Source organism: Humulus lupulus, chromosome 6, assembly GCF_963169125.1.
Source record: "Humulus lupulus chromosome 6, drHumLupu1.1, whole genome shotgun sequence".
In the NCBI taxonomy this organism is placed as follows: domain Eukaryota; kingdom Viridiplantae; phylum Streptophyta; class Magnoliopsida; order Rosales; family Cannabaceae; genus Humulus; species Humulus lupulus.
The window spans coordinates 185,092,451-185,163,308 of NC_084798.1; the positions used below are offsets into that span (position 1 = coordinate 185,092,451).

General features: G+C 39.1%; 2 protein-coding genes and 1 non-coding gene across 3 annotated transcripts; 1 reads left to right on the forward strand and 2 right to left on the reverse strand.

Moving 5' to 3' along the window:
* Nucleotides 1–26,335: 26,335 nt before the first annotated feature.
* LOC133785736 (uncharacterized) lies at nt 26,336–26,812 on the reverse strand. The gene is made up of 2 exons (XM_062224950.1): nt 26,661–26,812; nt 26,336–26,510 (listed from the first exon to the last, which is right to left on the reverse strand). The coding sequence occupies exons 1-2, from the start codon at nt 26,810–26,812 to the stop codon at nt 26,336–26,338; spliced, it is 327 nt and encodes a 108-aa protein (XP_062080934.1).
* Nucleotides 26,813–27,047: 235 nt separating this feature from the next.
* On the reverse strand, nt 27,048–31,584 carry LOC133785737 (uncharacterized). The gene is made up of 3 exons (XM_062224951.1): nt 31,327–31,584; nt 28,349–29,707; nt 27,048–28,118 (listed from the first exon to the last, which is right to left on the reverse strand). Exons 1-3 carry the CDS (start codon nt 31,582–31,584, stop codon nt 27,048–27,050), a joined length of 2,688 nt encoding a protein of 895 aa, XP_062080935.1.
* LOC133787587 (small nucleolar RNA R71) lies at nt 31,037–31,142 on the forward strand. Its single transcript, XR_009872599.1, has one exon. It is a non-coding gene; the product is annotated as a small nucleolar RNA R71 (small nucleolar RNA).
* Nucleotides 31,585–70,858: the final 39,274 nt, after the last annotated feature.

Sequence of the window (70,858 nt, forward strand, 5' to 3'; positions counted from 1 at the left end):
ACCATACTGAGTGACTGACAAGCAAGTCACTAATTCAAGTGAAAGGCTGGCTGTTGGGTAAGCCTCTAACCTTCAATAGGTTCTGGTAAACCATACTGAGTGACTGACAAGCACGTCACTAACTCAAATGGGAGAGTGGCTGTTGGGTAAGCCACTAGCCTCCAAGCGCTTATTTCATTCATCGACCCTCGGGGTCGGTCTGGCATTAATGCTCTTTGAGTCATTCAATGCTGATAGTCAAATAGACCTCATCTTTGATGGCTTGCGTGATACACGCTAAGACCATTCTGACTAATGAGTCAGTACAACGTGACTAGTGCCCAGTACCACTGCCGAACCTGACTAATGAGTCACAGCTTCACAGTTGATACTAACACCTTTGCCAATTCTGACTAATTAGTCAGTACCATGCACAAGTAAGCAATGCTATCAATGTGTAATATATGCCAATTATCTAAGGACAGGGCATTCAGCATGCTTACTAAATAGTTGCTAGCATAATTATGATCATGCACAAACTCAGAGACTCAAGCTCTGACCAATCTCATATTCATCATTCATGGCATGCCCTAATCACATGTCTCTCGTGCATCACATGCATCACACTTAATCATCCAGCATGCCTCAACAATAATCATATGCAAATGGGCAAGATTGCCAAGCATTCATTATGCTATCAATGTTTACATTTAAACATTCAGCATGCATCAATCATAACCGTGCATGTCACACATGGGGTGCAGTTTTCTTACCTTAGGTCCAAGCACAGGTTACCAACAAATGAGCCACAAGCATGATCCTAATCCAAGCCTCTAGTGTTAACCTAGTCACATCCACAAATGGTGATCCAATGAGTTCAAGCTCTAAAACCAACCCTTGAACTAAAACTTAGCCTCCAAGACATCAACCCTCACTAATCCGGGTAGTAGGAATGATCTCAAGGCCTAAAACCATGTTCCCGGGGTCAAAGCACCCAAACGGGCTCAAAAGCCTGCCTGAGCCGCGGCCCTGGCACCCTGAGCCGCGGCCCCCAGCACCACCAGAAGCAAGCGCCGCGGCGCCCAACACCAAGGGCCGCGGCGCCCAGCAAGGCAAAACTGGGGCACCTGCTTCATCGAGCAAGGGCCGCGGCGCCCAAGAACAGGGCCGCGGCCCAACTTCGGGGCAGCCATTTTTCCTTCGTTTTAACCTTTTAAAACCTCCCAAAAACATGTCTAAACATTCCCAAATCATTAAATCAAAGTTCCCAAACTCCCCAATGGTCCAAACCACCAAAACCCAAGGTTCAAACAACCTAAAAACCCAACAATTCACAAAGTCCAATTCAACCTTAAAGACTTTTAAAAACTTAAAACTTAAACTTGAATTACCTCCGATTGAGTTGTTTCCAACTAAATCCTCCGGCTAATAAGCTTCTAATTCTCCTTAGGATTGCTATGCCTCGATCCTCGCTTGATTCCGAGTCCTAGAACTCAAGTTATCTTCGAAAATGCGATCGGGAACGAAAAGGGAACTTTAGGGAGAGAGAACGTACAGAACGTTTCTTTTTATTTTCTTAAAAGGTTACTTCAAGCTTAAGTAGCTTCCAATAAAACCTAATGCTCGGGGTCCCGAAAACACCCCCGGGGACATTATAGTCAAAACTTCCAGAATTTCCCCCTGGTCTTACTAACTCCCAATTTATCACCAAATGTTAATTCCCATTACCCAATAACCCGGTAATGCTATAAATACCCCTTGACTTACTCCAAGTCAAGCTTAACTCCCGTTGTGACTTTCCCACTAGCTTACCTCCTAGGATCGTCTTATGCTGGGTAACCCTGGCATAACCAGATAATAACAAAGCACCACGCCCATTTCACATATATGCCAAAAATGCCCGAAATGGCCAAAATATAAAAATCACCCAATTAATCACAAATGGGTTCACATGCATATTTAATACACCTAAACATGCATATTATCATTAAATAACATAATAAAGCAATTATGGCCCTCCCGGCCTCCTAATCAAGGTCCTAGACCTTATTAGGAAATTTGGGGCATTACAGAAAACATCCAAGAAGACTGGATAGGCCGCTGGCGCTGCACCATCCCAACCTCCTCCCCCAAATGTGGCTGAGAATGAACCACATTTGGAGTTTGAGGAGGAGGAGTTAGATTCCTAAACGCTGAGGGCAATGCTAGGGGTGTTGCAATATGAGTTGGCCAAATCGAGGGTCAACATTACCTTATTCAGCTCGCAGTAATCTATACACACCCGCATGCTTCCGTCCATCTTTTTCACAAATATAACTAGTGCTCCCCATGGCGAATGGCTCGGTGTAATGAAACCCAAATCTAAGAGTTCTTGTAGCTACGTCTTTAACTCTTTGAGTTCGGTAGGTGCCATCTGATATGGTGCCTTTGAGGTGCCCGGTACTAGTTCGATTGTGAAGTCAATTTCCCGAGTCGGTGGCAGCCCTGGTAAGTCGTCAGGAAATACCTCTGGGAATTCTTTTATAATGCGAATGTCTCCAACCTTTAGTGATGTTTCCTTTACCACATCCGTGATGCTGGCTAAGAATGCATGACATCCTTTTTCTATCATCCTCTGAGCTTTGAGAGATGAAATAAGCGGTGTGCGTAGTCCTGAAACTTGTCCCATAAAGCATAGTTTTTGACCGTCAGGAGTCTCGAATATCACTTTCTTGCGTCTGCAGTCGATGGTTGTGCCATGCCTTGCTAGCCAATCCATGCCTAGAATAACGTCGAAGTCTTTGATCTCTAGTTCGATCAGGTCTCCTTCTAGTTCTACGTCCTCAATTTTGATCGGTACACCTCGTACTATCCGTGATGATAGGACTACTTCGCCCGAAGGCAACTCTGTTACAAACCTAGTTCTAAATCTTTCCCAAGGTTTGTCTAATTTCTCTATCATTCCTAATGAGATATACAAGTGAGTGGCTCTCGAATCAAATAATACTGAACATACTATATTGAGGATAGAAATCTGATCTGTGACCACTTTATTGCTAGCATTAGCTTCTCCTTGGGTTAAGGCAAAGACTTTGGCATGAACCATCTTATTGTCTCTTTTCTCTTCTGGCTTGAGCTGGGGACATTCTTTCTTTCAGTGACCTTCCTGACCACAGTTGTAGCATCCCTTGGTGTTTGGACGACACTCACCGGGATGTTTCTTTTGGCACTTCGCACATTGCAGGTATTCTACATAACCCGACCTACTACCTCCATTGTTCTTCTGTGCTCTTTTATTGTTGTCAGACTACTTGTTGTCAGGATGTCGTCTCTTCTGACCATTACTATTTTTGCTGGACTGATGGTTGTTGTGGTTGTTGTTCTGACCATTCTGAGGTCGACTCTGCTATTTAGGCTCAGGCTTACTAGCTTCCTCCTTACTAATATTCGCCTGAAGCCTTTCTACTTCTATAGCCGTTTCTAGAACATCGACATAAGTAGTATTTTACGGGTTTGCTAGCTTAACCCCTAGCTTAATCTTTGGTCTAAGTCCTCTAACGAACTTAGTAACTCTCAGAAATTCAGTTGGAACCATCTCTGGTGCAAACTAATCGATCGAACTGCCGAGCATACTCTGCTACCGTCAAGTTGCCTTGCTTCAGACTAGCGAACTCCTCGACCCTTGTAGCAATGACTGGCGAGTTGTAATACTTTTTGTGGAACAGCTCCGCAAATCTGGTCCATGTCATGGTGGCGACATCGTGAGTTTGCTGAACTAACTCCCACCATATTATAGCATCCTTCTTCAGTAGAGACGAAACGCAGGATATGCGGTCCGTGTTGCTGAGTTTCATGTGCGCTAGGATCGGCTCTACATTTATGAGCCATTCTTCCGCCTCGAAGGGGTCCGTTATCCCTTCAAAGTTTGGAGCGTGTTGCTTACGAAACTGCTCGTAGATTGGCTCCATGTACTGATCAGGGTATGGCGCATAGTTTTCCATTGAACATCCCTCATAAGGACCTACTTGATGGGGTGCCATTTGCTGAGGCTGCGGTTGAGGCTGAGTCTGTGGCTGCGGTTGGGCTTGTTGTCACTGTTGCTGCAGCAGCTATTCTACTTGTTGTCGAAGTCTGACAATTTCTTTAGTATTGTCAACCAGCAGCGGCGGTGCAATTTGGTTAGCAGTAGTAGTGGTAGCACGCGCTCCCCTTTTGCAAACTGGAGGGGCTTCATTAGTCTCAGGAGTGATGCTGGAGGCATTAGTGTTGGTGCGTGCAGACCTTCTGAGCGACATCTTCAGCAGAGTTCTATCAGTCGAGAAAAACATATTAGAACTTACCCTATTAGGCTCTAAGGCAAAAACTTAATCTAAGCAAACATAACTCGGACCTATTAATTATGACTTCTTATGAAAAGAATTATATAAGCCTTCTTTATAATTAGGGTGTGTTTCTATACTTAGAAAAATAAGTCATCTTTATTATTTTCTAAGTCTGTTTCTAATCATCCTATATGACTTAATTCTCAGGCTCGAAACTCGTCGTTGTTCCAAAGTTAACCATATTGAGGGAGGGTTGGGATCAGTAAAATCGTTCCCACTACTATGGCCCCTTAACACTCAATATAGAACCTAATATATTGATTTGTATCCACCCTCACCGAACTCGGTCATTATTTATTAAATTTATTATTTATTATGATTGTAAAAAAAAATCAAACTCATACATGTCAACAAAAATAACAATGATATTTATTTGGAAAAAGGTTTTCACTATGTACAATCATAATTGCAAAGATAATAAATAAAATAAACTAATCTAAAAATCAGGATCTTCTATATCTGACCATTCATCTAACATATCATCATCTATCTCCTCATAATCATCATTATCTTGACCCTCAAAATTTCCGCGAGGAAGATTCGTAAAGATTCTATGTTTTTGCTCATTAGTGAATTGGAATTCCATCTTAGAGGTGAACCTAAGTATGAGAAAATAATATCTCACAGCTACTGGTAATTCATCTTCATCATCTATAGTCTCCCATATTTCTTCTAAAGCTACAATTACAGTAGGATAATCTTTAAAAAGTCTAATCACTAAAACATATTGCTCCGCAGCTCTCATCTTGATTTGCTTAGTTGTTTGCAGGTGAACTATCTCTCCGTGGAATAAGAGAAGAGTAATCTCCGAGTGATTCTTTCTTGCACTCCTACTGTGTTTCTTGGCTCTCTAATTCTTTTCAAGGCCTTAATGGCTTGGATATCCTCATAGGTCAAGGCTCCATCAATTCTTAACTGAAGACATAAGGCTAAAAATATTAGCTAAACACATAAACATAATAACTATAACATAAACACTTACATTGGCAGTTAGATTCGGAGCTTGAGCGTGTGTATTAAGGAGAACTTCATGTAAATGAACCGTGCTCTGATACTAATTGTAATGACCCAACTATTTCTAAGACCCTAGACCATTAAAACTAACATAGCTACTACTTTTGGAGAAAAAATGCATAAGAAATAATCATAACTTATATTAAAATTCCAAAATAAATATTGTGCAAATTACAAAATAAGATATAAAATATGGTGTGGGTACCCATTATTTATAAAACATAACTTTAAATACTAATTGTGGAATTACATAATTTTAAAGACATAAAATAAATAACGTCGTCCTCGATCAACACGTAGTCCATTGAATCCATTCATCCTAAACACACAAGCCAAGCTACCAAGAATCCTTCCGCCTCCATAACTATTTTCCTGCATCACACTAAAAAAATAAAGGAGTGAGCCTAATGGCCAACAAGGAAAATCTATTAAAAACATAGATCATAATTCATAAGCATAAGACTATATCATACACTATTATAAAACATATGACTATCAAAACATATATCATATAAGACTACAATGGCCATCACACTTCTTGGGGCTTGTTAGCTAAGCAAGTCATATGCCCATAAATTTGTGGGGTTGCTATCTGAGCAAGTCATGTGCCCATAAATTCTTGGGGCTTGATAGCTAGACAAATCATATGCCCAAGGACTATAAAACATACTATACATATACATATCATAACATAAACATATCATATCATAATATATCATATCATAATATATCATAACATATTATAATATATAAGAACATAAAATCTATCATATTTTCCTTACCAAAAGCTGAGATATTTGGGAACAAGAACAAGATTTAGAAACTCCTATAAACCAACAGTAGAAAAAAGGGTGAGAATCTTCAAGAATAAAGATGAATATGGGAACTAAACCACCAAGAAGATACTTACCAAGAAAGACCTTAAGTTTCAAGAATTTAAATACCTAATCAAGAATCAATAACAAGAGTTAGGATCTGAATAAAAGAAACTAAAGAAAACTAAAGAACCATATAGAATTGAACTTAGGAATAGAAATACCTTGAATGACCTTATGGATTGGTCTAAACCTCAATACCAAAATCACACTATTTCTCACTTCCCAAGTGTTTATAAAAGCTTAGAATGATAAATCTTTAACCCAAAACCCAACTGTATCTCTCTATAGTAACACTAGCACCTTGGAGGCTCTGATTAAATGCTTGAAGAATGATGAAAATGGTTGAGCACAAGGTCCTATTTATAGAGTTCAAGGAGTGAAATTAACCTCTTTTAATTTGAATAAATAAATGATTATAAAATGAAAAAGATTTGAATTTTCGTTCAACTGACGCCCAGAACTCGGTCAAAATCGTTCAAAGGCAGGTCTAAGTAGTTAAGCGTATTTTTAAAATTCAAAAAGTCAAACTTTAAAAAATATACTCATGGAGCCGATATATCGTCCACCCTAGGCGATATATCGCCTCCCCTAGTATTCCCAAGGCTTATTCGATCGTTCGTGCAAAGTCAACATGTTTTCTCTATCTTCCGTTAGGCGATATATCGACCCCTATGTTGCGATATATCGACATACGTAGATATATTAAACACGTATTTGCATTTTTCTTTTTGCATAATTTGAATTGGATAAACAGCTTTGAGTGAGTCATAATACAATCCTAACAGCTGCTGGAAGATTCTAGAGCTTCTAGATCTTTCTTTTATTAAAACTATCCATCAAAAATACTTAATTCCTTAATAATCATAATTATGACAAGTGTCACACTCTTATTAGCTCTATCTAAACCATAGGTTATAATAAATATATATCTATGACCTGCAATATTAATCAAACCTTATGTTATAATTAATATTCTTAAACTATAGGTTAAACTTATAAAATCCATAACTGTTGTTATGAGTTTCCAACTAAGTCCCGACTTGAACCAAAATCCACGGTAACTAACATACTACTAACTAATACTAACTACTACTACTTTCTAGCTAGCTAAGTAAATATCCTGGGACTCTACAGTGGCCAAGGATAGTGGGCCAGTGTGATTCAATTCGGGTCAGTATGGATCAGTGTATGAAGTAAGCTCACTATTATTAGTGAGGATGAGCAATATAGTTAACCAGTGTGCAGATCTCTGTGAGAGAGAAAGATAGTATGCCTTCTTGGGACTTTGGGACCCTATCTTTACTTTCAATTTTTGGGGAAGGTTACAAAAGGCGATGAGTATATAGCTGGAGTTCATTATAGCTTTTTATCCCCAGATTGATGGTAAATCAGATAGAGTTATCTGGTTATTGGAGGGACACCTTATGAAATGTTGTATGGTAGGAAATTATGGGAATTTTGACTATTTTACCCTCGGGGGCGTTTTCGGGACCCCAAGCATTGGGATTTACTTGAGGTTACTTCAGCTCGAAGTAACCTGAAAAAATAGATATACATTCAAAACACTGTTTTACTCTCTCCCATTATCCCTTTTTAGCGTTCGTCGCATTTTCGAAGGATGCTAGAGTTTTAGGACTCGGATTTAAGCAAGGATCGAGTCATAATGATTCTAGGAAAAATTAGAAGCTTTTTAGCTGAAGGATTAAGCGAGAAATGACATAATCAGAGGTAATTTAAGCTTTGAATTTTTGAGTTTTTGTTTCCTGAAATTTCTTAAGTTTTGAATTTGGATTTTTCATTTTGATGAGTTTTTGAATGACTTGAAGCTTGAGTTTTTAGGATTTTGTGCAATTAAGATGATTGGGAACTTGGTTTTTGAGATTTGGGTATGTTTGGATAGGTTTTTGGAAGGATTTATATTAGCCAACATCACTCTTCAGTCTACACTTCTTGAGAGGATCAAGGAGGCACAAGGGGAGGATCCCCAGTTGAGAGAGCACAAAGAGAGCATCTTATCCAGAGCGGCTAAAGACTTTTCTATTTTAGAGATGGGATTACTGAAGAACAAAGGCCAGATTTGCGTTCCAATGGATTTCAGAATCCGGTGGGAGATTTTAGATGAGTCTCATACCACTCCCTATTCTTTACATCCGGGTACGACGAAGATGTACCAAGATTTGAGAACTTTGTATTGGTGGTCGGGAATGAAGAGGTATATGGTGGATTATGTGGCCAAGTGTTTGACTTGTCAGCAGATAAAGGTTGAACATCAGAGGCCAGCAGGGTTGTTGCAGCCTCTAGGGATTCCGGAGTGGAAATGGGAGGATAACACCATGGAATTTGTGGTTGGATTACCGAAGATCGTGGGACAGCATGATTCAGTGTGGGTGATTGTGGATAGGTATACCAATTCTGCCCACTTTTTGCCTGTTAGGACAGCTTATACTGTTGAGCAATATGCTGAATTGTATGTGAAGGACATTGTACGACTACATGGGGCTCCGTGGTCGATAGTATCCGACAGGGACCCCACCTTCACCTCCAAGTTTTGGGAGAGCCTACAGAAGACTATGGGCACACAGTTGCAGTTTAGTACCACTTATCATCCTCAAACAGATGGATAGTCTGAGAGGATGATTCAGATATTGGAGGCATTATTTGTATGGTGAGAAGTGCGAAATATACACCGACCATAAGAGTTTGAAGTACTTCTTTACTCAGAAGGATATGAATATGCCCTAGAGGGGTTGGTTGGAATTGGTAAAGGATTACGACTGTGATATTCTATACCATCTTGGGAAAGCCAATGTGGTGGCCAACGCGTTGAGTTAGAAGGGCCCAGAACAACTATTCAGTTTGAGGAAGATATCAGATAGGTTAGTTGAAGAGATGGCTGGAGCAAGAGTTGAGTTGGTAGTTGGTTAGCTAGCTAACATCACTCTTCAGTCCATGCTTCTTGAGAGGACCAAGGATGAACAGAGGGAGGATCCCCAGTTGAGGGAACATACAGAGGACGTCTTAGCCGGAGTGGTTAAGGGCGTCGAGTTTGCATTCTGATGGATTCCAGTATCCGGCGAGAAATTCTAGATGAGTCTCATACCACTCCCTATTCCTTACATCCAGGTACGACGAAGATGTACCAGGATTTGAGAACCTTGTATTGGTGGCTGGGAATGAAGAGGGATGTGGTGGATTATGTGGCCAAGTGTTTGACTTGTTCATAGGTAAAGGTTGAACATCAGAGGCTAGCAGGGTTGCTGCAGCCTTTAGGGATTCTAGAGTGGAAATGGGAGGACATTGTAACGCCCTACTTCCTTTTAGTGGATACTAAGTGAGTTTAAAACGTGCGAATCACTCGTTAATCAAGGTTTTAGGTTCAAAGTGTAGCTAAAATGCGTTGAAGGTCGTTTGAAGGCATTAAATATAAAAATGTGGTCATTCATTGAAAATACTAAAAAAGAAACATTTGGGATCCCAAAATACTGTTTAGAAAATATTTACAACTAAAAATACATTTAGGGTCGACTAGGCGACAAATTCAGGTTAATACATAACATTTCCCCAAAAATAACCCTAGTCGTGGTGGCCAGGCAGGCTGAACATGTACCCATTGCTCCACGCTCTCCGTACTCATGGTTGGTCGACCTTCCCTTTGCCTTTACCTGCAACATAGAGCACCCGTGAGCCGAAGTCCAGCAAGAAAACTTAACACAAAACAAATAACACATGCATATCTATCAACATCATATACAAAGCAGCCAACAGGCTAAACACATAGCGGCCATGCCGTCCTAGGCGCTTTACCAGGCCCTGGGTTCGCGGTCTTCACCATGAGGATGACTCCGACATCCTAAGAGGGTCTCGCCCTAACGACTCACACTCCGCGTGCTCAACGACATTCCTAGCCCATTGTCATACTCGGCTCGCACTCCGCGTGGTCAACGCCATTTCTGGCCCCTTGCCGTACTTGGCTTCCTGCCGTTCTCGGCCTTCGTCGTTCCCGGCCTCCGCCACTCATTCACAAATATGCAATACATAGCATAATATCAACAAACATTTGAACATATACTAAGCATAAACAATAGGGCTACGCCCTGCAATTCAATCACATAGGGCCATGCCCTACAATACAAACAATAGGGCCACTCCCTACTCTATGGGTACAACAATTTTCTTACCTGTGTCCCAAGCTTCCTGAGCACTGCAATCCCGAGCACAATCCTCTAACTTGAGCCTCGCTGAAAACCTAGTCACAACACAATCACAATAGCGATCCATCAGACTCTAATCCAATAAATAACTTCGGGATATAATTCTAGCCTCCGGGACCTTGGATTCTACCAATCCGGGTGGTCAAATCCTTCCCGAGCCTTAATGTAACGACCCAAATTTACTAATAAGGCTTAAGGGCCTTGATTAGTGTGTCGGGAGGGCATAATTGAAATATATGTGATTTAATGATTTAAAGCATGTTGTATGACTATTTGAATATTTGAGATGCATGACTATGGGTATTAGTATGCATGTAGGCCCTGATTAGGGTAGAAATGGTATAATTGTAATTTTGGCCCATTGAGGGCATAACTGTATATATATGCGATAATTGTTGAGACCACATTATTATGTGGATATATTTATAATCTGTGAGTCAAGACGATCCTAGTGAGCGAGTTAGCGAAAAAGTCACGGTGGGGATTTATACCCGGCACGGGGCGAGCCTGGGGGTATAAATGGGAATTTAGTGAATATATTGGCAATTATTTGGTATTGAGGAATATAATTGGAGATTAATTAGGTATCGGGAATTTAGCGGAAAATATTAGAGACATTCGAGGAATTAGCGGGAATTGGGGTGAAATGACCAAAACGCCCTAGATGCACTTAAAGGTTTAAAATTAAAGGGAGGGCATTATGGTCAATTGGCTTGTAAGAGATAAGTATGCTGAGGCTTTATACTTAGTGGGAATTGTAGAAAAAGGTAGAAGACTGAGGAAAGAAAGAAAAGAAGGAAAAGAAAGAAAAAGGAAAGGCAGGAAAACAGAGCAGTTTTCTTAGGGTCGGTTGGTGATTCTCTCACCCTTTCTCTTTAATTTTCTTGGAGCAAAACTTAGAAGGGAGCTAAGTTAGGCTGAGCAACAAGAGTATTGAGTTAAACTTGAAAGGTTGGCAAGGGATTAGCAAGAACACATCAATATTTGAGGTAAGCCTTTAGAGTTTTCAGTTTCTGGTTTGGTTAGTTTAAACTATGGTGTCTAAGCTGAGTTGATGGGAACTTTAGGGGAATTCAAGCCAAGGAATTGGGGAGAACAAGCTAAGGAGGTCAGGAAGTTAACTTGAAATCGAATTTCCATCAAAGGTATAAATTCAGAACTTTAAACTTTGAAGTTTTGACTGTGCTTTGCTGAATTATGAAGTCTAGGAGTGACCATGGTGAATTTTGGGATTAGAGGTGCATGTGGTTAGATTTTATGTGGTTATGATGCTTGGGATGAGTTAGACATGTTAGTGAGCTTGATTTTGAGTTTGGTGAAGGTTTGGAGAAGTTTTGGTTAAGTTTGGCTCGGGGAAATCACAGGAGGGGAAAATGTGGTGTTGGCAGTCTGTGACTAGCGCTATAGCACTAGCCTTTGGGCGCTGTAGTGCTAGGCCAAGCTTGCTGAGGGCATTTTGGTTCTGTTTGTAGCGCTGTAGCACCCTCCAATGAGCGCTGTAGCGCTACCCTGTCTTCAGAAAGGGATTTTAGGGTTATTTTCAAGGGTTTTTGACCAAGGGTTCGGGGTTCGATTCCACCACCCTATTTGGTGGAATTAGAACTTCCCGGGGGCTCAGGATTGGTCCCAAGGCTAGGTTTTGGACTTGAGGATTGGTGATGACTTCGGCCTATGATTGTGTTTGGGTTCGCGCTAGGGCTCGGGAAGGATCGTGCTTGAGGATCACAGTGAACAAAGCCAACAAATCCAAAGGTAAGAAAACTACACCCGGTTATATGTTTGTGATGGGACTAAGAGCTCCCGATATCTGTATAATGTCAATGATGGTATTATGCCATGGGACATGTGATAGCGGCCTAAGGGTGCCGTACACAATATTTGCGCACAGGGCGTGGCTTGGCCACTGGTAGCCGAGGACAGCTTAATATTCATTGAGCTCGGTTTAAGCGAGCCGGAGTTAGTGGGATAACGGAGGGTGTGGTCTGAGGACGCTAACCCTAGTTATCATTCGTGAATTGATGCATGATATGAGTTGATATGTTTGGTATGCTGAGTACTTGGTTATTCTGAATGTTTAAATGGTTGAGAACATGTTTATGGAATATGTGATATTGAATTATCTGTTGATTGCTTATGCTCTGTTGTTGTGTTTTCTTGATGGGCCTTGGCTCATGGGTGCTACGTGGTGCAGGTAAAGGCAAAAGCAAGTTAGACCAGTCCTAAGGTGGAGGAGTGGATCAGGAATTAAGCCTAGACTAATACTGCTAATACTGTATTTAATTCTTGAATCTTTTGTAAATGGTTTTAATCTTAATATTTTTTTTGGGATCCCGTGTAAACAGAAAATGTTTCTTTATAAGAAATGTGACTTTTGAGACCAAAACATTTTAACCCTAGTTCCATTATAGTTTCAGAAACACGTTCTTAATTAAATGACTTGGTTAGCAAGTCTGGCACTTTTATAAACACACAGTGTAACGGTCTTGGCTATCCAGGGCGTTACACTTAACTTTTGGGTTCCTGAGCCAAAATCCTTTAAATAGTCAATACTTCAAACTTGAGCCGTGGCCCAGCCCCTTAAAGGTCGCAGTGTGCTTAAGTCAAAGGCAAAATGCCTCATAGTTGAGGGACACGGGCCGCAGTGCTCCCATCCTTGGGCCACGGCGCGCCTGGGCAGATAAAGGCTTCCAGCCTCTTTGACACACATGGGCCGTGGCGCCTGAAGAACAGGGCTGCGGCTCAAGCCTCCAAACCCAGAAAATCACCATTTTTCTCTGCGTTTTCCTCGATCCAATTCTTCTGAAATCAATCCAACTCAATATCTAAACCCAGAATTAAGCCTAGACCTTCCTTCCACATAACCTAGGCTTCATAATAAGTCCATAGATAATCTCATTACTCAGCCAATATCCAAAATTAAACTTAAAAATCCAATTCACATGCAAACCTAAAATTCTAACACAACTTGGTAGAAAATCAAATAATTCAGTGCTAGGTTCCTTACCTCGAGGATGATTTTGAGCTTAGACTAGTACTCCGACACCCTAAGCTTAACTTTCCCAAGTTCCAAGCCTTAGTTCCTGAGTTTCTCCTCCAAAATTAAAAAAACCAACTGAGTCTTCTAGAGGATGAGAGAGAACCGAGAGAGAGAAGAAGTCGAGAGTGTTGATGTTATCCTTCACTTAAGTCTAGTGTTTTCTCAAATCATCTGAATGCATATTCAATCTTAGCAAAAGTCTAAAAGGCCCCTTTAGTCATCTAAGTCCTCAAATATCGTCAAGGGAAATTTCGTCAATTGCCAAATCCTGTTAATTCCTTGAATGTTCCTATAAATCCCGTTTAATCCCGGCATAACCAAATAATTACCAAACTACTACCCGTTACTCGATAAATTTTGAAGACATATTATATACCCAAAATACCCCTAGGCTCCTCCCAAGTCGGGTATTTGACCCCATTGTGACTTTTAACTAATCTGCTTACTAGGACTGTCTCAGATCGTGCATCACAAATATATCACCACTTACTCGTGGTATCAATCACGATACACACAAATATTGCATTTATGCCCTCAACGAGCTAAAATTACAAACATGTCCCTAATAGCCAAATGGGGCCCACATGCATATTTAATTCACCTAAACATGCATTTCTAATCACATAATCAACAAATTCATTTATTAACATAATTAAATCAATTATTACCTTCCAGGCATGCTAATCAAGGCCCTAAGCCTTATTAACAAATTTGGGACGCTACAGATATCACCATGGACTTCGTGGTTGGATTACCGAAAATTGTGGGACAACATTATTCAGTGTGGATGATTGTGGATAGGTACACCAAATTAGCCCACGTTTTGCATGTTAGGACAACTTATACAGTGGAGCAGTACACTGAATTTTATGTGAAGGAAATTGTATGAGTACATGGGGCTTTAAGGTCGATAGTATCCGACAGGGACCCCACCTTCACCTCCAAGTTTTGGGAAAGCTTATAGAAGGCTATGGGTACACAGTTGTGGTTTAGTACCACCCATTGGGATGAGACGAGTGAGAGGAGGTTGTTCAAAGGAACAATGAGGCGATTGAGAAGATTAGAGCTCGAATGCTTACCTCCTAGAGTCGGCGGAAAAGTTACTCAGACTTGAGATGCAGGTGCATGGAGTTTCAGGTCGGTGATCATGTGTTTCTCAGAGTTTCTCCCTTGATAGGGGTGAAACGGTTTGGAGTAAGGGTCAAGTTGAGCCCTAGGTTTTTTGGCCCCTTTGAGATTTTAGAATGAGTTGGAGAGGTAACCTAAAGATTGACAATGGCTCTAGCTCTATCAGGGATTCACAATGTGTTTCATGTATCCATGATCCGGAAGTATGTATCAGATTCTACACACGTGCTGAGTTATGAGAACTTGGAATTGGATCAAGGTTTATCATATGAAGAGAAGCCAGTTCAAATTCTAGATCGAAAAGATAAAGTCTTGCGGAGCAAGACCATCGCCTTAGTGAAAGTGATGTGGAGGAACAATAGAGTGGAAGAGGCAACTTGAGAGTTTGAGACTAATATGCAGGATCGGTATCTCGAGTTATTCAAGTAAATTTCGAGGATGAAATTTCTGTAAGGAGGGGATAGTTGTTGCATCCCAAATTTGCTAATGGGGCTTAGGGCCTTGATTAGTGTGCTAGGAGGGCAATAATTGATTTAATTATGTTAATATGTGAATTAAATGATTATATGATTAGAATTGCATGTTTAGGTGAGTTAAATATGCATGTGGGCCCCATTTGGTTATTAGGGGCATATTTGTAATTTTGGCTCGTTGACGACATGATTGTGATATATGTGTGCATTGTGATTGGTACCACGAGGGTGTGGTGATATGTTTGTGATGTGAGATCCGAGACGGTCCTAGGGAGCAGATAGCTAAATAGTCACAATAGGGTCGAATACTCGGCTCGGGAGAAGCCTAGGGTTATTTTGGAAACATTGTTGGTGTTCAGGATTTACCGGGTAGCGAGTAGTAATTTAGCAATTATTTGGACATCTCGAGATTAAATGGGGATTTATAGGAACACTTGAGGATTTAGCGGGATGTGGCAATTGACGGGATTGCCCTTGGTAACACTAGAGGATTTAAGATAGTCTTGAGGGCATTTTGGACTTTTTGGGCAACGGGATAAACTTGACGAAGGCAGCTGAGACTCTAGAGTCACTTAGAATAAACAGAAAACCTTAGCTCTTACTCTCTCTCTCTCTCTCTCTCTCTCTCTCTATCTCTCGGTTCTCTCTCCCTCTTTTGGTGCTTGGAGGCTTGAAGAATTTGTAGGATTCTAGACTAAAGACTTGAAGATTTAGACTAGCTGAGCTTGGAAATTAGCTCAGGGCTGAACATAGCTCAGAGGTAAGGGCGTGCACTTAATCTTTCTTTATAAATTATGTTGGAAGTATAGAGCTTGCATGTAAAAGTGTTCTAAGATTGGTCTTGGGTGTTTGGTGAGTGCATGGAATTGTTTATGGGATTGTTGAGATGTTTAGGCTGTGTGAATAGGGATTCTAGGCTTAATTCTAAGTTTGGCTGGTGTTTGTAGTGTGAATTATGGATTTAGGCTCGGGGAAAACATTAGAAAAATGGCTGGTTTCTGGGACTCACGCCGCAACCCGTGTGTGCGAAAGGGCATGGGAAGCCCCTGAAATTGCCAGGCACAAGGCTTTGCGTGCCACGACCCGTATCCTTCAGCAGAGAGGGCTTTTCTCTCTGACTTGTAGCGGGTCACAACCCTAGAGGGCATGCCGCGGCTCAAAATAGGAAAAAGGGGGAGATGAGGGTTTTAAGCTCGGGAACCTGAATGTTAAGGCACGGGAAGAATTTTACTATTCGATTTAGCAGAATCCAAGGTCCTAGAGGCTAGATTAATGTAACGCCCTACTACCCAGGGACTGTTACACCGTGTATTTTAAATAGTGCTAAACTCGCTAAACGAGTCATTTGGTCATAATCATGTAACTAAATGTGATTAACGATTTAGGGTTAAAATTTTTGGTCAAAGATACAAGTATTTCACTAAAACGTTTACTGTATACATTGGGATCCCAAAATACATTTTAAAGGTTAATTACAATAAAAGATTTACAACCAGCCGACGTAAGCGGCAAAATAGGGTTTAACTCTAGTTCCTCTTTAAAACCTCGGCTGTGGTGGTCGAGCAGCCGCATATGTACACATCGTCACCTAATTTCTCCAACTCAAGGATGGTCGAACTTTCTTTTACCTTTACCAGCACCACATAGCACCCGTGAGCCAAGGCTCAACAAGAAAACTTAAACATGCTCATAAGCAGACAATAACATGTCACCAAACTATAATAAGCATGCCTAGCAGTAATAACCTAACTCATGCATGCAACCAAGTACAAATAAATGATTAGGGATCATTCTGGATCGACACCCTAGAACATGGGACTAATAAGTCACCCTGGGGCTCTGCCTTGTCCTCTATATGACCAGATTTCTAGCTGATCTAGCATACTCGATGCTAGGTTGTCTTTGACCAATAGGTCGGTCAAGCGTATGATGTGTTTCAGGTTAGGCTAGATCATATGGACTAGCGCTTATCGCGCTAATGCCCTGCTTAACTAATAAGTCAATGCCTTACGACCAACATTCACCATGCTATTATTGTCGTACTTGACTAATAAGTCAGTGCCTTTCGACCAACACTCACCATTCTATTGCCGCTCTTGACTAATAAGTCAATACTCTTCGACCAGCACTCAGCTCTATTGCCGACCTTGATTGATAAGTCAATGCTAGGATATGGGATTAATAAGTCACCCTGGGCCCCATTTCTCTATCCTCTGTATAAGCGCACTTGGCGCTGACCAGCATTCAACGTGCTAAGGTCGTTCTTGACTAATAAGTCAATGCTAGGATATGTGACTATTAAGTCACCTTAGGTCTCTTAGCCATATCCTCTGTATAAGCGTAGTTGGTGCTGACCAGCCTCCACGTGCTAAGGTCGTTCTTGACTAATAAGCCAATGCTAGGATATGTGACTATCACCTCAGGTCTCTTATCCATATCCTTTGTATGAGCGTACTTGACGCTTCTGGTTAGCCTAACCAATATGACCAGCGCACATTGCTATTGCCATTCTTGACTCATAAGTCAATGCCATACAACCAGCACTCAGCACTATTGTCGTTCCTGTCTGATAAGTCAGAGCGTCACGACCAGCACTCAACACTATTGCCGCTCTTGACTAATAAGTCAATGCTCTTTGACCAATACTCAACACTATTGCTGCTCTTGACTGATAAGTCAGAGCTTTACGACCGATGCTCAGTATTATTGTCGTTTCTGACTGATAAGTTAGTGCGTTTCTCAAGTAAAAAATGCAACCATGCATTCATGATGCAACAGACATCCATATATAGAGCACTCAACATGCTTCGTCAATAATCACAAGCATAATCATAATCATGCACATTTACAGAGACTCAAGCTCTAGTTCATTCCATATTCAACATTCAAGCTCTGCCATATTCACATGCATCAATGCATCATGTATTGGGTGCAGTTTTCTTACCTTTGGTCCAAGCACAGGTTACCAATAAACGACCCTCGAGCACGATCCTATTTTCAAGCCCCTAGCGATCACCTAGTCACAACCATAATATATAATCCTATAAAAATAAGTAAATAAATACTTCCAGACTAAGTCCTAGCCTTCGGGACGTCGAATCCTACCAAACCGAGTAGTAGGATCGATCCCGAGCCCTTAGAATTAAGTTCCCACGACTAAAAACCCAACATGACCAAAACTACCCTTAAGCGCTGCTACCTCCCAACCCTGAGCCATGGCCCACCTACCAGGCACCGCAACCCTAATGCCCATCAACCACTCTTCTCCTCTTCGCTAAGCTTGGGTCGCGGACCGACCTAGAACCTAGGTAAAAACTTAATTTTCTTCATTTAAAAATATTCCAAAAACCTACCCAAACATATCCAAATCCCAAAAAACAAAGTTCCCAAACATTCCAAAAGGCCAAAACCATCAAAACCCAAGTCTCAATCAAATAAAAAAACTCATCAAAACATAAAAATCCAATCAAAGCTTAAAAACTCGAAAACTCAAAACTTAAAGCCTTGATTACCTCTGATTGAGTCATTTCCCAACTAAATCCTCCAGCTAATAAGATTCTAATCTTCCCTAGAATCGCTATGACTTGATCCTTGCTCGAATCTGAGTCCTTAAACACGAATTTCCTTCGAAAATGCGAATAGTGTCAAAAAGGGAACGGGAGAGAGAGAGAGAGAGAGAACATTCTGAACGTTCTTTTTATGTTTTTGACAGGTTACTTCAAGCTTAAGTAACCTCAAGCCAATCCTAATGCTCGGGGTCCCAAAAATGCCCTTAGGGTAAAATAGTCGAAATTCCCAGAATTCCCTCCTAATCTCACTAACTCTCAATATATCATCAAATAATCATTCCCATTACCCAATATCCTGGTAATGTGCTTGTTATCCCTGTTTTCCCCTGGACAGGTGGCATAACACAATGGGTTCATGGGCTCTCCCAAAGAGATCGAAGGCCCATCCTAAGCCCATGAACGGGGAAGAAAAAAGTCTTAGTGGCCCAGTCGTCTGTAAGCCCAACAGTGTTCGATGGACTCCACCATAACAAGGGAACCGGGACCGAGAGGCGGGCCCAATTCGTCTTCTTGATCCCCGCCTAACGGTATCCTCTGGGATGCGGGTAGAGGTGGCAGGCTCAACAGTCTGGGAATACACCCTTGTCAAGAATGAACCCGATCCCTGGTAAACGAACTAGGGTCCCAGTGAATGGATCGGGACGTTAGTAAAGGAACCTGGATTAAACGTCCGGATAGGGCAGGATTAATCTTCCCTAACGTTGACTCGCCTCCAAGAAACACGGAAGTTGGTCTCCTCAACTAACCTGCAGAAGAGGTTTCATGTGGAATGTACGCTACTACTAGGAAACAGTACTGCCACTACTTTAACAGATCCTGTCCCCATGATCCCCTTAGAAGCCCACACGGACCAGTCTGAGGTTGTGTACTATTGATAGTTGTACGTCTTGGCCATGCCCAAGCCGGCCCAATGGGCCCTAATTAATATGTATTATTTAGCAATATCCTTTGTATTAAGCCTCCATTAGCAAGCAAACCATGATTACATCCCTATTGGGCCCAGATTAGTCCGACCCAAGCCTATCGCACCTAAACTGCCTATAAATAGGACCAGTTGTGCACTGTAGCGGGGATCCTAGTTTTTCTCTTATAAGCAATTACTCTGCTCAAACTTGCAGAAAACTCCATTGTCAAAAGCTCTCTAAGCTCTAATACAACTGACTCGTGGACTAAGACTCATTAATGCCCCAACCACGTAAAAACCTTTCTTGCATATTTTAAATCCTTTCTTTTTAAGCTCTCTTATCTTTCATAATTCTAGTTTCCAAAAAACTCGGTAAACATTTTGGTGCTTTCATTGAGAGCCCAAGGAAGCTTGAGTTGATCTTGAACATCTGCAACAGTGGTGAACACCAGGCATACTGTTTTTGATCCTGCTCACCAAAAACAGTAAGGCAATGAAGAACCATTGCCCAATCAACCATTCCCTTAGGACCACCCTGAGGAAACACCCTATCAAGTGCCTCTGCCTGACGAATCCCAAATTTTGAGGATGGGGCTGACTATGACGAAGGTTACTACGAAGAAGACAAAGAGAATGAAGGGGAATATCCGTATCACGAGGCTGAAGATCCTGTTGACTCTGAAGAAGATATGAATCCCGGACAGGAGGACCCAGAAGTGGTCTGTTTGAGATAGCAAGTCCTGGATCAAAAAGCCAAGATAGCTTAATAGAAGGAGGCCACCCGCTAGATGCAAGAGTCCCTCCTGGCTCTTCAGGCCTTCATTGCTACCCAAGGATTGGCAACCAATCCTCCAACCGTTCCACCTCTAGGAACACAGCCGTCGGTCCCACCAATTAGGATCGGCATACCTAAGAACACGAGCCCGATCCCTCCTTCTAGACCATATCCCAGAGACGGCCCGTCGAATGCCGCTCAAGAAAAAGGAAAAGCCAAGATGGTTGATCTCATGGGAAAAGAAAACCCCCAAAAGAAAGCACATCCTGTTCCAAAAACCGGGCCTAACCCAGAGCAATTCCCTAGGAAAGAATGGATGCATCCTATCCCAGGACGGGAACATCCAATCAATCCGCAGGGTGTCAGGCCCCAGAATGTCCGTAGACAAACCGAACGTGTAACGCCCCACGTCACTATGGCTGCTTCTTAGAATGACGACTGACCCTACAAACCAACACGAGTCTTTCCAGTGTGCTTTGTCCTCACTCGCATGCTTCCTGGGAAAACTTCCCAGGAGGTCACCCATCATGAGACTATTCCTGGTCAAGCACGCTTAACTTTGGAGTTCTCAAGTGATGGGCTACCGAAAAGAAGATGCATCTTGTTGGCATAGGTAGTACACATCAATCCATTTAAGCCTTCTTTAACTGTGTAGTCTCGTTCCTACACATTCTTAGAATCATCACACTCGACCTTCCCCAGGCAATGTGGGATTGCACAGCTTTACCTAGTCTTTCCCCCTACGGATCACGGGATACTAACTGTCACAATCACCCCCCTAGGGGTCCAACGTCCTCTTCGTCCACACTTTCGGCTGGGTCAAGGCTTTGATACCATTAGTAATGTCTGACATCACTATGGTTGCTTCTTGGATTGACGACTGACCTTACAAACCAACACGAGTCTTTCCAGCATGCTTTGTCCTCACTCGCACGCTTCTTGGGAAGTCTTCCCAGGAGGTCACCCATCATGAGACTACTCCTGGTCAAGCACGCTTAACTTTGGAGTTCTCAAGTGATGGGCTACCGAAAAGAAGAAGCATCTTGTTGGCATAGGTAGTACCCATCAATCCATTTAAGCCTTCTTCAACTGTGTAGTCTCATACCTACACAGTCTTAGAATCATCACACTCGACCTTCCCCAGGTGATGTGGGATTGCACAGCTTTACCCGGTCTTTCCCCCTACGGATCATGGGATACTGACTGTCACAAAGGCACCCCTACACTTTAAGGTAGCCTAGGTTAGGCTTCTTTCCTCTCCATAACTCATATGGAGACACATTGTTCTTTTTCATAGGAATTCGATTTAATATATGACACGCAATAAGCAAGGCTTCACCCCACAAATTATAACATAATTTAGCATGTAAAAGCATAGAGTTAATCATCTAAATATAAATTCTATTCTTTCTTTTAGCTATTCCATTTTGTTGCGGAGTGTATGGTGCAGTGCATTCATGTATAATGCCATGTTGTCACAAAACACATTGAAATCATTTGAAAAGTATTCACCACCTCTATCACTTCTAAGAGTCTTTATTTTCCTTTCCAATTGATTTTCTACTTCAGCTTAATAGATTTTAAATGCATTAAATGCATCATCCTTACTCTTAAGTAAATACACATAAGTATAACTAGAGCAATCATTTATAAAAGTTATGAAGTATCTATTTCCTCCTCTAGTCAACATGTCATTCAATTCACATAAATCACTATGTATTAAATCTAGCAAGTTTGCACATCTATCAACACTTGGAAAATGTTTCTTTACCATTTTAGATTTAACACATAATTCACATTTATCATGCTCATTCACATCACAATTAATTAATCCACATTTAACAACTCTTTTAATTGTACTATAACCTATATGAGCAAGTCTATTATGCCACAAAGTAATAGAATTAGAATTAATCACATTGCAAGATTTAGATGTCATTTCATTATTGTCACTATTAAGAGCACAAAGTTTGATCATTACATCACATGTATAACCCTTTTCCCACAAAAGTGCCCAACTTAGTCAAAGTGATTTTATCGAATTCAAACTCCATTTTGATACCGGATTTACTCAATAGACTTCCACTCATAATGTTTCTAGTCATATCGGGAACATAGAAAACATTAATTAGGGTCACTTTCTTTCCATTTGTGAAGAACACATCAATGCAGCCCCTTCCAAGTACCTTGGATCTCTTTTCATTTCCCATTTGGACTTCAAGTCTCACCTTTTCACTTTCAAATATTTTGAAAAGAGTTTTATCATAGGGCATGAATGGTGGCACAAGTATCATACAATCATCCTTGTAACTTTCCTTGGGTTGCATTAACTTCACTCAAGGTTGCAATGATCTCAACATCAATTGCAATGACATGTTCACCTTCTCTTAAGGTTTCATTATTCTCATCACTACATGCATGAACCATGTCAATTCTCTTTAGGGTTATCATACATTCCTCATCGAATGCATTAAATTCAATTAAGGTCACAAAGATCTCATCATCCATTGTATTGACCTCAATCTCATTGTGGTTAATTTTACAATTTCCATATCTCACATGATGATCAATAACTTTACAAACAAAACAAGTACAACAATAACCCGTGAATTGTTTATTAACATTCACCATTGTACTCTTATTATAAACAATAATCTCAAATCACAAAAATATGGTAGCAAACACATTTCATTCATATTCTTAAAATCTACACATTTAGAAATAAGGAACTTGATGATACCAATCTCCTTAAGCATGTAATCCCATTGAGTTGTCTCATCCTTTGTTGATGAAGACTTTGAATCCATATCCACATTCATGTAGAGAATTCCCAAATAGAACTTTATTTGATCTTTCATGGTTATGTGTCCAACACAAACCAAATCTTGAAACTAGGATTTGAAGGTTGTAGAAGATGAACCAATTCTCCTCATTGTTAATTATGCAAAACACAAAATGAAAGTAATTAGGGATAGAGATTTTGATTGTTGGGAATATATGGCTTTACTCTTTGCAAATCAACAATGAATTATGATAATAATGCAATATTCCAAACCCTAGATGTTGATCAAGATTCAAATTCAAGTATGAAGGCAATTCTTGATAATCAAATAAACATGTTCATGATATGAATGTTAATCTTGAATATAATGAACTAAATGATTAAATGATGATAGGATGAATTTAGATACATTTAATCATCAATACTAACAATTAATAACATAATAGAATTACAAAATACAAGATTAGGGTTAGAGAGATACAACCTTTGTATTGAGCAACTTGAATCTTCAAACTTTGAGAACTTCTAAGGCTAATACACAATATGAATATTGTTATCCAAAATCTCTATTGCAAGCCCTCCCCATTGCTTGAAGATTACACTAAGTAGAATGAGATTTGGGATTGAACAAGCCTTGAAACTCATACAAGTCAAGCAAGCTTGATGAGTTTCTTGGAGAAAACTTTGGTCTTAGAGAGCTAGAGAGAGAATGAGTTTTAGAGAGAGAGATAGAAAGTGTGATCAAGACTTTTCAACTCTAATAACCCATATATATAGTGTAGGCATCATCCTTAGTCTAACCAATAGGATTAGAGCATTTCGAACACATTATTTTGAGTATTTTATGTAAATTGTACGACCCTAAAAGACCGCCCAGGCGATGCATCGCGGCGATGTATCGCCTAGGCGATACGTCGCCTACAAGCAGGCAATGCATCGCCTGCTAGGGCTTTTGAAGCCCTTCGCATTTAGGCGATTCTACGCCACTTAGGGGGTGACGTATCGCCACCCTCTCTGACTTTGGACCACTCCAATGGTCCTAAAATTGCTCCAAATGCTACCAAAATTTTTGGGAATGTTTGGATACCTCATTGTATCACTTTAGACCCACAAAAGTTACTTTTAGATGCCTTCTACACAATCTCATGTTTTCACTTCTATTTAAGTGAAAACCGTTAAGTGTTTTGCACCTCAATGTGTAAACATCTTAACTATTATATTTAACCAATCTCAACAGTAGGACACTTTAGTGAAGGTGCTTTATATATAGTGATATATAGAACTGATCTAGATGTGATTTGTTAATACTTGTTTAAACACTATTTCGTAGTATTAATCAAACACATCAAATGATGATCATATACATATACTTAACCAACGTGTAAACATCTTAACTATTATATTTAACCAATCTCAACAGTAGGACACTTTAGTGAAGGTGCTTTATATATAGTGATATATAGAACTGGTCTAGATGTGATTTGTTAATACTTTTTTAAACACTGTTTCGTAGCATTAATCAAACACATCAAACGATGAGAATACAATAGAGCATAATCATGCGCTCCCGGCTAACTGAAGAATCGTGAGATGTGGGCAAGAGCCGAGTTTGAACAAACATATACCGAAATTTAGCTTGAGGCTGTAAATCAATGCGCTTGAAATGAAATGTCCCAGATGAATCAATACGTCAATCGACCCCAGGCTTAGCAAGCAAAGTCACAATCTCGTTCATATTCTCCTTAGTGGCACTTTCAATGAGCTGAGAGTATTCACACTCAACCTCGGGTAACCCAAATAACTGATTAATGGATGCTCCTGAAAATGGAACATTTGCTTCATGAACAGTAATAGAATCAAGCCACACCGAGTTGATGAACTAGGAGTACAACTCTCGGACAACGGGAACCACAGCTTCATCGGGGTGCTGGCAAAAAGATTCCCACTTCCTTGCCTTGATATTATCAGCTAGCCAAGATGGAACACCCATGAATGGAGTCTTTTTAGGCATAAAACCTCTCTCGAGATAGATATCTTTAAGTCGAATAAAATCGTCAAATTTCTGCCTTGCTGCCAGGGAGGAAAATCGTTCAATGGAACTAAGATCTTTAACACTTTTTTCCTGAGCACACTTTTTCCTGGGACGAGACATAGTGCATCAAGCACACTTGCAAACTACAGCTTCAAACACGAACCAACCAGACAAATATTCAATATATCACCCCCAAGTAAACAAGACACGCAGCAAAAAAAATGCTAGTTGAACCCCAAGCAGAGTAGCAAATCAAATAATGCACCCAATTTCCACAGAGAAAACAAAACATGGTTAAGGGAGCCAATAGTCGAGAAATTACCCAAATCGTGAGCTACCCACGCTGGAAGAAAATAGAGTTGGCGGGTACTGTGTGTGGGACAGAGAGGAGGGAGACTCAGTATGGGATTGAGCTTAGGCACGGCTATGGAAAATGGATGAAAATGGAGAGACGGAGTAGGGGAAATTACGGCTGGGGTGGATGGAACTCAGGGACTGGGTGGAAATGATTGGGGTCACGCACCTGGGCTTCACGACTGGGGCAATCGTCTCAGCGGGAGATGTGGGGCTTGGACAGGATCTGACGGTGGCGAAATATGGGGCTGGGCGAGGTACGGTGTGGGTCGGAGATGGGAGAGGCGGAGCAGAGGAATTGTGGCTGGGGTGGGTGATATCAGTTAAAGAAAAGAAGGAATGGGTGAGGGATTATTCTGATTTTTTGAATTTTCTTTTAATGTCTCTTTTCCTTGCTTTTTTTTCCGTTTGTTTTTCTTTTACCCAGCCAAGCCCACTCAAAAGAAAACCCGAGACATCACAAGAAATTCTGACTCGCCAAAGAGGCCTGCTTGCTAAATTTCATGCTGTAGCAACCTGGAGCATTTTATAAACTTGCTTGCCAAAACTGAATTTCTTCCCCAAGCTACGAAAATCAGTAACTTTCAACCCCAAAACTGCACTAGTGCATCAAAGTCAAGATTTACCCTGCCTCCAGTGGACCTAAAAAAAATTGAAAAAGAACAAAAGCACTACAACAAAAACAAAAGTTAATAACAAACTCTATAATTACAAAATGCACAATGCCTCAATAACTTTGTTTTTTTTTAGATATATATATATACAACATGACTTGCAGAACCTTCCTTCTTCGTGCTGCCCTCAAGATAACACATAAAGCACTAGGCAACCCAACATATCATCCACTCCATGCATCCTCCAAAGTAATGGAGGTCTTCACTCGGTCGACCTCTCCTTCCCAATAATGCTTCAGTCGCTGGTCATTCACTTTAAACTCTCTACCAGACTGATCTTCCCTTACTTCAACAGCCCCATGAGGATACACCTTGATGATTGTGAATGGCCCTGACCACCTAGACTTCAATTTACCAGGAAACAACTTTAGTAGCAAGTTAAAGAGAAAAACTCGTTGTCCTTCTTCAAAAACTCGAGGTTGAATCCTCTTATCATGTCATCGCTTAGTCTTTTCCTTATACAACTTTGCATTTTCATAAGAGAACAACCTCATCTCCTCAAGCTCATTCAATTGCATCATGCGAGATTCCCCAGCAGCTTGGAGATCCATATTAAGCTTCTTAATGGCCCAATAAGGTTGATGCTCTAACTCCACGGGCAAGCGACAAGCCTTCCCATAAACCAAGCGGTAAGGGGACATCCCAATGGTGTTTTAAACGCAGTTCGATAAGCCCAAAGAGAGTCATCTAATCTTTGAGACCAATCTTTGCGAGACGGATTAACAACATTCTCTAGCACACCCTTGATCTCTCTATTGGAAAGCTCGGCTTGACCATTTGTTTGAGGATGGTAGGCAGTAGCGATCTTGTGTTTCACACTATATTTAGCCAACAAGGCTGCCAAAATCTTATTCACAAAGTGGGCGCCCTCATCGCTTATAAGAGCCCTTGGAGTGCCAAAGCGGGTGAAAACATGTTTATGTAATCGACTGCCACCAAGATATACAAATTCCCGAATGACGGTGGAAATGGCCCCATAAAGTCAACTCCCCAAACATCGAATAATTCTACTTCAAGGATGCAATTCAACGGCATTTCATTCCTTGTTGAAATATTTCCAACACGTTGGCAGTGATCACATCTTTTAGCAAATTCACGAGCATCCTTGAAAATAGAAGGCCAATAGTAACCCGATTGAAAAAATTTAGCTGCTGTCCTTTGCCCACCAAAATGCCCACCATAAGGAGCTGAATGAAAATGCTCTAGAATACTTGAAACTTCATCCTCAGGCACACAACTCCTCATGATACGATCTGGACATTGCTTGTACAAATAGGGCTCATCCCAACAATAAAATCTCACATCATGAAAGAATTTCTTGAGCTGCTGCCTATTCAAATCAGGTGGCTGCAAACCACTCATCAAATAATTGACAAAATCAGCATACCATGGTGTAGTGACTTGGTTCACAACTAACAATTGCTCGTCAGGGAATGTCTCTTTAATAGGCCCTTCATCTTGCCTCTCAGTACCAGCCTCAAGCCTAGATAAATGGTCAGCCACTTGATTCTCTATTCCTTTTCTATCCCAAATCTCCAAGTCAAATTCTTGAAGAAGAAGAACCCATCGAATAAGTCTTGGCTTAGCATCCTTCTTTGCTATAAGATACTTGATTGCTGAATGATCTATGTAAACCACCACTTTTGTCCCCACAAGATAGGCTCTAAACTTGTCAAAAGCAAACACAACCGCCAAAAGTTCTTTCTCGGTGGTGGTATAGTTCAATTGAGCATCGATTAACGTCTTGCTTGCATAATAAATGGAATGAAAGACCTTTTCTTTTCGCTGCCCAAGCACGACACCCACGGCAAAGTCACTCGCATCGCACATCAATTCAAAAGGAAGAGACCAATCCGGAGCTACAATGATGGGTGCAGTGATAAGAGCCTTTTTTAAAGTCACAAATGCTTCTTGACACTCCTGAGTGAACTCAAATGCTCGATTTTGCTCAAGTAAAGAACAAAGGGGCTTAGAAATCTTTGAAAAATATTTTATAAACCTCCTATAGAAGCCCGCGTGCCCCAAAAAGCTTCTAATCCCCTTGACTATAGTAGGTGGTGGTAATTTTTCAATGACTTCAAACTTTGCTCTATCCACTTCAATTCCCTTGTTATAAATTTTATGGCCCAAGGCAATGCCTTCTTGTCCATAAAATGGCATTTTTCCCAATTGAGTACCAAGTTAGTTTCTTCACATCTTGCCAAGACTTTCTCCAAGTTAGCCAAACAAGTGTCAAAGGACTCACCAAATACTGAAAAATCATCCATGAAGACTACAAGAGATTTTTCCATCATACAACGTTGGAAAGTGGCAGGAGTATTGCACAACCCAAACGGCATCCTTCTAAAGGCAAAGGTGCCATAGGGACAAGTGAATGTAGTCTTCTCTTGGTCTTCCGGAGCAATGGAAATATGATTATAGCCTGAATACCTGTCAAGAAAACAATAAAACTCCTTTCCCGCCAACTGATCAAGCATTTGGTCAATGAATGGCAGCGGGAAATGGTCCTTCCGTGTGGCCTTATTCAGCTTTCGGTAGTCCATATAAACTCGCCACCCCGTCACTGTTCTTGTGGGAATCAACTCATTATTTTCATTAGCCACCACCATGACTCCACCTTTCTTTGGAACACACTGAATCGGGCTAACCCAAGAACTATCCAAAATTGGGTAAACAATTCCATAATCAAGCCATTTAATTATCTCTTTTCTCACCACTTCCTTCATGATAGGGTAAAGCCTTCGCTGCTGCTCAACAGAATTATTACAACAATCTTCCAACAGAATTTTATGCATACAAAATGAAGGACTTATACCCTTGATATCCGCCATGGTCCAACCAATGGCTCTTGTGTATTTCTTCAACACATCAAGCAACAAACATTCATATTTAGCTCCTAACACCGCTGAAATAATCACGGACAAAGTCTCATTATCTCCCAAATAAGCATAATTCAAGTGACTAGGCAAGTGCTTCAATTCTAACTTTGGTGGCTCTTGAATAGAAGGCTTAGGAGGCTTGAAATTCCCTTCTGACAAGTCTAGAGACTCAAAAGGCCTTCCGAATTTAGTAAAGGGCTGCTTTAATTCTACCCATGTAACTTGGGTTTCCTCCTCTTCACTTAAGTCTTCAAGCTCTTCAAGTGAACTCACCCCCATTCCATCTTTGAAAACTTCTTTGTGGAACTTTTCAGCTACAATTGACTCAATTACACTCAACCGAGAGCATTCCTCAACCTCATCCGGAAACTTCATAGCATTGAACACATTAAAAGTCACTTGTTGGTCATTCACCCTCATAGTAAGCTCTCCTTTTTGCACATCAATTAAAGTCCTCCCGGTATCTAGAAATGGCCTACCAAAAATAATAGGAACATATTTATCTGCCTCATAGTCAAGAATTATAAAATCGGCCGGGAAAATGAACTTATCAACTTGCACTAGAACATCTTCAATTTTTCCTTCCAGGTGAGCCATAGAACGATCCGCCAATTGCAAAGTGACGGTTGTTGGCCTTGCTTCTCCAATTCCCAACTTCTTGAAAATAGACAGGCATTAAGTTAATACTTGCTCCCAAATCACATAAAGCTCTACGCTCATCTCTTCCACCAATAGAACAAGGAATTGTAAAGCTACCCGGATCCTTCAACTTAGGAGGAATTTTACTCTTCAACATGGCACTACAGCCTTCCGTCAAGGCCACTGTTTCAAACTCACCGAGTTTCCTTTTCTTAGTCAAAATGTCCTTCAAAAACTTTACATAATTTGGCATTTGCTCCAAGGCCTCCACTAGTGGTATATTGATATGGAGTTGCTTCAAAACGTCTAAGAACCTTCGGAATTGGCCATCTTGTTGTTGTTTTTGGAATCTTTGAGGAAATGGTGGAGGTGGCTTGCTCAAACACTTTTCTATCGCATATTGCTGAACGGATGTTGTAGCATTCTGGGTAAATTCAGCAGCTGAACTTGCTGACTTTTCACTCTTCTCTTCACCAATTTGGATTGAAGTGGGCTCGTTTTTTCACTTATCTTTCTCCCCATTTAACTCCAGATTTTTTCCATTCCACAAAGTCACCACTTTGAACTACTCTTTGCCATCCCTCCTTGGATTCTCGGTGTCACTAGGCAAGGTGCCTTGCAGCCTATTCCTCAATTCATTAGCCAATTGCCCCATTTGAATCTCAAGGTTTCTCAAGGAGTCTGCTTGGCTCTGAATCATAGCATCATTCTTGGCCATATATTCTTTCATTAAACTCTCCAAAGAGCTTGATTGAGATACTTGAGGTGGAGGAGGTTGTTGCACTCTTGGTGGTTGTTGAGAAAACCTTGGCGGATATGCTGGCTTGCCTTGCATTGGTGCTCCACTTGAACTAGCTCCTTGACACCCCCCCCCCCCCCCATAAGAAATTTGGATGTTGCCTCCACCCCGGATTGTAAGAGTTTGAATACGGGTTGTTATGATTGGCATTTTGATTCCCCACATAGCAAACTGAGGCGGGATTTGAAGGACAACTCTCAAAAGTGTGTCCATCTCCACAATAGACACAATACACATTGGAAACTTGTCCCATAGCAGCTGGTTGTACCATTCCCCACAAACTCATGTTCTTGAGAAGGTTAGTCATTGATGAAACTTGAGCGGTCAAAGTGGTCAATGCATCCACTTCAAGTACACCCGCTACTTTTCGACTTGTTGAGGCTCTAGTATTGGACCATTGATAATTGTTGCTAGCAATTCTTTCCAAAATCTCATAGGCTTCATTGTAGGACTTAGAGAGAATAGCCTCATTAGCTGAAGCATCTAACACCATACGAGTGGAAGAATTGAGCCCATTGTAGAAAGTTTCCATTTGTATACAATGTGGAATCCCGTGGTGCAGACACTTCCTCAATAACTCTTTAAATCTCTCCCAAGCTTCACAAAAGGATTCATCTTCCAGCTGCTGAAAAGACATGATTTCATTGCGAAACTTGGCATTCTTAGTAGGAGGGAAGTACTTCATCAAGAATTTTTTAGCCAACTCATTCCATGTAGTTACCGAGTCGGGAGGAAGGGTGTTGAGCCAAGCTCTAGCTCGATCCCTCAAAGAGAATGGGAACAACTTCAACCTTAGGGCCTCTTCACCTACTCCTTGTAGCTTGAAAGAATCACTCACCTCCAAAAATGAACGAAGGTGGAGATGAGGATCTTCCGTTGGTAGCCCACTAAATTCACCAACCGTTTGGAGCATTTGGAACATGACGGGCTTTAACTCGAATTGGGCTGCATGGATTTCAGGCCTCACAATGCTCGGATTTAGCTCATTAAACATAGGGGCATCATACTCCCTTATGGCCCTCTCTCTATCATCAGCCAAAGCAATGGCGTTAGCAATATTATGGGCATCCCCAACCCCTTCAATCTCATCAGCCATATTGAAACAATTTTGACCCCTTTGTTCCCTTCACCTTCTTCTAAAAGTGCATTCAATTTCGGGGTCAATAGGAGCTAGTTCAAGGTCTTCTTGCTCGTTCATGCACTAGAGTATTCCTAAAAATTCACAAAACCAAGCAAACAAGATTAGAACAACTCAGAAAAATAAATTGCAAAATAATTGATATTACACAAATTTTAATTTCAATCCCCGGAAACAGCGCCAAAAAATTGTTGTTAAAAATTTATATGCGCAAGTGTACACAGTCCAACACAAGTAATATAGTGATAAGTGAATCGTCTCCACAGGGATTGTTATTAAAAATTTTAATGTAAACACCAATTACTTGCAACTTAGAAATTTAAGAATTGAATTGAGTGGTTTTTTTTTTAAATTAAAATAAAATGGAAGAAATTAAAATATGCTTAAAATTAACCACAGTTTCTAGAGAAATAACAGCAAGAAGAATTATCAATGGAAAAATTGGACTTGAATAGCTAAATCCCCCTATGTCAAAAACTTCCCAGAATGCTATAGCATTAAATTTAGCAAATTGCACCAGAGTTAACTAGATTTAGCATTAAATTTCCTAATAAGGGTTAGGACCTTGATTAGGAGGCCAGGAGGGCCATAATTGGTTTATTATGTTATTTGGTGATTATATGCATGTTTATGTGAATTATATTATTATATGATGATAAATGCATGCATATGGGTGTATTTATAATTATAAGGGCATTTTGATAATTTGGCCCGTTGAGGGCGTGATTGTGTATTTTCGTGCATGTGGGTGAGTTATGATTGGTACCACATTATATGTGGATTTTCTCGAGCCTTTCGGCATGAGACGATCATGAAATGCAAGTGTTTAGTCTGGTCATAACGGGATTAAGTTCGGGGCTCGGGGTGAGTTTAATGGTTACAGCGTTATCGGGAATTAAAGGGTAATGGGATATGGATTATTGGTATGTGAGAATATTGAGAATAGCGGGAATTGGAGGGTGTTAACTATGATTAACGAAATAGGTGCGAAAGGACAGTTTTGCCCTTGGTGGCTGTTAAGGTTTTATTTTAGAACTAAGGGCATTTAGGTCTTTTCACCCTTAGAGATTGATATAAGCCATTAAGGCTGTAGAAAGAAGAGGAAAACAAAGTGTTGCTTTCCTTCTCTCCCGATGGTTTTTTCTCCTCCATTTTTCTCTGGATTTTCAAGCTATGTTTGAGGAATCAAGCCAAGGAACTAAGCTAGGATAAGCTAGGGTTATGCTCCACCATTGAAGAAGGTGTGTTGTTGAGACTGAGGTGAGTTTTTATCCATTAGAACTCTTGGTTTTGCTCTGTTTTCTTAGTTAAGTTTTAGTTGGTTTTTGGGTTGGAAAGTGGGGAATTGATTGGAGTTTTGGCTAGGGTTCTTGGGGTTGTGGTGCCTAGGAAATGTGGAGGTGGTATTTGGGTTCATTTGGGACTTAATTTGATGTTTGGAAGCTTTTGGTTTGAGTTAGAAATAGTGGAATCGAAGGAAGGATTTTCTGGGCTGTTGCTGGCTGAAGGTAGTGCTACAGCACCCAGTATAGGGCACTACAACGCTACCTGTAGGAGAGGCTAGGGCGGTTTGGCTCTGTGAAGAGAGCTAGGGCGGTTTGGCTCTTCAGAACCCTGTTTTGAGTGTTTTTAAGGGTTTTTGGCTCGGGGTTTCAATCCTTAAGGCCCGGGATCGAATCTTCTCACCGTGTGGGCATGTTTCGAGGTCCCGAGAGTGGGGTTTAGATCAAGACCCTATCTTTGATAATTTTCATTAATCGAAGATTGTATTTGGTTATGACTAGGTGACCGCTAAAGGATTAAGGATCGATCGTTCTCAAGGGTCGTTCTTGTTCTAATTCTCGCTCGAACCGGAGGTAAGGAAACTGCACCCTGTCTATATGTGTCATGCATGGTTATTCTTGATGCATGTTGGATGTTTAAATGTAATGCACAAGAAACATGTGATTAGGACATGCTTTGTATACTGAGTATGATATTGTTCGGAGCTTGAGTCTCTATGTTTATGCATGATCCTAGTTGTGCTAGTAATTATTGAGTAAGCATGTTGAATGCCCTGTATTCGGATATTTGACATATGATATATGTTTGGTGGCATTGCTTACTTGTGTACGGCACTGACTTATTAGTCAGAGTCAGCAATGGTGTCAGATCCATCTGTGAAGCTGTGACTTATTAGTCAAGTTCACAACGGGTTGAACATTGGTCGCGTTTCACTGACCTAAGAGTCAGAAACGGCATAAGCGTCTTGAACGCAGGGCCGAATGAAGATTAGATCTAATCGATATCAGTGTTGAATGACTCATATGGAGTATTAATGTTGGACTGACCCGAAGGTCGATGAAAATTATAAGCGCTTGGCTAGTCTAGGACTAGTTACTCAGAGCCAGGGCCTAAGGCCTAGGTGACTGCTTGTCACATGGCTAGGGAACAGTGTTCCATAGTTATGACACTAGAGTCATGAGGAAGGTTATGTTGGTGACTAATCATCATGCACCTATCCTGTTTAAGCTAGTGAAAGGATCACTTATCTATAAAGGGAACAGATCCCACCTTAGTGACTTATACCACTGTCACTTTTCTGTTCAGGGCTATCAGCCCGGTATGGTTACTGGAACCACCAGTGTTAAATCACTTATCTGATTGAGATTGACTTGATATTCATCCACTCAGGAGGAAGGATTTCTTATCCTGGATACCCATCGTTATGTGGATTTGGTTGCCTATTTGATTAGGGCTATATCTGTTAGGCGTGTGCCTTATGATTTGATGACATGTTATTACTGTTCATGAGCATATTAAGTTTTCTTGCTGGGCTTCGGCTCACGGGTGCTATGTGGTGCAGGTAAAGGCAAAAGAAAGCTCGACCATCCTTGAGCTGGAGAGCTTAGGTGACGATGTGTACATATGCGGCTGCTCGACCACCACGGCCGAGGGTTAGAAGAGGAACTAGGGTTAAACCCTGTTTTGCCGCTTAGATCGGCCTGTTGTAAATATTTTCCTGTAATATACTCTTAAATTATATTTTTGGGATCCCAATGTATACAGTAAACTTTCTAATGAAATGTTACATCTTAACCAAAAAATTTAATCCCTAAACTGCTAATCATACTTAGTTACACGATTTTGGCCAAATGACTCGATTAGCGAGTTTAGCACTGTTTATAAGGCACACTGTAACGGTCCCTGGAGTTTGGGGCATTACAGTTCTACCATCCAATTAAATATATTCCTATATCAAATCAGTCTTAAGAACACAAATAACAGCACCAATTCTCAAAAGTTATGCAAGGTAAGTAAAATATTCCTATTCTACTCACTAAGAACAACCTAACAATGGTTAAGCTCTTGCATCATTCAAGTACAAACTACTACATTCAACCTTTCTAGAATTAAATCTAGCTTAATAATCTTCCATTGTTGACCAAAAAACAACAAACAATAATCATGAACAACACTTGAATGAACAATGGTGAATTTACGTAAATATGCATTTAAACTTTAATAACTATGACATAGGGTTCTTTAACCATTCAAGTCTCAAAAAGCTTAGCTCATAGCTAAATTAGTATCCAACATCTGAAATAGAAAATTGATATCCATGAGTTCTAAAATAACTGTTCGAAATTAGGAAATACAAAAATTAAAGAAGAAGAGTAAATGGGACAAATCTGATATAGATAATGTGTGAATCCTCCTTGTCCTTCTCGTTCCCCTTCAACCATTGTACTTCTCTTTTTCTCTCTGTTTTCTGTACTTTTTCTGATGATCACTCTTCAATGGCTGCTGCACTACCAGATACGGCTGGTACTCTCTTTCTCTCTCAATTAGGGTACAAAGAATGATGTCCTAAAAATTAGTCAGCCCCCCTTCTTTTTCTCCACTTAGGCCCACTAATTTGGACCACCTATCTGACCAAAACACTCCAGCTGGCGCCACTGTTGGACCCCTGCCACCTTGGCACGAATTAAAAGAAAATGACACAACTGGCTTTAATTTTCCACGCCAGCAAGTGAGCTCCAGCATGCTGCAGCATGAATTTTAGCAATCTAGAAAATTTCAGCTTTTGCTTCAAAACCAAACTTCCAATTTTTCTTCTTCAATCCTTCCATGGATCGCTTGATTCCATTTTTACACAGAAAACTAGAACAAGATTAGTTATTTAATTTCAATTTAAACCCAAAACATTGTAAGACTCCAATATTATATCAACTAATTATATAGATAGATAACAACTTAAAATTAACAAACAAACACCAAAATTATCACTCTTTTTATGAATAATTAAGTTTAAAAGTCAAATAAATAACTCTATATTATAGAGTTATCAGACACTTTAGTGAAGGTGCTTTATATATAGTGATATATAGAACTGGTCTAGATGTGATTTGTTAATACTTGTTTAAACACTGTTTCGTAGTATTAATCAAACACATCAAACGATGATCATATACATGATGATCGTAATCCTGAGGTTGCTATGAACTCCTATATATGTCATCTGATCCTTTGATTCATGCGTTAAGGTTTGTTAGAATGACCAGGCTAAGAACAATTGTTTTGGGGACTCAATGATATATATGGTTGGGGACGTAGTTTAATAGATATGGAATCTATACCTTCTTATAGATTGAATAATGGTTCCCTATTGGGTTGACTTTTGGAACTGAAAAGGTTATGAGCGCTCCCGTCGCAAACTTGTTGTGACACAACCTTCACTAGTAAATTCAATGGTACTCTAGGAACAAGATGTAGCTAAAAGGGTAAAACGATAATTTTATTCCCTTTTAATTATGAACCATTAATAGAGGATTAACGTTGTATGAAATGATTATATCAATGGATACTTTATTCTTTAATAAAGTACTTAGTAAATATATGTCTATAATTATCAAGACTTCAATCTCATATTTATAGTGGAGTAATCATGAGATTAATAAATACGATTATTTAATCAAAGAGCATTGATTAATAATCTGCAATTTATTGGAGCTTGATATTATAGGTCCATAGGTCCCGAGGGTGGCTCTCTCAACACCATATCAATGTAAGAGTTGATACAATGGTATAACTTTAATTTGGGAATTTGAGAAGAATTTTGTTCTTTGGGTTAAGTATACAATTATATGATAATTGAGGTTGAATAATTAATTTGGAATTAATTATTAATTTTTGAAAATATATTTATTAATTTAAATATGTAATTTTTGAAATTCATATATATAAATAAATAAATAAATTTTTGAAATCAATTATTTTATTTGAGTGGGAGAAAATAAAATTGGTAAGTCAAAAATGGTTTTTGATTTATTGAATTTTAAAAGATGATGATAATGATGATCATTAATTTGAATTTTTAATTTTTAATTTAAAATTTAAAATATGGTTGTCATGGTTTCCTTAAAAAGATAAATATCTTATTTTGTGGAAGATTGATTTTAATCAAATAAATAAAAGAAAAATGCAATATCTCTTAAAAGAGATATAGCAGTTCACACATGACACAGTCCAAGGATTGTGCCATGCGTGTATCAATATACTGATATTGTATCAGTGTTGTTTTTATTTTATTTATTTAATTAATTAATAGTTTGAAAATAGTTTTTTCAGATTTGGTAAGTTAGATATATACTTAAATCAATTCTTATCATCATTATGATATTATTATTAGGAATAATAAGGTAATAGAATTATCTCTATATACATCATATAGAATAAAGAGAGGAAGTACACAATAGAGATACAATTGAGAATAGTTCTCAGAATTTTTGTCCGACAAAAAGTCTTTCTTCTTCTTCTTCTTCTTTATTCTAGCCATTCTTAGACCATAATCCAAGTTCACATGTGTTGAGAAATACTTGTGATTTCTAAAATTGCAAACTCATGTACTCTATGTGCCCACACACATCTTGAGGTGTAGAGAACACTCCGGAAGATCGATAAATATACAAAAAGACTCAAGGACACTTGATCGGCTTCAAGAGGTAATTGCTTGTGTTCTTGAATATTTATATGTTATATATAAATATATTTTATATTTATATATATGTTGCATGATTAATAATATTGTATGTTAATGTTTTTGTCTGTATGTTTTCTTGTTCATATAAACTATTTATATGAGTGACGAAATTTTTTATTGTTGTACACAATGGGCCCATCACGCCTATTCCGCTGCATGCTCTAAATGTTTTTCCAATAATATATTTACTGAGTACTTATTGTAACCATAAATTTTCCATTGATATAATCATTACATACAAATCAATTCTCTATTGATGGTTCATAATTAAGTGGTGTTGTAATGCCCTACTACCCAGAGACCGTTACGTTGTGCATTTTAAATAGTGCTAAACTCGCTAACCGAGTCATTTGGCTATAATCGTGTAACTAAATGTGATTAACGGTTTAGGGTTCAAAATTTTGGTCAAAGATACAACATCCCAAAATACATTTTAAAGGTCAATTAAAATAAAATATTTACAACCTGCCGACCTAAGCAGCAAAATAGGGTTTAACCCTAGTCTTTAAACCCCGGCCGTGGTGGTCGAGCAACCGCATATGTACACATCATCACCTAAGATATCCAACTCAAGGATGGTCCAACTTTCTTTTGCCTTTACCTGTACCACATAGCACCTGTGAGTCGAGGCTCAGCAAGAAAACTCAATATGCTCGTGAACAGGTAATAACATGTCACTGAATCATAATAGGCATGCCTAGCAATAATAGCCATACTCATGCATGCAAGCAAGTCTAAATAAATGATTATGGGCCATGCCCCCCTGTATGGATGACTATCAAGTCAATCTAAGGATATGCTTCATGAATAGATGACTAATGAGTCTATCACTGTATAGGTGACTAATGAGTCACACACTTGGGCTCTGCACCCTAATCAGATAAGTGACTAATGAGTCACACACTTGGGCTCCGCATCCTAATCAGATAAGTGACTAATGAGTCACGCACTTGGGCTCCGCACCCTAATCAGATAAGTGACTAGTGAGTCACGCACTTGGTAGGTGACAAATAAGTCACACAGTTGGGCTCTACACCCTAATCAGATAAGTGACTAATGAGTCACGCACTTGGGCTCCGCACCCTAAGCCATGTGACATTATAGTCACCTGAGCCTTTTGGCCCTGGCTCTATGTAACTAGCCTTTAGACTAGACAAGCGCTTTTATTTTCATCGTACTTGGGGTAGGTCAAGCATTTAATGGTCATGTTGATTAGATCTAATCATTTCAGCTTACGTTAAACACGCTAATATCGTTCTTGGCTCATAGGTCAATTCCATACGACCAACGCCCAGTACTATTGTCTAACTTGACTAATAAGACACAGCTTCACAATCAATACTGACATCATTGTCGTTTCTGACTAATGAGTTAGTGATACTCATAAGTAAGCAATGCAACTAGGCACATATCATATGTCAAATATCCAAATCTAGGGCATTCAGCATGCTTACTTAACAATCACTATCATAATTATGATCATGTACATTTACAGAGACTCAAGCTCTAATCAATTCCATATTCAATATTCATATCATGCCCTAATCTCATGTATCTCATGCATCACATACTGGGTGCAATTTTCTTACCTTTAGTCCAAGCACAGTTTACCAATGAACAACCCTCAAGCACGATCCTATCCCAAGCCCTAACGGTAACCTAGTCACAACCATAAAATAATAACCTCATAAGATTCAGTCTTAAAAACATACTTCGAATTCATTCCCATGCTCTCGGGACATCCAATCCACCCAACGGGGTGGTGGAACAATCCCCGAGCCCCCAAAATCCTCCCAATCCTTAAAAATGGATCTTGCTAAAACAGACATAGCGTTGGGGTGCTCATGGGTAGCGCTGGGGTGTCGCCCCAAGTCAGAGAGCACCCGAGCTCTCCCCTGCCTAGCGCTGGGGCGCCAATTCGACAGACCAGAAATTTATGGTTTTCTCCCCTGCATTTTCCTCCTGAATTCCAGACTTCAAAACCAACCTAAACACCATCCAAACTTATAATTTAACCCCAAAACCTCATCAATACCTCAACCTCATCAAACCCCAAGTCCAAACACAATCAAAACACCATTAAAACTCAAAATTACTACTTGAGTTTTGACACTCAAGAACAGCCCAAGAACACCACCATGAAAACTCAGGAAATCAAAGGTTAAAATCATTACCTCAATAGTTGTAATGGCCTTCTAGCTTCATCCAAACAGTTTTGTAGCTTAAATCCTTCAAAACCCCAAACTTTCAATCAAAACTTCCAATCGATAGAGAGAGAGAAAGCTAACCGAGAGGGAGAGGGAGAAAGGAGTTGCTTGAGGTGACGCTCTGTTTTCTAAGGTTACCTTCAGCTGAGGGTTTTAGTGACTCAATCACTATATTGGTCCAAAAGACCAATTTGCCCCTAGGGCCATAACACTCTCCCAAAACCCTCCAAGGATAGTTTCCTCATTTGCCACCTACCCCGTTATTCATAATTAATGTCTCACAATTCCCATCAATTCCAATATCCTCAACTAATTACCAAATAATTTCCCCCATTACTCGAACCTAATAATGTACTAAATTACCAAATTACCCCTAGGCTCGCCCCGAGCCCATTATTTGACCCAATTATGATTAAACTACTACTTTGCTCGCTTGGATCGTCTCATGCCGAATATCTCAAATATATCCACATAATGATGTGGTCTCACACATATATCACATATATGCCACATATAACAAAAACATACCAAATTATGAAAATTACCCAATTAAACAGAAATGGGCCCACATGCATATTTAATACACCTAAACATGCATATCAAGTCATATTATAATATTACTCACATATTCACATAATGATACACATAAATATCATATAATCGCATAATTTGCCAACCTGGCCCCCTAATCAAGGCCTTGGGACATTACAAGTGTTATCCCTGTTTTCCACCCGTGACACGTGGCATGACCCAATGGGCCCGTGGGGCCCTCTTAAGAGGTCTGGGCCCATCTTGAACCTGGTGAATAGGGAAGGAGGAAACTCCAGATAGCCCAAGCACCATCGAGCCCAACAACATTCAATGGGCGCAAGCATATTGAAGGATTCGGAATTAAGATGCAGGCTTGACTCATCTTCCCGACCCCGACCAGCCTATATCTTCTGGGATGCCAATTGAGGTAGAAGACTAACTGGTCGATGGAGACGGACCTTATCAAGGATCGAGGGGAGATACTTAGTGTCACGATGTCCTTCTTGGCAAATGAACCCGAGTCTTGGTGAACGAACCAGGACTCCGGTAAGTGAATCGGGACATTAGTAAATGAACCCGAATCAAACTTCCGGAAAGGGCAAGCCTAGCTTTCCCTGATGTTGACCTGTCCCCATGAAATCCGGCAGTTGGTCTCCTCAACAAACCTGCAGAAGAGGGGATGCATGGAATGTACACAGTTCCTAGGAAACAGTACTACCACTACTCTGACAGATCCTGTCCCCAGGATTCCCTTAGAAGCCCACGCGGACCAGTCCGTGCTAACGTTAAATGGGCAACTGTAAGGCTTGGCCAAGCCTAAGCCGGCCCAATGGGCCCAGATTAACTACATCTTACCATGTAACATTCTTTGTATTATGGCTCCATTAGCGAGAAAATTGTACTTACATCCTTATTGGGCTCAGATTAGTCTGGCCCAAGCCCAATGTGCTTGACTGCCTATAAATAGGACATGTTGTGCACTGTAGCGGGGATCCCAGATTTTCTCTTGTAAGCAAATACTCTCCTAAAACTTGTAGAAAACTCCATTGTAAGAAACTCTCTAAAGCCTAATACTATTGACTCATGGACTAAGGCTCATTAACACCCCAATCACGTAAAAATTGTGGCTGTTCATCTCTAGTTCTTTCTTTTCAACTCTTACTTCTTAATATATTTCTAGTTTCTGAAAAACTCGGTAAACATTTTGGTGCTTTCATTGAGGTACGGGGGTTCTCCTAAAACTGCTTGGAGAGGTCCCCTCCGGACCCAGATCTGGGACCAATAGAGATCCCAAGATCTTGAGTTGAGAACTAAAAGCCAAAGGTTTTTCTAACTCATCTCAAACTGTCTTGAGGTGTCCGAATTGATCCGGGACAACCAGACTAATATGAGTTATCACCTAGAAAACCTACGGTTCATGTCTACCACTATCCTAACTAGAACCACCCTACACGGTGGTCATGGATCTAATAGTTTTATGGTCACGGAAATAGCGTGACAATAAAAATAGCTAAAAAAATAAAAAGATGAGAAAATGACCAGAAAACTTACTGTGATGTATTGGATTTGAGATTCATAGAGTATGAGGCAACAACGTCGACGGAATCTCAGTCTCAAATCTGAGAAGATGATGCAACAGTTCGTCTGCTGGTTGAACTAGGACAGAAAGGTCTGCTGGTTGAACTAAAAAAGGTCTCGTAAAAAATAAGTGGACACGGAGGTGTATCAGTCGCTGGAGAATCTCGTCGGCAATGTTGGACATACAAAGCTTTCTTTGCTCTCTAGTTTGAATGTATGGGATGAGTAAAGTTTGGAAGTGAGCCTGTCGAGGTATTTATAGGGTAAAAATCCACTATTTGATCCAATGGTCCATAGTGGGGATCCCAAGATTATCCCCATCCGATGGTCCAGGACGATGCAGGGGCATTTATTGGCCTAATCGAATACTAAATTGTGGATTTGTCAATACACGATTCACACCTACCTCATCTAACAATCCATGTTAATAATCTCAGGACTACCCCCATCCAACGATTCTGGATAGTGCAAAAGCATTAAATAACCCACTCGAGTACCCAATAAACCTTTTTTGTACAGATGGGACGTCTTGAGAATTGTGCTGATACCCATCGGTCACCTAGGCAATCAAAAGATTCTTTCCAAGTCTTTAGGGCGCGAGTGGTGTAGACGCACCATCAACTTGGAGACACGTGTCTGAGACATTTGCAATTTGAAAGGATGGGGATCGGCCAAATGGCCCCCAAGTAAATGAACCCGGCTCTTGATAAATGAACCAGGATATGTGAGATATATCTTGGAGAGCGAGACAAGTCTCCACCATGCGAACATGGATGAATACTTGGGGGTAAATGTTATCCCTGTTTTCCACCCGTGACACGTGGCATGATCCAATGGGACCGTGGGGCCCTCTTAAGAGGTCCAGACCCATCTTGAACCTGGTGAACGGAGAAGGAGGAATCTCCAGATAGCCCAAGCACCATCGAACCCAACAAAATTCAATGGGCGCGAGCATAATGAAGGAACTAGGACTAAGATGCAAGCTCCCCTCATCTTCCCGGTCCCGACCAACCTATATCTTTCAGGATGCCAATTAAGGTAGCAAACTAACTGGTCGATGGAGACGATCCTTATCAAGGATCCAGGGGAGATACTCATTGTCACGATGTCCATCTTGGCAAATGAACCCAAGTCTTGGTGAACGAACCAGGACTCCGGTAAGTGAACTGGAACATTAGTAAACGAAATTGGATCAGACTTCTGGATAGGGCATGCCTAGCTTTCCCTGATGTTGATCTATCCCCATGAAATCTAGCCGTTGGTCACCTCAACTAATCTGCAGAAGAGGGTAAGCACGGAACGTACACTGTTCCTAGGATATAGTACTGCCACTGCTATGACAGATCTTGTCCCCAGGATCCCCTTAGAAGCCCACACAGACCAGTCCGTGCTAACGTACAAAGGGCAATTGTAAGGCTTGGCCACACCTAAGCCAGCCCAATGGGCCTAGATTAACTACATCTTTCTATGTAACATTCTTTGTATTATGGCTCCATTAGCGAGCAAACTGTAATTACATCCCTAATAGGCCCGGATTAGTCCGGCCCAAGCCCAATGGGCTTGACTGCCTATAAATAGGGCCAGTTGTGCACTGTAGCGGGGATCTTAGATTTTCTCTTGTAAGCAAATACTCTGCTAAAACTTGTAGACAACTCCATTGTCACATCTCTCTATAGCCTAATACTATTGACTCGTAGACTAAAGCTCATTAACACCCAAACCACATAAAAAATGTGACTGTTCATCTCTAATTCTTTCTTTTTAGCTCTTACTTCTTAATATATTTCTACTTTCCAAAAAACTCGGTAAACAAGTGGGAATAAAATTACTGTTTTACCTTTTTAAATATATCTTGATTCCTAGTGTACCATCGACTTTACTAGTGAAGGTTAATTCATAATCTGATTATGAATTTGACGTCAATAACCTTTTCAGTTCCAAAAGCCAAACCAATAGGGAATCATCATTCAATCTATAAGAAGGTATAGATTCAATGTCTGTTAAGCTATGTCCCCAGCCATATACATCATTGAGTCCCCAAAACAATAGTTTTAGCCTGATCATTCTGACAAACCATAACGCATGAATTAAATGATCAAATGACATATATAGGAGTTCGTAGTAACTTCAGGATTAAGATTAGTTTGTATATGATCATCAGTTGATGTGTTTTATAATAGTACGAAATAGTATTTAAACAAGTATTATTAAATCAAATCAGGTCCAGTTCTACATACTCTCAGCATGCAAAGTACCTCCACTAAAGTGTCCTACTACACTAGTAACCCGGATCTAGGTCACACGTATTCATAATACTAGTGGATCGTACTAGCAGTAATTAATCTAAAGATTCCATAACTTTATTTTACTACGAACTATTTAAGTTCATTATCTCAATTTGGATCCTCTCATACCAACATGAGATTGAGACCACATAGATGAACTTGAGAATTTTCTGATATTTACTTAATATTATTAACAATAATATAGTACATAAGCTACATATATACAATAATTCAATTCATTCATTTATTTCATTAAAACTATTGTCAACTACAATTGCACTAAGGGCACAATTACCAACAATTTCCCACTTACCTTAAAGAAAATGAGTCATTTCCATTAACCCCATGCTTCTTACATGACCCTGAAAATATTTAATAGATAAAGTCTTTGTGAACGAATTTGCAAGATTATCTTCAGAGGCGATCTTCAAAACAGCAACATCTCCTCTGTTTACTATCTCTCGGATCAAGTGATATTTCCTCTCGATGTGCTTTCCCCTCTTGTGATTTCTGGGTTCCTTTACTATTATCAAACTATAGAACAAGTGGTTGATCCGTGCTTGGAACCACTTCCAGATCAATATAGAACTTCTTGAGCCACACCGCCTCTTTAGCTGCGTCACAAGCTGCTATATATTCAGCTTCCATGGTGGAGTCTGCAATACTGGATTTTTTAATACTTCTCCAAACTACATTACCTTATGGGTTCCTTTGAATTAGCTATTGCCCCATTATTATCAAATTATAGAACAAGTGGTTGATCCATGCCTGGAACCACTTCCAGATCAATATAGAACTTCTTGAGCCACACCGCCTCTTTAGCTGCTTCACAAGCTGCTATGTATTCAGCTTCCATGGTGGAGTTTGCAATACTGGATTGTTTAATACTTCTCCAAACTACATTTCCTCCTCCAAGGGTGAAAATTGATCCAGATGTCAACTTTTGACTATCTTTGTCTGATTGAAAATCAGAATCAGTATATCCAGTGGGGTCCAGGTATCCACCTGAATACACAAGCATGTAATCTCTAGTATGTCTAAGATACCTGAGAATATTCTTTATAGTTGTCCAATGACTCAATCCAGGATAGGATTGATAACGACTAACTATCCCTACTGCATAACATATGTTAGGTCTGGTGCATAACATTGCATACATTAGACTGCCTACTGCAGAGGCATGGGGATACTGTCTCATGTCCTCCTCTTCCTAAGGTGTTTGTGGACGTTCTTTAGACAATTTAACTCCTGACCGGGTAGGCATGGTGCCTTTCTTGGAGTTTTGCATGCCAAAGCATCCTAGCACTTTATCAATATAAGTTGCTTGAGACAGTGCCAAAATTTTGTTCTTTCAATCTCTACAGATTTGAATTCCCAAAACATATTTGGCTTCACCCAAATCTTTCATTTGGAATTGCTCAGCGAACCATTTCTTTACTTTTGATAATGTTTCTATGTCATTCCCAATGAGTAGAATATCATCAACGTAAAGAACGAGGAATACCACAATCTTATCTTTGATTTGTTTGTAAACACAAGGTTCATCAACGTTTTGTTCAAAACCAAAATTTTTGATTATTTCATCAAATCTAAGATTCCAAGATCTCAAAGCTTTTTCCTTGTAAATTTTTCTGCACATTCGAGCATATTCTGCTCGTGGTGTAAAGATATTCCTGTTGCAATCTCAGCACACTTGGTCCCTTGTTCCATACTCATCTTATTGTGTTTTCTTTTTTTTGTGTCATACTCTATAGATGGGTCGTTTGTGACAAGTACAGTCAACTGAGTGTACTGATGAATTATTTGCTTTAGCAAACGGGTCCAATCAGAAAGCATACTCCTACACTGCTTGGCCCATTACCCTATCCTCTGTATAACTAGCCTTGGAGCTGGCTCAGCATACCTAGTGCTCAAGATTTCTCATGACTAATAGGTCGGTCAAGTAAGTCCATAAATATACTTAAGAATCTTGCAAACCTTTTGATCTTGACCTTTAACTTCGAACCCTTCTAGTTGAGACATGTAAATGGTTTTTTCAAGATAACCATTCAAAAAAGTTGTTTTAACGTCCATTTTCCAAATCTCATAATCCACGCATGCAGCTATGGATAAGAGTATGCAAATAGATATGAGCATGGCCACAGGTGAAAAAGTTTCTTCATAATCAATTCCTTCTATCATGGTGTAGCCCTTTGCTACTAGCGTTGCTTTGAAAGTCTCTACTTTCCCATATTCTACTATTTTTTTCTTGAATATCCATTTGCAACTAATAAGTTTAACATTCTCAGATGGATCTTCAAGAGTCCAGACAGAATTAGAATATATCGATTCCATTTCAAGGTCCCCGGTGTTTAGCCATTTTTCTTTGTCAGAATCTTCCATTGCATCTCTATAAGTCAATGGATCATATTTTTTTGTGTCAGACACAAGCATCTGAACTTCATGTTCATAGCGTACTAGTTGTTTACCAACCCTTCCACTACAACGAAGCTCTCTATTGTTCTGACTTGAACTAGTGATATCCTCGGACCTTTTTTCTCTTGCCATTGCTGGTGATTGGTGTTTATTTGGGATCAATTCCTCAAGTACGACTTTACTTTGAGGTTGTGGTTATTTATATAGTCATGCTCCAGAAAAGTTGCATTTGTAGATACAAACGTTTTGTTATCTTTAGGACTATAAAATTTACCACCTTTTGTTTCTTTGGAATATCCTACAAACATGCACACTTCAGTGCGTGATTCCAACTTCCCAGTCTTTCCTTTAAGCATGTGTGCAGGACAACCCCATATACAAAAATGGTGTAAACTTGGTTTACTACCATTCCATAATTCCAATGGTGTTTTCCTTAATAGACTTAGATGGAACAACATTGAGTATGTATAGAGCACATTTTATTGCATAACCCTAGAATGTCAAAGGCAATGATTAGAAACTAATCATCGATCTAACCATATCCAATAAGGTTATGTTCCGCCTTTCTGAAACACCATTTTGTTGTGGCGTTCCAGTTGTAGTGAGTTGGGATTGAATTCCATGCTCACGCAAGTGGTCCTCAAATTCATAATCTAAGTACTCTCCACCTCGATTTGATCGAAGTACTTTTAGTGATTTACCTAATTGCTTTTCATCTTCTGCTCGGAATTCCCTAAGCTTATCATAGGTTTTAGATTTCATTTGCATTAAGTATATGTAGTCATATCTTGAATAATCGTCAATGAAAGTGATGACATATTCATAACCTCCTTTAGCTTGGACATTTAGTGGACCACAAACATCCGTATGTACAAGTTGAAGTGGTTCTGTGGCTCTTGAACCTTTAGTAGAGAAAGATCTCTTGGTCATTTGGCCTTTTAGGCAAGATTCACAGTCTGAGAGAGAACCAATAGATAGTTCTCTTAAAAGACCATCCTTTGTTAGTCTGTTAATTCTGTCTAGACCAATATGTCCCAATCTCAAATGCCACAGATATGTTTCACTATCAGAATTTGTCTTTTGTCTTTTAATAGATCTCGGATTTCCAGTTTTAAATAATTCATAATTATAAACATGCTCGACATTAGACTCTAACTTGTAAAGTCCACCTTCAGACTTTGCATAACAAAAGTCAAAACCATATTTCGAAATAACAATCGAATTATTATTAAAGGAAATATTAAAACTTTGTTCATGCAATTTTGATAAGGAAATTTTTATTTCTAGTAAATCTAGGAATAAAATAAACATTGTCCAACATAATAAATTTATTATTATAAAAAAACTAAGTGATTTTTTCCAACTTTAGTTTCTGAGATCTCCTGTCCACTTCCAACTCTCATGGTCACCTCTCCATGAGCCAGCTTCCTCGAAGTACTAAGACTTTGCAAAGAAAAACAAACAGATTAGTGGCTTCGGAATCAACTATCCAAGATGAAAAATCACCTTCCACTAAACAAGATTCTAAAACAAGCAAATCAAATTTACCCTTCTTTTTGTCTTTCAGTTCAGCGAGGTACTGACAATTCCTTTTCCAATGACCGTCAACTCCATAATGAAAGCATGCTCCTTTTGGTGCCTTCTTTTTGGAGTTCTTTGCAGAATTATTCTTCTTGGAAGACTTTTTGGTCTTCTCTGGTTGTTTGTCTTTTTTCTCGTCCTTTCCTTGGCCACTCTTCCTCTTCTTTGAATTTCCATTTGAAGTGGAAGGTTTGGATTCAGCAACATTTTCCTCCTCAACTTTAGTGGAACTTTTTTTAGAAGATTCAAAATTTTGCAACTCATTCAGCAGTTGGGTCATGTTGTGCTCCAACTTGTTCATAACATAGCTGGTAGTGAATGCCGCAAAAGCTGGTGTGAGAGATTCAAGTATCACACTTACTTGAGTTCTCTCATCAATGGTCACACCATGGATTTCTGCATCATGCAATATGTTGATCATGTCTAGGACATGTTCTCTAACAGAAACATTTTTCTTCATTTTCATCTTCATGAAGCTTCTAGTAGCATCATGTCTGCACTTATCAGATTGCTGGCCAAACATGCCTTGTATAGATTCCCAAATCTCATAGGTTGTTTCAACCATTTCAAACTTCTTTTTGAGCACATCGCCCATACTAGCAAGCATATAACATTTGGCTTTAGTGTTAGATAAGATCCAATTGCCATACTTCTCTCTAGTAGTTTTGGCAGTAGTGAGAGCAGGAACCTCAGGACATTCCTCATTAAGGACAAACATGTGGTTTTCACATATCAAAACAATACAATGTTCATGTTTGATTTCCATTTCATGTAGTTATCACCAGTCAATTTTTCATAAGCAAGTAAAGCAGTTACAGGGTTTGGATTGGACATATTGCTAAAAATTAAATAAATAAAATATAATAAATTAATGCATATAATAAATATCAGTTTAAATTTGGAATAGTAAATATGATGCATGGATGCAACACATAAAATAACACACAAAAAATAGTAACTAGTCCACAATAGATTAATTTGAAAATTAATGGACCGCCTTAGGGTAGGTAAGACTAATTACAAATTAATCTTGAGATAAGATGTAACACCCTGGATAACCAAGGCCGTTACACCGTGTGATTATGAATGTGCAAGACTTGCTAATCAAGTCATAAAGTTGAAAACGTGATTCTAAAGTCATAATCAGGTTAGGGTTAAAAGATTTTGGTCATAAACGGGAAATTTCTCATTTAAATAAACGTTTAGTACATGGGATCCCAAAAATAGGTTTTAAAGAACAATTTACAAAATTTCAAATTTATATACAACCACAAGCCACTCTAATGGAAAACTACGCATTTCAGGTTTTCCTGTCCCTGCACTATCCCTCAGCCGTGGCGGACAAGCAGCTGACTATGTACATTCTTCCCCAGAGCTCTCCAACTCAGGATTGATCCACCTTGCCCTTGCCTTTACCTGCACCACGTAGCACCCATGAGCCAAGGCCCAACAAGAAAACCATAATGCAGATCATAAACAATACAAACAATCAAATAAACCATAAAGTTGTTAACCAGGTATTCTGCATGCCATAACAGTCATATAATCAGAGAGGTCATTCAATTATTCATAAGTCATCCATCTTAGTATTAAACAAGTTATAAACAACAGACAACAATCATAACATATCAATATTCATCATACAATACTCAGGGTCAACGCCCTTAGGCTGCAACCTCTATTTAATCCACTGTCTCTGGCTCACTTAGGTCGAGCCCAGTGTTTAACCCACTGACTTCGGCCCGCTTAAGCCGAGCTCAGTGATTATTTAGCTGTCCTCAGCTACCAATGGCCAAGCCGCGTCTTGTGCGCAAATAACAGTCTTGACACTCTTAGGCCGTTTATTTCATGCTCACATGGCATATCACAATCACACAACATATGCATTCAAATACAGGGAATCTCAGTCCCACACCATCACATAAGGGTGTAGTTTTCTTACCGTTAATTCCGAGTGCTTTAGTTACTACGAACGACCCTCGAGCACGATCCCATTCCGAGCCCTAGCGTACACCTAGTCACAATCCATAAATGGTACTTCAATGAGTTTGAATTCCAAAGGACAATCCCAGGACCAAATTCACGCTCTCAGGACATCTAATTCCACCAATCGAAGTGGTGAAACCGTCCCCCGAGCCTCCAAGCAAAAACACTAAAAAGTTCCCAAAAACCAAGTTCAGAAGGCTGAGTAGCGCTACCTGATGGGCGCTACAATGCTAGAGTCAGAGACTCCAGCCCCCCAAGAACGCAGCGTAGCGCCGTAGCGCTCCCAACCTAGCGCTACAACCAGAACATGCATATTTTATGGGTTTCTCCTTCGCCTCTCCCAAGCCAAAGCTCCAAAAATCCTCCCCAAGCCTCAACCAAACTCAAAATTGAACCCATAACTCACTATAGCTCACCCAGAACACCCAAATAACACCAAAACTTGGCTAACAACCTCATCAAACACAGAAATCAAAATTAAGCTCTGAGGCTCAAGAATACTAACTAAAATAAAAAAACCCAAAACAATTAAGACCAGAAATTGTTACTTTAGTTAGATGAATCCAACCTTAGGTTGCCTTCAGTGCCCTTCCAAGCTTTAATTCCTCCAATTCCCAAGCTTAAGTCCTTAAACTTCCATCCAAAATCCATACTTAGAAATCAACCTCAACAAAAACTTAGCAAACTCAAAATCCTTAAAGCTTACCTCAACTTGGGAGCTAAATTCTAGCTGAACTCCTTCAGTTACTCCAAAGATCAAAACCCCAAAGCCTAGCCTATACTCCTCTTGAATTCTCAGCTTCAAAGTCCACAAGGGAGAGTGAGAGAGGGAAAATTGTGAGAGAGAGATGGGTGAGCTGAGAGCTTTCTGTTTCTTTCCTTTTCCTTCACTAATTCTACCACTTTCTCCTATATTCTAAAAGAAAATAGAGTATATCAATTATATCTTCTAATTACCCAAAAGACTATTTTACCCTCCCAATTAAACTTAAGCTTTTAATCAATCTAAGGGTGAATTAGTCATTTGCTCCCAATTCCAGCTAATTCCTCGAGTGTCCCTAATATTTACCACTTAAATCCCTTCATCTAATTAATCACCCAATATTTTCCCCAATGTCTATTAATCCCCGATATGTTTTCTAAATTCCCAAAAATACCCCCAAGCTCCCACCAAGCCGGGTATAAGTCCCCGCCGTGACTATATCGCTAATCCGCTCACTAGGATCGCCTCGTACTGAATAACCCAAATACATCCACATAATAATGTGGTCTCGAGAGTCCCAGAATATTTACTTAGCTAGATAGTATTAGTTAGTAGTATGTTAGATTCCGTGGATTTTGGTTCAAGTCGGGACTTAGTTGGAAACTCGTAGCAACAGTTATGAATTTTATAAGTTTAACCTATAGTTTAAGAATATTAATTATAACATAAGGTTTGATTAATATTTCTTTTCCTATAAATATATTTATTATAACCTAAGGTTTAGATAGAACCATTAAGAGCATGACACTTGTCATAATCATGTTTATTTAAGGATTTAAGTATTTTTAAATAAAAGAAAGATCTAGAAACTCTAGAACCTTCTAGAACCATTAAGAGTATGACACTTGTCATAATCATGTTTATTTAAGGATTTAAGTATTTTTAAATAAAAGAAAGATCTAGAAACTCTAGAACCTTCCATAACCATTAAGAGCATGACACTTGTCATAATCATGTTTATTTAAGAATTTAAGTATTTTTTCTTAATAGGATAGTTTCACTCCTCAAACTCTATAAATAGGACCTAGTGCTCAGCCATTTTCTTCATTCTTCAAGCATTCGATCAGAGCCTCTAAGGTGCTAGTATTACTATAGAGAGATACACTTGGGTTTGGGATAAAAGTTTTATCATTCTAAGCTTTTCTAAACACTTGGGAAGTGAGAAATAGTGTGATTTTGGTATTAAGGTTTAGATCAATCCATAAGATCAATCAAGGTATTCCTATTCCTAAGTTCAGTTCTTTATAATCCTTTAGTTTTCTTTAGTTTCTTTTATTCAGATCCAAACTCTTGTTTATGATTCTTGATTAAGTTCTTGAAACTTAAGGTCCTTCTTGGTAAGTTTCTTCTTGATGGTTTAGTTTTCATATTCATCTTTATTCTTATAGATTCTCACCTTTTCTACTGTTGGTTTATAGGAGTATTCTAATCTCGTTCTTGTTCCCAAATATCTCAGCTTTTGGTAAGGAAAATATGATAGATTTTATGTGTTTATGTTTATGGTATGATAAGTATATGTATAGTATGTTTTGTAGTCCTTGGGCATATGACTTGTTTAAACAACAAGACCCAAGAATATGTTTTCAGTCGCTTGGGCATATGACTTGCTTAGATAAGCAAGCCTCGAGAATTTATGATTGGGCATATGAGTTGCTTAGATAAGGAAGCCCCCAGAAGTTATATTGAGCATATGACTTGCTTAGCTAACAAGCCCCACAAATTTATGGGCACATGACTTGCTTAGCTAACAAGCCCCAATAATTTATGATGGCCATTATTGTTATAGTCCTATATGATATATGTTATTATAATCATACGTTTTATAGTATATGTTTATGATATAGTCTTACATTATGATATGTGATTGTAAGTAGATTTTCCTTGTTGGGCATTAGGCTCACTCCTTTATTTTAGTGTGATGCAGGAAAATGAACATGGAAGGCGGAAGGATTCTTGGTAGCTTGGCTTGTGTGTTGAGGATGAATGGACTGAATGGACTGCGTGTTGATCGAGGACAAAGTTATTTATGTTTAGTCTTTTAAAATATGTTTTTTTGATGTAATTCCGCAATTAGTATTTAAAAGTTACGTTTTTATGTTTTGTAAACAATGGGATCCCATACCCTATCACATTTTATTTTATGCTTTTATGTTATTTTGTATTTAATACGGTATTTATTTTGGGGTTTTAATAAAGTTATGATTATTTCTTATGTATGTTTTCTCAATTAGTAGTAGTTATGTCTAGTAGTTTTAATAGTCCAAGGTCTTAGAAATAGTTGGGTCGTTACACGCACTAGTATCACATATATATTCACATTTATGCCCTCAACGGACCAAAATTACAAATATGCCCTTATAAGCTAAACAGGGCCCACATGCATATCTCATAAACATGCATTTCACATATCTATATAATCATATAATCATGCATTTAATCATTAAATCACACATAAACCAATTATGCTCTCCAGACACGCTAATCAATGCCCTTAAGCCTTGTTAGTGATTTTGGGTCGTTACATAAGATCTCAACTCCATAAGTGAAAACTTAAAAAACTCTTTTTTCCTTTTTTGACTTATGAATTACTGTTAGTTTGGTCAAGATGCACTAGTCATACACGAAATCCTAGATACATCTTCGGAGTGTAACCCATTATTTTTCGATCAATGACTTAAATGAAGAGTGTGCCTTAGGGTCAGTCAAACTTGAAATACACCACTAATCTTATTCTCTTATGAGAAGTCAACCTTCCTTAGGGAGGCCGCAAACGAAGGCGACACAAGGCCTTTCCTATGCCTCTCGGTGTTCAACCAATAATGGAGACCATGAGACTTACTGTCATAATTCCCTCTCCCACTCACATTTTAAAATTGTGTTTTTCTGAAAATCAATATTTTTCAATTTGGTTGTAAAACTAATTAAATTAATATTACCAAATGGTATTCTAATAAATACTAATCCAATTATGCAAAATAAATAATCGTGCCCAAGATTTTATTTTGCCTTTTAAAGAGTACCATTTTATTTAATAAAACAATTTTATTAAATAAGAAACCAAACAACTTTAAATTGTTTTTAATATCTTAACTAATTAAGGCTAAATTAATTATATGAGTTATCAAATGAAAAACATATAATCAATCCTAAGCATGTTTAAAAAAAAATGCATGCTTAATATGTACTATGTTGGTAATATGTATGGCATGTTATAATGCATGATAAAGTATTGAACAATTTAATCATGTGCAAGCAAATAAATAAATGTGGGTTGGGTGCTTTGGGTATTTCTAGAAAATTACAACACTTGCAAAAAAATACACAAAAATAATTATACTAACTAAGGCCTAATGAAGAGCAGCTCATTTGGTCTTGGACCTTCTCTTTTAATCTTTTGGGCCATTACTATTTTAATTATCCATTATGAATTAAATAACCTTTTAATTATTTTAAACAACTTTAAAATAATCAAACTTTGGGCTTTAATACCCAACAAGGTATTGAGGCCCAATTGGAATTTGGACTCATCACAGTTAACTCAAAAATTATAGAGGAAATTATATTTTATATGAGAATTTTAATAGAGTGTGCAAAAATGTGGCTTTTTTGAATAATTTTCACTTTTATGGGTTTATTATCCCATATTTTTGTATAAAAGTTGGTTTATGTCATAGTTTTACTCTTAATCAAGTTTTATTAATTTGGAAGGGTATGTTTATAATTTGATTATTATTTTTTTTAGCTTATTTGTTTTATTTTTATATTAAATTTTTCTTTGGTTTTTTTGCAATTTTTTTTTTTTGTAATATGAATTGTGTTTAAAATTATTTTTTATTTATTATAAACATTTTCCCCCCTTTTTTTTATATTGTACGTTTTTTTTTTCAAATCCTGGGTAAGGTAACCAGTTACTTGATTGATCTTTGACAGTTATGTAAAAAAAAAATCATAGAGCTAACATGTACCAGGAGGGGTAACCAGTTATCCTGAGATGAGTAACTTTATGCCATAAGAGGGGTAACCAATTACCATAAGAGGGGTGACAGGTTACTCATATTAAATATGAAAATAAACATCAAATTTGAAGGAAAAAGAGGAAGAACACTTCATTAAAAAAAGAAGAAGAAGTAACTATGATTTTAGTAACATAGGTAACTAGTTACCATAAAGAACCCAGAAATATATACACACATCAGAACGTGAAGGTAACCAGTTACCCCCAAAAATATACACACAAAGAACGTGAAGGTAACCAGTTATCCCCATAATTATACACACAAAGAACGAGAAGGTAACTAGTTACTACAGATCTAAAGATAGAAAAAAAAATTAGATCCATCCCATTTTCCTTCTCTCCCATCTTCTTCATGTAATTTTTTTTTTCTAGATTTGAATGTTCCTATCAGGGTAACTGGTTACCCATTCACATTTTCATATGTTTAGTTTTTTTTTCCAAAATTTGGTGTTCCTATAAGGATTATAGTAAAAAGAAAATGTTGAAAACTTGATTTGAATTTTTTTATATATATAGTGGAAAAAACTATAAAAAGAATTACAATAATAAAAGATAATAAATAAAAAAATAGTAAAATAATTATGTAATGTTAAAATATGTGTGAAAAAAAGGGAAAAAATGGAATGAGAAAAGAATAAGTACAAAAAATGAAGAAAAAAGAAGGAAATAAAACTAAAAATTATGAAAAAACTAAACTAAACAAAAGAAATGATGAAGGAAAAAAATAGATGAATAAATAAAAAATGAAAAGAAGAAGAAGAAAAATAAAAGAAAAATGGAAAGAAAAAAATATGAATGAACAAATTGGTAGAAAAAAATGAAAAATAAATGGAAGAAGAAAATAATAAGTACAAAAATGAAAAAAAAAAAAAGAAAGAAAACTAAAAAATTATGAACAAAAAAAACAAAACAATACAAATGAAAGAAAAAAAATAGATAAGTGGATAAAAATGAGGAGAAGAAGAAGAATGAAAAAATGGAAAGAAAAAAAAGATGAAAAAAAAATTGGTAGAAAAAAAAAAGAAAAGGGAAAAAATAAGTAAAGATAAAAAATAACTGAAAAAATAATTAAAAATGAAAGAAAAAATAAAAAATGAAATAAAATAACATTCAAAATCAAAGAAAACATAACTATGATAAAAAATGTGGCATTGTCATATTTTAGTTAGCTACTAATTATGTTTCCCATACTTTAATTTTTTCTTTAATAAATTTTCCCCTACATATTAAAAAAAAGTATAATTCCCATATTTTTGCACATTGATGTTATGAAAGCCATATTTTTTAAAAATTCCTAAAATTATAATTAAAACACTTTAAATTATATTGGGCTTAAACATGCCCAAATGGATCATTACACATCCATTAGGGTTTGCATGACACAAACCCTAATGGGTGTGTCAATGGTAGGCGGCGACAGCAGGCCGTGGGTGGCTGGCAAGGGCGCAGCTGGCAGGTGCGCTGGGCCGCAGGGGTGCAGGCGCAGGGGGCACAGGTGTGCTGGACGCGGGGCTACAAGGTGTGCAGGCGCGCTGGGCACGGGGTGCGGACTTAGGCCTCAGGGTTCGAGCTCGGGGCTCGGGCCACACCAGATTTTTTTTTTTTAGAATTTAAATAAAATTACAAAATCCCTATGCCCAAAATGGCTTACAATTTTTGTATATCTAGAAAATTTAAGAACTTTTCCTAACCCAAAAACACCATGAAAACCAACCCTTAAGAACATAAACGATTCATACATAAACATCCATCCATTCATACAATACAAATAATATAAAAAAATACATATGATGCCCACACAATAATGAACATATGTAGGGATTAAAGATGGCTCTGGTACTAATTGTTAGGAACAGTTCCTAGTGCGTAGTGGAAATTGCGGTATAGGTAGTAATGTATACAACAACAAAAATTTCATATAAACAACTTTATATGTGGATCCTTTAATATGCAATATGTTAATCAATATAATATGTATATGTAAAATTAATACGAAATGATTTACCTCTTGTAGCCTATTAAAAATCCTTGAATATTTTTGTATATTTTTCGATCTTCCTATCCTTGCTAGAGTTCCAAGACGTTCTCTACATCTCAAGATGTGGGTGGGCACATAGAGAACACGGATCAATCTTGTGAATCAAAAGTATTCTCAACACATGAGACTCTTGATTATAGGCTAGAGAGAAAGGGTTTTTCTTTTGCGAAAAAGATGATAGTGTTTTCTTCTTCTTTGTAAAAACTTGTTGTTTCTATTTTCTATCATATAGAATATATAGACTTTATTATCATAATAAAAATAATAATAAATAAATAATAATCATATTTAATAATAATAATAATGATGATAAAAGAAAAACTCTTACATTCCCTTTTAAAATGTTTTATTAATTAATTAAAAATAAAATAAAACACCAATAACTTATCACATCAGTAGCGCTACGCGCATAGAGCAGTCCAAGCCCTATGTGTGTGGCACTATCTGTAACGTCCCAAATTCCCTAATATGGCTTAGTTCTTGGATTAGGGGGCCAGGAGGATAATAATTGGTTTAATGTGTTATTATATGATTATATGCATGATTATGTGGGTTGTATTATTATATGGTTGTATTTGCATATATATGGGGTCGTTTCTTATAAGATGGGCATTTTCGTAATTTTGGCCCGTTGATGGCATATTTGTATATTTATGTGCATGTATGTGATATATGGGTGAGACCACATTATTATGTGGATATATTTGAGTTACTCGGCATGAGGCGATCCTAGGAAGCAAGTTAGCGGTTTAGTCATAACGGGGTCAAATATCGGGCTCGGGGTGAGCCTAGGGGTATTTAGTACATCACTGGGATATTGGGTAATGGGAATGAATATTTGAGGATATTGAGAGTGATGGGAATTGAGGGACGTTAATTATGATTAACGAGGTAGGTGGCAAATGGCAAAACTGCCCTTGAGGTAAGAAAAATTGCACCCATTATGTGACACACATGATTATTGATGAAGCATGTTGAGTGTTATATATATGGATATCTGTTGCATTATGAATGCTTGGTTGCATTATTAACTTGAGAAAGGTATTGACTTATCAGTCAAGGACGAAAATAGCGTTGAGCGTTGGTCGTAAAGCACTGATTTATCAGTCAAGAACAACAATAGTGTTGAGCACTGGTCGTAAAGCATTGACTTATGAGTCAAGAGCGGCAATAGTGCACCAAACGCTGGTCAATATGATTAGATCCAATCAAGAGAGCGTTACACGCTTGTCCGACCCAATGGTCGTAGAAAACTAAAGCGCTTGACTAGTTCTATGGCTAGTTACTCAGAGCTAGGGCAAAAGGCCTATGGTGACTTTATAGTCACATGGCTAGGGCAAGGGACCCAAGGATGACTCCATGGTCATCTATTCAAGGCAAAGAACCCCAGGTTGACTCTATGGTCACCTTATTAAGGCTGCGGGCCCCAAAATGATTCTATAATCATTTACTTGTACTTGTATGCATGCAGTAATAAGTTTTCTTGCTGAGCCTTGGCTCACGGGTGCTATGTGGTGCAGGTAAAGGAAAAGAAAGGCTTACCCAGCCATGAGTGGAGAGCTTAGGTGGCAACGTGTACATGTGCAGCCGCTTGACCACCACGGCTAAGGTTTCTCAGAGGAACTAGGGTTAAACCTTACTTTTGCCGCTTAGGTCGGCGAATTGTAACTTTTGAATTGTGATGACCATGTTGGGATGTAAACAAATTTGTAAACATTATTATGGGATCCCATGTAAAGTTTAACGTTTTTAATAAAATATTCATTCCTTTTAACCGAGATTTTAACCCTGGCCCATTAATTACATTTAGATGCACGTTTATGGCCTAAAGACTCATTTAGCGGATCAAGTACTATTTAAAATACACAGTGTGACGATCTTGGATAACTAGGGTGTTACAACTTAGTATCAGAGCGTGCCAAGGTTAAGGGTTCCTATAAACTGGCTGGACATGTACACTCGCCACTAAAGACAAGTTCGACTCAGGGTTCGATAACTATTTATGTGGTTATGTGTTTAACTACTTAAATAGGATATAAATGCTTTACTTGTAGGCCTTATTAGGTAGCATGAGATATACTGATAGGGATTGGCCCTTGACTGCTTCATGATAAGAAAAAACGTGCTTATTAGCACTGATATTGCTTGGGAATGCCGAAGAACCGCTTATTAGCGATGCTGTATGGACTTGCAAGTCAGGACACGCTCATTATCGTTGTCATAGATACATGTATGCTAGAAAATTATTATTAGCATCATTAATTGTTAATTGTTATGTTTATGAATCAACATGCTTATTAGCATGATTATTGAATGTGGATGAATATTTGCTTGATCTTGGACCGTGAGGCGACAAAAGTTTAGTTATCACTACCTAACTGGCCGCATTGATTATTTCAACAAGGTTTAAGGTTGGAAGTATGCTTCCAAGGCAGATTGAATCATCAGCTGGCTAGGAAGATCAGGGCCAGAATGACAGACAAGGTTAGGATAATGACCAGGGTCAGACCCCTCAGCCAGCTCCTGAGAACTGGCAACAGGTGCTTGCTAATTTTCAAGCCAGGGTAATGAGGTAGGAAGAGGAAATACGCCTTCTGAGACAACAACAGGTTCCTGCAAGTAACGTTTTACCAGAGGCACCACCTGTGACGGTGCCAACAGTTGAGCAGCTGCCAGAGGCTGGGAATAAATGGGAACCTCTTTATGAAAGGTTCAGGAAATAGCACCCTCCAGTCTTTGAGGGTAGTACAGATCTAGCCAAGGGCGAACAATGGATGAGCATGGTTACCACCATCCTAGACTTTATGAGGGTGTCTAGTAGTGAGAGGGTGGCTTGTGCCACATATATGTTTCGGGAGGATGCCCGGATTTGGTGGGAAGTGATATCCCAGACCAGAAATGTTAATGCCCTGAGTTGGGAAGAGTTTCAGATTCTGTTTAATGAAAAATACTACAATGATGCCATCAGGGCTGCAAAAGCTGAAGAATTCAGTAAACTGCTTCAGGGGAGTATGTCAGTAACTGAATATGCTTTAAAGTTTGATAGACTGGCAATGTTTTTCGGGGCACTGGTGCCCACTGATAGAACCAGAAGGGAGCGGTTTCTCCAGGGGCTACTGCCTAGGATAGCTCGAGATGTTCACATTACCACTGTGCCAGAGGTGACTATGTATGCATAGGTGGTTGAGAAGGCGCTCACAGCTGAGAGCGCAGAAAACAAAATTTGGCGTGATAACGCAGCCAGGAGAGACATTAGGAGGGTGGGACCTCAAGTTATGAGTTCAGGTAGGGGCGGAGGCCCCAGTGATCAGAAAAGGAAGGCTCTTGATGCCTTCCCAGCTCCAGGCCCTGACAAGAGGCCACGTGGTATAACAGTAGGTCACCAAGGTGACAGTGAGGACTGGAGACTTTTCCTGAGTGCGCTAAATGCAAGAGGATCCATATGGGGGAGTGTCGGGCAAAGGCCTATTTCTTATGCAGGGTAGTGGGACACTTGAGGAAATATTGTCCGAGGGCAAGAAAGGAAGAGCCAAGAAAGGCGGACAGCTCGACCCCAGCTCGAGTGTTCGCGTTGACACAGGCAGAAGCTGAGGCTTGTCCCTCAGTAGTCACAGGTCAACTTTTTAGTGCTGGAACCCCTTATACTGTTTTGATTTATTCTGGTGCTACACATTCTTTTGTTGCTGGTAGAATTATTGATAGACTGTGTAGACCATGCGATTATTATGTTGTGGGGTTCAGGACCTTATTACCCATTGGGGAGTTAGTAGTATTCAGAAGATGGGTCAGATCATTGCCAGTGATAGTGGAGGGCAGAGAGTTGTCAGTTGATTTGATAGAGTTGGCTATGACCGACTTTGACATGATTTTGGGTATGGGTGGTTGGTGAAGTATGGGGCAACCATAGATTGCAGAAGGAAAATGGTAACCTTTGAGCCTGAAGGTGAGGATCCTTTTGTATTTGTTGGCACTGTGCATGGACCTCGGGTACCCATGATATTTGTTTTGAGGGCTAGAGATCTAATGCAAGGTGGTTGCATAGGATTCTTAGCTAGTGTGGTAGATACCACTCAGGTCGTGCCAGTGGGACCAGAGGAGACCAGATTAGTATGTGAGTTTCTAGATGTGTTTCCAGAAGATTTACCAGGGTTGCCACAACACATGGAGATTGAATTTGTGATTGAACTGACACCAGGGACGAAGCCAGTGTCTAGGACACCTTATAGAATGGCCCCAGCATAATTAAAAGAACTAAAGGTATAACTGCAGGAGCTGTTGGACTTGGGTTTTATTAGACCTAGTTTCTCACCATGGGGTGCACCAGTCCTGTTTGTAAAGAAGAATGATGGTTCTCTTAGGATGTGTATTGATTACAGAGAACTGAACAAGTTAAAAATTAAGAACACGTATCCTCTGCCAAGGATAGATGATCTGTTTGACCAGTTGTGGGGTAAAATGGTCTTCTCAAAGATAGACATTTAATCTAGTTATCATCAGCTGAGAGTCAAGGAGGGAGATATACCGAATACTGTCTTTTGTACCAAATATGGGCATTATGAGTTCTTAGTTATGTCCTTTGGGTTGACTAATGCCCCAGCTGCTTTTATGGATCTGATGAACAGGGTGTTCAAGGATTACTTGGACCGGTTTGTGATCGTCTTTATCGACGATATCTTGGTTTACTCGCAGTCAGAGTCAAAACATGAGCAACACCTGAGGTTGGTTCTAAAGAGACTGGGGGAACAGATATTGTTTGCTAAGTTCGAGAAATGTGAGTTCTGGTTATCTCAGGTAACTTTCCTTTATCATATTGTCAGTAAGGAGGGGATAAAGGTGGACCCAGCCAAGATTGAGGCGGTCAAAGATTGGCCAAGGCCAATGAATGCCTCAGAGATTATGAGCTTCCTTGGATTGGCAGGTTATTATAGACGTTTCGTGGAGGAGTTCTCAAAGATTGTCACTTCATTGACTGAACTGACACGCAAGAATCAGAAGTTTGTGTGGTCAGACACGTGTGAGAACAAATTCCAAGAATTGAAGCAGAGATTGATTAAAACTCCAGTTCTGAGTCTCCCGACAGATTAGGAGAAGTTTGTGATATACTGTGATGCCTCGCATCAGGGTTTGGGTTGTGTTCTTTTGTAGTCAGGGAAAGTGATCGCCTATGCCTCACACCAATTGAAAGAGTATGAACGGAGATATCCCACTCATGATTTAGAATTGGCAGCAGTGGTCCTTGCATTAAAGGTATGGAGGCATTACCTTTATGGGGAGAAGTGTGAGATATACACTGACCACAAGAGCCTGAAGTACTCACACAAAAAGACCTAAACATGAGACAAAGGCGTTGGCTGGAGCTAGTGAAGGATTATGATTGTGAAATCATGTATCATCCAGGAAAGGCCAACGTGGTAGCAGATGCCTTAAGCCGGAAGGGTCTGGGACAGACATACAGTGCAAGACTGATATCCAAAGAGTTAGTAGAGGATATGACCAGAGTTGGTATAGAGTTGCTGGTGGGACAGTTAGCCAATATTATGCTACAGTCTACAATAATAGAAAGAATAAAGGAAGGTCAGTTGGGTGATCCACAACTGACAAAGATCAAAGAGGACGTTCTAGCTAGAGTGTCTTAGGACTATACAGTGTCAGATATGGGCTTGTTGAGATACAAGGGTCGGATCTGTGTTCCGATGGACACTGTTATCAGACGGGAGATTATGGATGAATCTCATACTACTCCTTACTCCTAGCATCCGGGAACCACAAAGATGTATCAGGATGTGAGATCGTTGTATTGGTGGCCTGGGATGAAGAGGGATGTGACAGAATATATGGCTAAGTGCTTTACGTGTCAATAGGTCAAGGCTGAGCATCAAAGACCAGTAGGGCTATTACAGCCTCTGGGAGGACATCATGGTTGATTTCGTGGTGGGGTTACCCAGGATTGTGGGTTAACATGATTCGGTGTGGGTTATCGTGGATCGATACACCAAGTCAGCTCACTTCTTACCAGTGACGACAACTTATACAGTTGACCAGTACGCAAATCTCTATGTGAAAGAGATTGTGTGCCTTCATGGGGCACCGAGGTCGATCATGTCAGATCGGGACCCCACATTCACTTCTAAGTTTTGGGGAAGTTTGCATAGGGCCATGGGTACACAGTTGAAGTTCAGTACTGTTTATCATCCTTAGACAGATGGACAGTCTAAGAGGACGATCTAGATATTAGAGGACATGTTGTGAGCATGTGTGGAGATACTTGGGTCCTGAGGCAGTTCAGAGGACCAATGAGACTATTGAGAAGATTAGAGCTCGGATGCTCGCTTCTCAAAGTAGATAGAAAAGTTATGCTGATCCCAAACGTAGGAACATGGAGTTCCAAGTAGGGGACTATGTCTTCCTTAGAGTCTCACCATGGAAAGGGGTGAGGAGATTTGGGAAGAAGGGCAAGTTGAGCCCTAGAGGTGTAGGACCATTTGAGATTCTGGAAAGGATTGGTCAGGTGGCCTATAGGTTGGCCTTACCATCGGCACTGTCGGGCATACACAATGTATTTCATATTTTGGCTCTTCAAAAATATGTGTCAGATGTGACTCATGTATTGAGTTATGAGGATCTGGACCTTGAGGTAGATCTCTCCTTTGAGGAGCAGCCAATCCAGATACTAGACAGAAAGGACAAGGTCCTGAGAAATAAAACTATACCTTTGGTTATGGTATTATGGAGGAACAACAAGGTCGAGGAAGCGACCTGGGAACTGGAGTCGGATATGTAGAGTCAGTATACCAAGCTGTTCAGGTAAAATTTCTAGGACGAAATTTGTAATGCCCTACTACCTAGGGACCGTTACGGTGTGCATTTTAAACAGTGCTAAACTCACTAATTGAGTCATTTGTCCATAATCGTGTAACTAAGTATGGTTAACAGTTTAGGGTTAAAATTTTTGGTTAAGATACAACGTTTCACTAAAACGTTTATTGTATACATTGGGATCCCAAAAATATAATATAAAGGTTAATTACAACAAAATATTTACAACCAGCCGACCTAAGCGGCAAAATAGGGTTTAACCCTAACTCCTCTTTAAACCCTTGGCCGTGACGGTTGAGCAACCGTATATGTACACATCGTCACCTAAGCTCTCAAACTCAAGGATGGTCCAGGTTTCTTTTGCCTTTACCTGCACCACATAGCACCCGTGAGCTGAAGCTTAGCAAGAAAACTTAATATGCTCGTGAACAAGTAATAACATGTTACTAAGTCATAACAGGCATGCCTAGCAGTAATAACCCTACTCATGCATGAAAGCAGGTACAAATAAATGTTTGTGGAGTCCTGCGCTCTGAGTAGATGACTAATAAGTCTATCACTCTGAGTTAGATGACTAATAAGTCTCTCTTTGAATAATTGACTAATAAGTCACTTTCTAAATAGATGATTGATAAGTCTATCTCGGTCAGATGACTGATAAGTCTATTTCTGAGGTCCCATACCTCCTAGCCATGTAACGTGTAGGTCACCTTAGCCTTTTGGCTCTGGCTCTAAATAGCTAGCCTTTAGACTAGACAAGCGCTTTTGGTTTTCATCGAACTTAAGGTTGGTCAAGCATTTCATGCTTCTGATGATAATGCTTATGTCGATTATATCTAATCTTTTCAGCTTGCGTTAAACACGCTAATACCGTTCTTGACTCATAAGTCAATACCATATGACCAGTGCTCAGTACTACTGACGAACTTGACTAGTAAGTCACAGCTTCACAGTCAGTGCTGACACCATTGCCGATTCCTGACTAATAAGTCAGTACCATTCACAAATAGCAAATTTCCAAGCATTTGATATGCATTCCAGATATACAAATAGAGCATTCAACATGCTACATCAAAAACCATGCATGTCACATATGGGGTGCAGTTTTCTTACCTCTGGTTCAAGCGAGAAATACGTTAGGAACAACCCTTGAGAACGATCAATCCTTTAATCCCTTAGCAGTCACCTATTCATAACCAAATATAACCCCATTAATGAAAATTAACCATAAAAGGTTCTTGACCTAAACCTCACTCCTGGGACCCCGAATTGTACCCAAAGGGTGAGTAGATTCGATCCCAAGCCTTAGGAATTGAAACCCCGAGCCAAAAACCCTCAAAAGTGCCCAAAATAGGAATCTAGAAAATTAGGGTAGCGCTATAGCGCTACCCCCCTAGTGCCCCAGCGCTACAAGTAGGGAAGAATGCCCCTGGCTAGCGCTATAGCGCCCATAGCTGGGTGTTGTAGCGCTACAACTAGGGTTTTCAACCCTGGTCTTTCCCTCCTTCGACTCCTCCATTTACAACCTGAAAAACAAGCTTCCAAACCTCATTCAAACTCCCAAATGAACCCAAATACCATATACACAAGTCTTAGGCATCATAACCCAAACAACCCTTGCCAAAAACTCCCATCAATCCTCAATATAAACCTTGAAAATCCAACTGAAATCCGAATGAAAATAGAGTATGAAACCAGAGTTTTAATGGCTAGAACCTTACCTCAAGCTCAGTATAGAACCCTCTTCAATGGTGGAACACAACCCTAAGCCCTCAAGGTCCACTTCCTTAGCTTGGTTCCTCAAATTAAGCTAAAAAATCCAAGGAGAAAAGGAGAAGAAAATGGTGTACGGGAGAAGAAAGTTGAATGCTCTATTTTGGAAGGTTTCTACAGCCTTCAATTGTTATATTTATCTTTAGGGTGAAAAGACCATATTGCCCCTAAGCCTAATTAAAACCCTAAACAGCCTCCAAGGGCAAAATCGTCCTTTCCCGCCTATCTCGTTAATCATAATTAACACCTTCCAATTCCCATTATTCCCAATATTATCAAATGCTAATAAATCATATCCCATTACCCTTTTATTCCCAGCAATGTTCTAATCACCAAATTATCCCGAGACTCACCCCGAGCCCCGAAATTAACCCGTTATGACCAAACCGATAACTTGCATTCAAAGATCGTCTCATGTCGAATGGCTCGAAAAAATCCACATTATAATGTGGTCTTATTCATAATTCACCATATATGCATGAAAATATACAAATATGCCCTCAACGGACCAAATTACCAAAATGCCCTTATAATGAAAAGTGGACTCATATGCATGCATTTATCATCATATAATAATATAATTTACATAAACATACATATAATCATTTGATAATATAATAAATCAATTATGGCCCTCCCAGCCTCCTAATCAAGGTCCTAAACCTTATTAGGAAATTTGGGTCATTACAAAATTCCTGTGAGGAAGGGATAGTTGTAACGTCCCAAATTCCCTAATATGGCTTAGTGCATGGATTAGGGGGCTAGGAGGGCAATAATTAGTTTAATGTGTTATTATATGATTATATGCATGATTATGTGGGTTGTATTATTATATGGTTGTATTTGCATATATATGGGGTCATTTCTTATAAAAATGGCACTTTCGTAATTTTGGCCCGTTGAAGGCATATTTGTATATTTATGTGCATGTATGTGATATATGGGTGAGACCACATTATTACGTGGATATATTTGAGTTACTTGGCATGAGGCGATCCTAGGAAGCAAGTTAGCAGTTTAGTCATAATGGGATCAAATATCGGGCTCGAGGTGAGCCTAAGGGTATTTAGTACATCACCGGGATATTGGGTAATGGGAATGAATATTTGAGGATATTGGGAGTGATGGGAATTGAGGGACGTTAATTATGATTAACGAGGTAGGTGACAAATGACGAAACTGCCCTTGAGGGGCTTTGAGAGAGAAGGTTGGCCCTGTGGGCATTTTAGTCATTTAAGGCAAAATTTTGGTGACTTAGTCACCTTTCTCTTGAGCTCTTTCTCTCTTCCTCTCGATTGTGCTCTTCTCCCTCACAGTTTCTCTTTCAATTTGGACTTGGGATCTTGAGGCTAAGCATAAGGATTTAAGGCTTGAGTGTTTAGGATTGAATTATAGCAGCTAAAGGGATTCAAATCATAGTTGAGGTTAAGAACTTTAAACTCTGTTTTTAGTTGGTTTTTCTCTATGGTTTTGGTTGTTTTTAAGCTTGGTTATGGGATTGGATTTTGGTAGTTTTTTGAGTGTGTTTAAGCTTGGGTTTTATTGCTGGTTTGGTGATAATGTTGTATTGGGTTTTAGTTCTGATTTTGGGATGGTTTGGAAGTGTTATTGATTGAGTTTGGGCTGAAGGAACAGCAGGGGTGTTGGGTTCACAGGGTCAAGTCGTGGCCGTGTTCTTGGGCACCGTGACTCGTGCAAACCCCAGAGGCTTGGTGAGGCTCTATCCTGGAGGCATGTCGCGGCCCTCGTGGGCATGCCGCGGCCCGTGCTCTGGACCCAGACATGGGACTTTCTGTCTGGGAGGTGCTCCGCGGCCCTTAGGGGCAAGTCGCGGCCGGCCTGGCCATTTTTGGCAACCTTGGGTTTTAATGGCAAGATTTCAAACCTTAATGCTCAAGATCGAATCTACTACCCGATTTTGTAGAATTCGAGGTCCTGGAGGCTAGGACTTGGTTCAGAAACCTTTATTTACTCATTATTGATGTGATTTCATTATTGGTTATTATTAGGCTACCGCTAAGGGCTTAAGGTCAAGATTGTGCTCAAGGGTCGTTCTTAATTTATTTTACGCTCAAGCCTGAGGTAAGAGAAACTACACCTATTATGTGACATACATAATTATTGATGAAGCGTGTTGAGTGCTCTATATATGGATATATGTTGCATTATGAATGCTTGGTTGCATTATTTACTTGAGAAAGACATTGATTTATCAGTCAAGGACAACAATAGCACTGAGCGTTGGTTGTAAAGCACTGACTTATCAGTCAAGAATGGCAATAGTGCTGAGCGCTGGTTGTAAAGCATTGACTTATGAGTCAAGAGCGGCAATAGTGTGCCGAGCGCTGGTAGATATGATTAGATCTAATCAAGAGAGTGTTACACGCTCATCCGACCCAATGGTTGTAGAAAACTAAAGCGCTTGACTAGTTCTATGGCTAGTTACTTAGAGCTAGGGCAAAACGCCCATGGTAACTTTATGGTCACATGTCTAGGGAAAGAGACCCCAAAATGACTCCATGGTCATCTATTCGGGGTAGAGCTGTAAATGTGGGTCAGCCCGACCCACATTTTTCGTGCCTCCGAATAATTCGGGGCGGGTCGAGCCCGTATTCAATTCATGCCGAGCCGAGCCGAGCCGGTCCATATTTGAAAGAGCAAGCCCAACACGGCCCATGGGCCCCGCCCATGTCATGTCGTGCTCGTGCCGTGTCGGGCCGGCCCACTTTTAGGCCCATTTTATTATTGTCAAAAAATGTGAGGATGAGGAATTGAACCCTCCACCTCTTCTTTAACAATCAATGGACTCACCACCAATCCAAATACATTTCTTTATTTAAATTATAGTTTTAGATATTTTTATATACTTTTTAACAATACTTCACACAAAATTATATCAAAGATAATTATTAGAATTTGAATACCTACTAATGAATGCTAAAAAATTTAACTCACAAATCTTAAAATAAATTAATATAATTATAAAAATATAAACATTGAGAAAAATAATATACTTTTATTATCATTTTAATTTATAGATAATTGACAAATAAAAATTTATTATCATTATTAATGTCAAAATATCGGGCTTTTTATCATGTTGTGCCTTCAGGCTTTTCGTGTCGTGTCGTGTCGTACCGTGCTCAAGCCCATGTCGTGTCTTGCTGTGCCGTGCCAATTTTCAATTCATGTCGTGCCTGGCCCAAGCCTATATTTTTTCGTGCCGTGTCGTGCTCGTGCCTCCCGGGCTCGTCCCGGTTTCGTGCCATGCTAGAAAGCCCGACCCGTATTTACAGCTCTAATTTGGGGCAAAGGACCCTAGGTTGACTCTATGGTCATCTAATTCTGCAGGCCTCATAATGATTCTATAATCATTTACTTGTACTTGTATGCATGCAGTAATAAGTTTTCTTGCTGAGCCTTGGCTTACGGGTGCTATGTGGTGTAGGTAAAGGAAAAGAAAATTTACCCAGCCATGAGTGGAGTTGCTTAGGTGGTGACTGTACATATGCAACCGCTTGACTACCACGGCCAACGTTTCTCAGAGGAACTAGGGTTAAACCCTACTTTTGCTGCTTAGGTTGGTAGATTGTAACTTTTGAATTGTAATGACCATTTTGGACTGTAAACAACTTTGTAAACATTATTATGGGATCCCATGTACAATTTAACGTTTTTAATAAAATATTCATTCATTTTAACCGAGATTTTAACACTGGCCCATTAATTACATTTATTTGCACGTTTATTGCCTAAAGACTCATTTAGCGGGTTAAGCACTATTTAAAATACACAGTGTGATGGTCTTGGCTAACAAGAGTGTTACACTATCCCTAAAAATGAGATTTGATTTTTCATTTGTTTTTATTTTAATTAATTAATAATTAGAAATTCAAATAAGGTATCATATTTTTAAGGAAAAGATAACAACTTAAATTTCAAAATTCAAAATTCAGAATTTGAATTTCTATTATCATCTTATTATTAATTAAATAAATATAATAATCAAAACCAAGTTTGACTATCCATATTTATCTATTCACACTTAAATAAAATAATTGATTAAAATCAATTTTTTTCTATTTCTGCACAATTTCACAAATGCAACAATAAATTGTGCAACTTCAATTATAACATAATTGCACATTTATCACAAAGAATAAGTATTCTCTCAAATAGTCCATTCACATTTTGACCCTTGTGTCAACTCTTACCTTGATTAGTGTTGATAGAGCCGCCCCGTGGACTTATGGACCAATAATTCCAAGCTCCAATAAATAAAAGATTATTAACCAAAACTCTTTGATTCAATAATCATATTTATTAATCTCATGATTATTCCACTATAAATATGAGACTGAACTCTTGAGAATTAAAGATATATATTTACTGAGTATTTTATTGTAACCATAAAGTGTCAATTGATATAATCATTACATACAAATTAATCATCTATTGGTGATTCATAATTAAGTGAGAATAAAATTACTGTTTTACCATTTTTATTATATCTTGATTCCTAGTGTACCATCGACTTTACTAGTGAAGGTTAATTCATAATCTGATTATGAATCTGACGTCAATAACATTTTCATATCCAAAAGCCAACCCAATAGGGAATCATCATTCAATCTATAAGAATGTATAGATTCCATGTTTGTTAAGCTATGTCCCCAGCCATATAAATCATTGAGTCCCCAAAACAATAGTTCTTAGTCGGATCATTCTGACAAACCGTAACGCATGAATCAAATAATCAAATGACATATATAGGAGTTCATAGTAACTTCAGAATTAAGATCAGTTTGTATATGATCATCAGTTGATGTGTTTTATAATACTACGAAACGGTATTTAAACAAGTATTATTAAATCACATCTGGTCCAATTCTACATACTCTCGGCATGCAAAGTACCTCCACTAAAGTGTCCTACTACACTGGTAACCCGGATCTAGGTCACATGTATTTATAATACTAGTGGACCGTACTATCAATAATTAATCTAAAGATTCCATAATTGTATTTTACTGCGAACTATTTAAGTTCATTATCTCAATCTCGATCATCTCATACCAATATGAGATTGAGACCACATAGATGAACTTGAGAATTTTCTGATATTTACTTAATATTATTAACAATAATATAGTACATAAGCTACATATATACAATAATTCAATTTATTCATTTATTTCATTAAAAGTATTGGTAACTACAATT

Excerpts from the sequence above, each read along its gene's own strand:
- LOC133785736 (XM_062224950.1), bottom strand. The coding sequence starts at position 26,812 with ATGTCCCCTTACCGCTTGGTTTATGGGAAGGCTTGTCGCTTGCCCGTG. Across the intron at positions 26,511-26,660 it reads AATGAGCTTGAGGAGATGAG|GTGGTCAGGGCCATTCACAA; the intron begins GTTGTTCTCTTA and ends ATTGAAGTCTAG.
- LOC133785737 (XM_062224951.1), bottom strand. The coding sequence starts at position 31,584 with ATGGCTGATGAGATTGAAGGGGTTGGGGATGCCCATAATATTGCTAAC. Across the intron at positions 29,708-31,326 it reads ACCTTCGTTCATTTTTGGAG|AAGTTGGGAATTGGAGAAGC; the intron begins GTGAGTGATTCT and ends TCTATTTTCAAG. Across the intron at positions 28,119-28,348 it reads GATGTGAAGAAACTAACTTG|CAAAATCGAGCATTTGAGTT; the intron begins GTACTCAATTGG and ends TCTTTACTTGAG.